This window comes from Hippoglossus stenolepis, chromosome 13 (assembly GCF_022539355.2).
Source record: "Hippoglossus stenolepis isolate QCI-W04-F060 chromosome 13, HSTE1.2, whole genome shotgun sequence".
In the NCBI taxonomy this organism is placed as follows: Eukaryota; Metazoa; Chordata; class Actinopteri; order Pleuronectiformes; family Pleuronectidae; genus Hippoglossus; species Hippoglossus stenolepis.
The window spans coordinates 3473915-3542310 of NC_061495.1; the positions used below are offsets into that span (position 1 = coordinate 3473915).

The window sequence follows — 68396 nt, forward strand, 5'->3', positions numbered from 1 at the left end:
AATTTCAGTAAGCAGTATTAAAGCTTAAAATACAGTGTCTTTCACTTTCTGTTTTCCATGTGTGTCAAAACAGTCATTTGTGTGTTTCTGATATCTTTATTATACTCACGTCCACCCAAAGCTGCAACTGATAACATACATACGTATCTCAGGCTATAAGGGTGTGAACCAGTACAAACGCTGACACTTTCAAAAACACTGTTCATCATGTGAATAGGAATAATTCTGAAACCGAAACAGCAAAACAAAGGTCAACAAACTTAATTGATACCCCAGATATGCGGATGCAGCATGTTGAGTTCTCATTACTTGGCTAACGTAGCAAAACCCCCAGGTCAAGATAGGGTTGGTACGTTGTTTCTAAAACACTTTTTGTGTTATTATGCTCTTCACGTCCCAAGAGCCGTTAATAAATAAAGTCGTAAGAAAAAAATTTGAAGAAAAAGCGAGTGTCTGTGAATGAAAACCCTGTACCAGACGAGTTATTCTCTTATCGCCAGTAATCGTTATATTGACTATGATCATGATAAAGTCGATTATTACTGTTGTGTTGCTGCCACTTCATCAGGCTGTTTGTCTGTCTAGCTCTGATACTGATCTAAATAGTTTCATTCTCGTGTATTTTTTTTTGTCACTTGTACATGTGACTTAAAGTCTGACCTTGACCTTAATTGAAATTTGAAAATAAAAAAACTGGGAAACTGAAAAGAAACTAAATGAAACTTTGCTGTGATGCAGCAGTGTCGACACTTTCAGCTGTTTCTCTCAAACATGTGTATTCCTCTCATTTAATGATGACACTATTACATTATATTACATGTATGATCCACGCCCACCCTTCTTGCATTAAGTCCAAAAAGTTGCTGGAAGTATTATTGTTAGCGGTGCTCTAAGCCCCTCGTGTAGTCTGTCAGGCAGGGTTTAGCCTCATGTCGCTTACCCAACCATGTATTAAATCAATATTATATATTATGTGTTATAACATATAATCACCCCCGAGCCCTTCAACGCGCCTCTCTTGATAAAAACAGGGTTCAGGATCAGGACCCTCCCATCATCTGGGCGGGATGTGTGTGAACCAGGCAGCAGAGGCGCCTGACAGACTAAACTCGGGGGCAGCAGATCTCCTGCTCCTTCCTGCAGCAGCAGCTCTCCACGTCTCCACAGTGGGAGAAGAACGAGAAGTTGCCACGAAAGCACCGCAGCACGATGTGGAGAGTGTTGACCTGCACCCTGTGCCTCCTCGCGTCCTCGCAGCTCGGCCCCTGGTGTGTCCGGGCCTCGGCCGCTGAGCTGGACGCTGAGGTGAAGACCGAGGTCGTGTTCAGGCCGGAGACGTGCACGCAGAGGAGTAAGAGAGGAGACCTGGTCAACGTGCACTACGACGGATTCCTCGAGGAAAATGGGTCCCAGTTCTACTGCAGGTCGGTGGATGGGCCACAGACACAACTTGGCTGCAGCTGATGGGGTTAACTTTGTTAAACAGTTTGATTTGATTTGAGAGTCTCCCTGAAAACAAGTTGACACAGATCCTTGTAGTTTTTATTCCCAGTGCCTGGTCTATATGATCTTTTGTAAAAGCTTTTTTTCTGTGTCACATATATTAAGTTTATTATTATATATGTGGGTTTGGTGGGGGGGTTGTACTTTTTGTACTTATGGGCCTACTTTAACCCTCTCGAGTATCTATGATGAGGATCTGTCCATCCCAGCTCAGATTCATTCACATAAATCCTTGTGATATATAAACTGACTCACTGGTTGGATGTTGTGTCTTTTTTTTGTTTGTTGTTGCATTGTTTCTGTCTCAGTCGATCAGACAAATCTGGCCACCCTCAGTGGTTCGTGTTGGGCATCGGACAAGTCATCAAGGGCCTTGATATCGGGATGATGGATATGTGTCCTGGAGAGAAACGAAAGATAACGGTCCCCCCTGCCCTGGCATTTGGAGAGAAGGGCAAAGGTAAGTAGATGTAGTAATGTCCCCACACTTTGTCTCTTACGCCGTAAAGTGGTTTTATTTTCATGAACATAGGACAGATAGAAAAACCTATTAACCTGACCCATTCAAGCAAGTGCACATATATCAGGTTATGGGGCGGCCATCATTCTCAGCTTGGTTCAATTTAGTGACTTGCACGAAACAGGTTTGATGCCAAATGCCAAAATATCATATCAAGTTACAAAAACACTGGATCCTACATTTCCCACAATGCATCTCGAAGCTATCTTTTCATCTAACACTCCAGGCTTTATTTGAATTAAGTTGAGGAAGCGTCCAAAGCAGCTTTTGAGAGCCAGCCACATGGTTCAAGAGGGTTGTACTTATAGTCTCTAAATTAATCATAGGTGTGTTCTGGGTGTAACATGTAATAAGCCAATCAGAGTGCCATCTCCCAATCCTTTGTAAACCCAGGACACTGAACACTGTGCACTGAGCTGCGGAGAATGACATTCTTGATGTTTTTGTGGAAGATATCTTGGCAGTAGATGAGTTTAAATATGCAGCTGATGTTACAGTCCCGGCTTTTACTGTCTGATTTAGCTGCTTATCTTCAATTGATGCAAACATCAGACAGCAGCTGCCACAATTGTAGAAGAATCCATTGTGTGCATGAGGTTTATATACACGCTGTACCTAAAAGGTTTCAGTTGAATTACCACATGATGAAACCAAATACGTTCTAGTACAAATGTTCTGTGTGATGCATCACATGTTTTAAGTAAGTTACAACCTCCACAAGTAGCTTTTGATGCCTCAGTGAAATGAATGTGTCCATGGCCACTGGGAACATAGAAAACCATCAGAATGTGCAGCAGTATTATTAAGTTATATGAATCCTACTAATACAGTTTTAAATCCTGTTTATCTGCTAGAAGAGCCACCGTCATGCTGTCCTGTTTGTTTTTTTCAGCACTTTAATTGAAAGAGCATCACACCTCTTGCTCCTCAGCCGTCCCTGGCATGAACTGTAAGCATGCTCTAAGGTTTGAAGGTCTCCGCATCATTTCTCTCTTGCATGTGTGCTTTCAGAAAACTAACAGCTAACTGTTTTTTATACCTTAACCTGCTATTTCCTACAAACCTGTAGATGTTTGTAGATGCGCTGTGATATGATCTGATTGTGAACGTACCTATCCTGGGACTCTGTGTTTCAAGTTTCTCTTTGTCTGTCAAGGAAATGCTTCTGTTTCCCAAGCACCAGTTTATATACAGTTACAACCATTCAAGGCTCTTGTTACAAAGGTAACGTTTCAAATCACTTACAGAGCTTAATGCTTTGTAGAATCTTGCGCTTGAAACCATATGTTTCACAAGTTGATCACAAAGTCTGAAAATACAACTGATCTTCCTGAAATGCAGTCAAATGAACTTCACAAGGTAGAGAATGATAAAATATAGGTTTAAGTTGTAAGTCATGATTATAGTTTTATAAGGACATGCAGTCTTTTACAATGTTAACGTTCTGTTTTTAATCCCTCATGCTGAAATAGATCCAGTGCCCCCCAACGCTACAGTGGTCTTTGAGGTGGAGGTCTACTCAGTGTCCAGGGGACCACGTAGTATGGAAGCTTTTGGAGAGATGGACCACGATAGTGACAAAAGTCTCACAAAGGCTGAGGTAACTAAAATTTAGAAAATATGAAAAAAGGGTCTTATTTGGGACAATATTAATGGCCCCAGTAACTGTTGCTCTGTGGTTTGATGTAACAAAGTATTTAGGAATATGCAACATTTAAGTCAAACACAAAAATGAAATAAAATGCCATAAAGTTAGATGTTGACACGTGTCAGGATGGCCGAGCAGATCAAAACCACTCTAATGGCACTCAAAGCAACATTATGCAACTTTTTCATCATAATATTGTAACTTTAAAATTATTCACTGACTTGGAGTTGGGAGGATGGTGCTGCCTTCATTCACACTCCTCCCCCTGAAAGTCTGTTCTTGCTCTATGTTACTATGGTGAGCGGGTACGATCTCCTGTGAGGAGTTCAGTTAGTGGGACGGCACAGCCACTCAGTCACTGGACATTTGACCCAGTAGAGAATACCGATTGTGTCAATTCCCATTGCGGACAAAAGCCAGATGTTAGTGGGTGTTTGTGGGTTTTTTTTGACCAGTGGAACAGAGGTTATAGTGTTCCTTTAAATGGAGAGAGCCACATCAGCTGTTTCAGCCTGGTTGACATCTGCTGAGTGAAGATAAAGCCAACTCCCTCCAAGCTTTAGATTCATATCATGCAGACGCCAAAGTTGTATTATTCTTATCTTCCTGAAAAGGAAGTAAATAAGTTGTTTTTTCATTTCTACCTTTATGATGTCAAATGTTCAATTAAATTAGCACAAACCAACAATGATCCTGGAGTTCTGAGGCCTTGGAAAGGAGGTAATAACAAGCCCGAGACAAACATATGTGTTTTCTATCAATGTGTGGATTCATTTTAATTAAGTGCCACAGAAGAAACTGATAATCTAAACTACTTTTTGGTATTACTATTAAATAACAGGCTATCCAGATATAAAGGATTAACAAAAACAACCCAAAGTAACCTCACCTACTTTCCTCATAAAGATTAAAGGCCACACTGGATGTAAACATTATACAAGAAAGTAATTAGGCTATAAATCATTCATTTATTAACCTAATTCAGGTTTGTATTGACCATATGAAGGACAATAATCAGGAGATATTTATGTAATAATAGTTATCAAACAAAAATAACGTTGTTGCCTAAAAGTTCATGGTCATGTTATCTGGATTGTTGATGGCTCAGGTGGTACAGAGGTGAACAACCTGCTATCAACACCACAGTATTATTTCTTACCACTGTGATATGTAACCAGAAGAGCACAACATATTATAGACGAGTGTTGCAAAAGAACGTGTGTCTGTTATTTATTCTGATAAAGTTTTCCTCTATCATCAGGTGAAAGAATATTTGAAACTGTCGTATGAAAAAGGAGGGAAGCCACGCGACGAGGATTTCTATGAGAAGATCATGGCCGACATATTCAAGAAGAGCGACCAGGACAAAGACGGGCTGATCAGTGCCAAGGAGTATAATATCTATAAACATGACGAGCTCTAGTCTCAGAAATAGTTGATCCTGTCATTGCTGTTTATGTAACTTTGGTCAATCAGACATTTAGTTAAACATGAAAAGGTGAAGGACGAATTTTACACTGAAGGTTTCAGGTGTATTTTTGGTCTACACACCTCACTGGGCCTCGTCCCATCTTCTTCTTAGTGGTTTGAATTCTGGAGAAGTGAATCTCTTTCTCTTCTATAGAAAATTCTGTGGAATCCCCCTTTAACTGTTTTTTAATCTCAGTTTCATAGTTGATTTTCCCTTTAAAAGCAGACAGGATTCAAAGTATTGACGTCACTCAAAATAACTAAGGACTAATCACTAACTTCACTAAATGTCAGTTTTATTCTTCAAGTTATGTCCTTTTCCATTCAATGTACAGCACAGTGGACAAACCACAACATTGCACAATGCTGTAAAGTAATGTTGTAACAACGGAACATGTCATGTGAGAATCTGAGATGATGGTTCATGTCGATACAGGAACCAACAACAGCTCCATTTTCCCCTTCTTCCTGTGGATTTTCTGCCCTCGAACCTGCAGCGCTGCACCAGTATGCCCAGTATAAACAAATGTAAATTAAAGGAAATGTGGCTGAGATTTCAATATAATGGATGATAAAAAGGCACATGGTTAAATGTTGTGGTTTGTATAAATGTGTGGAAAACTACAGAATGTCCCGTGTAAGTCAGATTTTCCTCCTTGGTTGAAACCATGCAGAAATGTGCTTTCTGTATTTAACACCAAGCTGACACGAGAGGACAGACCTTGTTAAACAAACGATTGTTGATGTGAAGTGTTTTGATCGTGTTCTGCTCCGGGGTTTGATCCTATGGACCCTGATGAAACCAGGTTTTCTGTTCCTCCTGTTGCTGATCATGTTCACTCTGAATTTTAAAAAAAGCACGTCATCCTTGAGGCTCAGATCTGCGAATCACCATGGCAACAGGTAAATAAAGAGCAAAACTTCCTTTTGAATCCAGTAAAGCGGGAAAGGGAATATTAGGCATTATTGTACATGGATATCTAAAAAAGTGTAGCAGTGAAAGCTGGAGAGTTATTAATTAAGCTATTAATTAATTATGAGGTTTTTAACACAATCAGATTTCATTTAATATGTAGAGAAGAAGTTTATAGATCGAGGATTGTTGCCTCATAGTCTGATTAAAAGTCTTGTTCCACATAGTTTAAGGACCATTTCAGCATGAGCTCATTTTTATTCAAATGCTGTTAGAACACATTCAGACGGTGGAGCCTATATTCAGCTGCAGTACAGTCACGCTGACTCAGAAACTTCACATGATCTACATCTGATGACTATGATAAAAATGTTCCATCAGTGCACAAACAATAAGAACCACATGAGGACTCATAGATGAGTCCTCATGTGCCTAAAGCTCCAGATTTGTTTTTAAACTTTTCAGTGTAAGACTTTTGTGATTTTACTCTGAGCTGAGGATTAAGCCACAATGTGTAATATCTGAATGTCTCTGTTGTTGCATGACTGACCGATGATAGAAGAGGTAATGTTAGTGAGGACAGGGTCTGTGGAAGCTTTTCAAAAAAGACAAAAATGAAATAGATTTTTTATGTTTTAGGAAGAATTCTAAATGGATTTAATATGCGAGGAAGTGGCTCATAGACACGGAGCCAGTCAGCTCTGCACAGTTGGAGGATGTGTCGTTTAAAACACAATAAATGAAACCACAAAAGATGAACTTTGCTGAATTTGATTTTAAGAACTGAGATGTACAACAACACATTTATTAATAAATATCTGCGTGCTGTATACATATACAAAATATACATAGTATATACTTTGAACCGGGGGAAAATCCAGGTGTTACAAACGTATTGTTTGTCCAGGACAAAAACAACAGTGTTGTCAGTTGAGGATCTTGAGTTTGACTGATGGCAACTTGATCCCCGCTGCCTTCACCTCCGCTGACATATCGACACCCAGCGGCGCCCTGGAATCCAACGTTTATGTGAGCCAGTGTCGTTTTAATCAGCAGTGACATGAAAACGGACCAGAACAGTGTTTAATCTTCAGTGACTTACTTAGGCTCGTAGCGGACGTCTACATGTGGAGGCAGTATTCCTTTGCTTTCCCTCAGACGTTCAACACCGTTCCTGGTTTTAAAAAGAAAATACCAATAAAAAAAGAGCCAAACTCCCACGTTCAATCAGATCATAAAGTTAAAACTTCCACTGATGATCCTGACGATACACACACCATGCAATCATCACTCCGTTGTCGGTGCAGAATTTGGCCGGAGGACAGAGCAGGCGCAGTCCTGTCGTCTCAGCGATGATGGTCAAAGCCTTGCGGATATACTGGTTGCTTGCAACTCCTCCAGAAAGCACCTAGAAAGAAAGAGTAACTGCTGAAAGCCTCACATCACAATGGGCTCAATGTTGTCTAAACTTATTCTGTAATGTTCTTACTATCAACAAAACCTCTTGTGTTTATTCCCTCTTAAAAAATGGGTCCTAAACGCAAATTCCTTTTTTATTTTAAAGGCTGAGCACTGATGTTTTAAGTGTTATTCATACAGGGGGGACAAGTACATTGGTCAGCACTATTTTGAACATTTTAGTGACTATTTATAGCCCTTTTGTTGAATACCAGGCTTATTATTTAAGAAGACATATATTGCACTACTGTCCGCCCGGGAAGAGGGATCCTTCACTTGTGACTCTCTCTGAGGTTCCTGTGTTTTTGTATTTTTCCTCACCTTAGTCAAGGGTTACGGACAGAGAAGGCAAAGTGTGATTAGTGAATATAGGCTATACAGATGTTGTTTAAGTTAGAAGCAATCTAGAGTAATTATTATTGTCCTTTCCCATCCTTGTGCAAACAGGATGCTCATGTAAAAACAGCGTGATGAGAACTGAAGTAAAATAAAAACCTTAGACTAAAAACAGATTGATCGATTTATCAATTTATTTTCATTGAATGAGAAGAGGAATAACACACTCACCAAAGTTGGAGTGCTTGATGGCAGCAGGCCGTTTGCCTTGCAGAACAAGATGGCACGATGTGTTCGCTTTGCGAGATGAGAGGCGACAGTGTGCTGCGTGGCTGCTGCAATGTCATTCACACATGACAGCAGTGACCCCTGTTCTACTCCTACAGGGAAGAAAGAGGAGTTACAAAGGTTTTACTCAGGAACTTGAATTACATGTTTGTATGTTTCTGGTGTGTTAATAAAAAAAAAGCTGATTAAACTCTAACAACTGGAGGTAAACTATTCACAGTTCTTACACTGTGGTAACAAAATGCATCCGAATGGTTGCTGTTGACTGGTTTCATGAGGTTGGTCAGTCAGTTGTCCTCCTACCTTCCTCTGCCTCTTTTTTTAGTATCGTCATTGTGACTTGATTCCGTAGTCCAGCAAAAGAGAAGCAGCAGTCGTGAGTTTGACCCATGGGCGTTCTGAAACGGAACCTCCTCCTGTCCCCATTCTTTGCCAGAAGCTCGATGGCCTGTCCTCCACTAAGGGTGGAGCACTGTGGGTGATTGACGAGGGACAAGCGTCTCGCCACCTGTGAATTTACAAAAACAACTGTTTGCATTCGTGATCACAAACTGAGCCCTGTAACAAACGCCTGATGTGAGTTTGACGGCGTTACTTTATCCAGTATATCCCCTGGAGCTTCGTCCAGAGTGTGACCCAGAAGCAGAAAGTCGTCCACCCCTCGGGCCACGGCGAGAAGTGAGTGGCCACCAGAGACGAGCAGCACCAGGAAGGGGAAGGCCACGGGATGAAGCATCCTGACGGTCAGGGCGTGGGCTTCCATGTGGTGGATGGGGATGAACGGTTTGTTGTGTTGCCGCACAAACCTCTGACTGAACTCGAGGCCGATGCCCAGGCTCAGGGCCAGGCCCGGCTTCACCGTGGTGGCCACAGCCGCGAGCTGGCTCGGGTGCACTCCACTTCTCTCCAGAGCCTCCTGGACCACACGCTCTATGTTTTCCCTGTGGAGGTGCTGTGCCACTGTGGGGATGATGCCTCCGGCCCTGCAGCGTTCCAGAGAGAGACAAGCATATCAAAGCAAACCCCTGAATAACATCTGTGTGACGTGAGTCCAGCTGCGACACCCACCTCAGATGCACTTCTTTCTGTGAATGGAGAGACTCTCCCAGGATTTTACCCGTCTCATCCAGCACAGCCGCTCCAGTGTCGTCACAGCTCGTCTCCACGCCCAGCACCAGTCTGGAGGAGAAGGCCCTCCCAGGTGAAGGAGGACCCCCCACTGTGTGTCTGCACTGCAGCAGCCTCTGTGCACCCCTCACTCGAGCAGGGAACATGCTCATGGACCTGGTGTTGAATCAGGAGAATGAGTCAGATCTCTAATCTACACTACGAGGAGCAAACTAGATCTGGAACAATAATATATAATAAAGAACAATAATCCAAAAGCATGGCGCAGAGTTTCAGAGCAACAAACCAGAGGGGATGTAAACTACGGTTACTTGTTCGTCCTCTGACGTCCGGCTGCGTCACATGTAAATAATTCCGTGCAGCTGCCAAATCCGTGACCTCAGATTAAGAGCAAATATCTAAACAAGATCACCGATTAAAAAAAGATAAAGCATCATCATAAAATTAAACTGAAAACATGCGTTTTTAAAAACCACATACCTGTAATTTTAAAATCCATTCAGAGAACTACATGGGAACCAACAGGTTTTGGATGCCTTCGTTTAAGGGGACATTTTAGTCCGGTGCACAAGATAAGCATGGCGTCGACAGGATGAATCGGCCTAGAAACTGAACCATATTACTTTCTTCAGTGTTACTCTCACCTCAAAGGTAAAGTAACATTTGTTTTAACTTGATGATCAAACTATATCTGTTTTACGTTTCTGTGTCCGAGACGACACAACGTTGTGTTTCAGGATTTGTGTTTGTGAGTGAGTTGTGGGACGAAGTGTTGTCGTTTGAGGGAACCAGACAGTGTTGTATAAAGGCAACACAATAATACAAGATCAGGTTTAATAAATAAAAAACAGCATAACACTGTGGCATCGCTCCTTTGATTCAAAGTCTTCATCAGGAACCGGGGACATGAAGAATCAACACAAAAACAACAGATGTTAAACTTTCTCTGTGCAACGTTTCCAAATAAATACACTTTATGAAAGTGCGTCATCTCCACTTGATTATAGTTAATTCATTTCCTCTGTGTCGGTGAACTTGTAATGTGTCACGTGACTGTTTGTGATGCGTTGTAGGCACAGGGCGGATGTGAAGGCTGTGAGGAAGCTAACAGTTGCTAATGCTATCACCACAATGCACTGCGGCGGCTGATGAGAGACAGATTTGAATTATTAAGTCGTTCATTACATATATTGTACATTTTATTTAAATTATTGCCGCAGTGATCAGACGTGGTTGTGGTGCATTTAATTCTCTGTCACCTCCGGCGCCGGCTTCCTTCAGTTGGGTTTTAACCAGAATGTTATATGTTGACTTTTCTAAAGGAGACATGGAACACCCAGCTTGTTTTGGGGAGGGGATGAAGCAGTTTGTCGTACTCGATGCTCTGCCCACAGTGCATTACATCCCCGATTTCATATCCGAGGAAGAGGAGGCCTCGCTTCTGCAGCAAGTCTACAAGTCTCCGAAGCCGAAGTGGACTCAGCTGTCAGGCCGCAGGCTGCAGAACTGGGGCGGGTTGCCGCATCCCAAAGGAATGCTGCCGGAGAAGATTCCCGACTGGCTCCAGACGTACTGTGAGAAAATCTCCTCTCTCGGTGCCTTCAGCGGGAAAACGGCCAATCATGTGTTGGTGAATGAGTATAAAGAAGGAGAAGGGATTATGCCTCATGAAGACGGCCCTCTGTACCACCCCACCGTCACCACCATCAGCCTGGGCTCCCACACCCTCCTCGACTTCTACCGGCCCGTCAGCAGCCTGGAGGGCGAGGAGCCGCAGACGGAGGAGAACCGGTACCTGTTCTCCCTGCTGGTGAAGCCGCGCAGCCTCCTGATCCTGCAGGACGACATGTACAAGCGTCTGCTTCACGGCATCCAGGCGTGCGTCCAGGATACGCTGACGGACAAGGTGGTGAACCTGTCGGGGACCGGTGCCCTGCCAGGGGAGACGCTGACACGAGGCACCAGAGTGTCACTGACTGTGAGACATGTGCCCAAAGTCATAAAGACAAAGCTTCTACTGGGAAGGAAATGATGAAAGACTGTGTGTGGACCTGAGAGGTGGTTATAGTGGAAACATTACATCAATGGACATATAATCCAGGCTGCTCTCTGAGTTATGTCACGCATGTTTATATTTGAGCCCCTCTCGCTTTGTGAAATATCTCTGCCAAATGTTTGGTGTTGTGAGAACTGGTGGCAGGTTTTGTTGATCAATCCGCTCCATACAATAATACATGTATATAGATATATAGATATATAATAGATATAATATTATTATACTGGTTGTAATTGGTGTATGTTCTTGGAAAATAGCTCATCCAGTTCATCTTATATTATGAGCCGATGTTTGCTTTGCACAGATGCTGTGTTTGCAGTGCAGAAAGGACAAAGATATGATTGAGGTCCATTTAGAAACAGTGTCATATGTAGTTTGCCCACCAGATAGCGCTGACAGGTTTATTCTTACACAGTGAAACGTGTCTGGTCAGTACATATCATCATCATCATCATCATCATCATCATCATCACTGGCTCAGGAGACAGATTTGTCAAGTTTGAGAAAGTAAGAAACACAAGTTGCACTTTGGGAAATGTAGGATCCAGTATTTTTTTAAACTTGACCCATATCAGGGACTAGAAGTCAGGACATCTCCGCCTCTGTTGATCATTCTTTCTTTAAATCTGTCTCATTAGTTTTGTGCTCTCCCCACCAACTCAACTACTATGTGCAGTTAAATCACATTTATCAAGAAATCAATTTTCTTTTCCTAATCTATATTTGCCTTGAACTTTCCATATCAGTTGGGTTTTACTATAAAGATCTACTTTGTACAGTAAATGTTCGTGTCCCTTTGTGTGTTTGTTTTATGTTCATGCATCAAATGCAACCCGGCTGTTTCATGTGACACAGAAAAGTCCTGCAGACGACTAGAACATGTATCAGATAGCAGAGGTACATTGTGTCACTTATTAAACAGTTTCTTTAAGATCACTTTTATCTTTGAAGTTCCAACTGGTGTTTTTCATGCTTTGAGTGATTTTTGACCACCAAGTCACCAGATCTTTATTAAAAAATAAGAAACCTTCAAAGCCACAGTGCAAAGGTATTGGATTGAAGCAGTTGTATCATATAGTTCTGCCTTGGGCTGGGTGGAACACAACAGAAAGTCTTTGTCATCATGTCCTCGCCCTGCAAACACACTAACTTTGTTTCACTTTGCTGTGAAATCCTAATTTACAGGAGGACGGCAACACAATGGAGCCGCAAGCGAAACGCCGGAGAGAGTCGGCGTGCGACACTGACTCCTGGGTCGCTTACCCCGTACTGTCAGATGAGCAGTCACAAGACGTGGAGTTGATAGAGGCGTTCGCTGCGCCCATTGTCGACAAGAAGGAGACATCTCGACTTGTCAAGGAGCTGAACAGCCTCCACCCGCTGAACGGCCTGCCGCACATCAAGAGGGTGCGGGCTTGCAAGGAGAAGGGCAGCCGCCACCCTCTGGAAGTCCTCGTGTGCCTCGTTAGTGATGCACCAGACATGAAGGTGGTGAGCATCGACTCGCTGCTGCCCTCAGATGGAGTTGGACATGATGGATTAGGTGAGCCTTTCGTGGTTAAGGTCCCTTCACGTCCCCCCTTGACCCGACCTCAGTTTGAACTGGCGATCAAACACTGGCCCACCTCCTTTCACGAGGATAAGCAGGTGACCGTGGCTCTGAGAGGAGAGCTCTTCAACCCACATCAAAAAGCTTCGATGCACATGTACATGATGTCTGCTGTCGCTGCTGCCAGAGCTGGAAAGGAGACAGGGATGGAGGCAGTTGGGGCTGTAGTGGTTAACCCAGCCACGCAGAGGGTCATCGCAGTGGGCCACGACTGCCGAGGCGACCATCCCCTCCACCACGCGGCCATGGTCTGCATCGACCTCGTGGCTCGGAGTCAGGGTGCTGGATGTTATTCTTTTGACAAATACCCTGCTTGCAGTTTTTCCTCACCAACTTCAGACACATGTCTAAATGAAGCTGATGCAAAGGCCAGCGCTCAGCCGTACATCTGCACCGGCTACGACCTTTATGTGACCCGAGAACCTTGTGTTATGTGTGCCATGGCGCTGGTCCACTCCCGGATTGGCCGTGTGTTCTATGGGACAGGCTCCGCTGACGGGGCGTTCGGGACCAAATTCAAAATCCACTCCCAGAAAGATCTGAACCATCGATTTGAGGTGTACAAAGGAGTCTTGAGCCGGCAGTGTGAGGATCTTCACAGGCTGGACGACCACATCCAAAAGCCAAGTTCAGAGGAACGTAGGTGATGGATGCATCGATCCATAGCTCCAGATTCTTATTTGCAGTTACCAGAGGAACAATCCAATGTTTTATAAAAGAAGTTGTTTTAAATAAAGTTTTTAATCCTGTGGTGACTGTTGTATTTAAAGCATGTATAAAGTTAAAAACCAGTACAATGTTTGCAACATGATGCTGATTTTCCATCATGGGGGTGAACTTAAAGTTCTGTGACTTAAAAGCTCAGAAGGAATAAAGAGAACATCAGTGACACGGGAGCCTGACTTGAGATACAACACCTGCACAGAAAATATGGAAACATTCAGGATTGTTGGTGTTGCTTCTGTGAGAGTTTGGTTCTCTGCCCCTGCTCAGGATTCTACATGATGTCACGGTTTATGAAAACAGATCCCTGTGGTGACAGTTCATCTGGAAACGAAACCAACTGTAATATTTCCTCATATTGGAGCTCTGCCTGATCAGGCTCTTATCCAGCTCTCTTTTCCAAGTGCTCAGTTTGTCTTTGTCATTATTAGATTAATGAGTGTAAAAGAAAATTTGGGATATTTTATTTTATTTTAGCATTGGAAAGCAATATAACAAGTGAAGGGGTCTGAATACTTTCTTAATGCACTGTACGTCAGTTTATCACAGGACACCACAGACCTGACTCACTGAACACTTTACCTGACAACAATAATTTGCCTCATTTCCACATACAGGACCTTTATTTTGACAAACGGGACATAACGTTCACACAAAAAAAAACTGTACAATGAAAACGTTACCCTGTTTTGATTGAGTCACAAGTGACAAATGATTCACATACCAAGGAACTCATGCAAAGAAAGAGTATGATTCCATTCTTCACTCAGGACGAACACGTTTGACGCCCATTACAAAATGAGTGTACCGATAAACGAGCCACAGGCTCCTACCCCCAAGAAGTAAACATCTTTGAAAAATACATTAGGGACATCTTTGTGGGTAGAAACAAACTTATACTCACATCGTGTGAATTGAAGGCAAAGAAAGACATATGAACTAAAGCAAAAGCCTGACTGATGCCTGGGCCAGCCCAGGTCTACGCAGGCCAAAAATACATCATTAAATATTCACATAAGTTAGTAATGCATATTGCATCCTGTCATCTACAAACAAAATCCTGTTCTTTTAAACATTTCATGTACAAACGGAAAATCCTAATGACAACAGTGGCATTTACACAAACTGTACGACTTGGTTTACACATTGGTGGTACAGACCACATAGGAATTAACTGTGGTCCCTATGAGGCACAGCATTTACAATGTCTTAATACTTGTTGATGCCGAAAATTCTTACTCCGTGTAGCTGCGGCAGCTTGGGAATCAGGACGCTCAAAAGTGAGGCAGTGTTTATGACGAAGTGTGTTGTGTCATACTTTGTGTAGAAACTTGCCAGGAAGTATCTGCAGAGGAAGACAAAGAGGGATTCATTAAAAACAATAAACCACTAAATCATCTTGATACAAGAAAAGACATAAGATCAAATGTGAGCACAACATTTTCTTGCACATGGATTCTATGAACTTCAGCCTCTTACTTTTAACAGTTATTCCAAAACAATTGGTCATGATCCATGTTTTGTTTTTTTAGAGCTAAGGATGAAATAGTTTGTGGCAAAAATAAGACTCTGGTTTGATTAAACAGATGTTTAAACGATTAACAAGTGGAAAGACAGAATCAGAGTTTATCTTGCACGTACAGAATGATCGGGGAGATGGTGAAGAACTTTCTAGATGAAGTGAACTGCACGCCGTAGTCAAGCTGTTCCCAATGTGTAAGGAGTCTTGCTTTTCCTTGGTCTGGGGTCTCAAAGGGTGTGCCTTTCACCGCATGCATGAACACATACATTCCCTGCAGAGACAAAAATCCTCGTCAACAGGGCACAGTTACAGTTTGGGAGGAATAGGACCAGTTTCTGTTTTCACATTTTTCACCATTAAAACCTTCATGAAAATAATTACTTTATTATAAAATGCAGCAGGTTTTAAATAATTCCACATTGTATTCCAATATTTAATCGAGCTGTTGAACCAAAGACTGAATTCACTTCCTGCTTCTCCAAGTAACTAACGTTCCATTTTTACTGTCTGAACTGCAGAATGTAAACAAATCTCAACAATAACAACAAATCTCCGGCCTGGTGCCTCTGTGTCAAAACACTGGAATTCAGCTTTAAATGGAAAAGCTGCATTACAGAGGGGAAAGTAATGACACTGAAATGCAGACATACGGCTAAGTCCTAATCAGCACACTGCAGCCGTATTGTGAGGACAACAATAGGCTACAGTTGACCTTACTGGTTTCTGTTAATAGCCTTCCGTAGTGGCTGTGATACACAATCCTTGTAAAGTGCTCAGAGCTCACACTCATCAATGATATCACACACACTGACTGGGTTTCTTTATTTGCCTGCCAGCCGTGTCACAATGAAGGGTCAGTTTTGTCTGGAGACCTTATATGGAGTGGACCAATTGTCATAATAGATCATGTGTCAGGCTGCCACAAGGACTCTCCCCAAAATAGAGCATATTTTAACAAGCACAGGCAAGACGGAAGGAAACTAACACCATCTGATATTTAGCTGGAAGCTACATTTAACTGTGGTAAATAGGTAATGATTTCTAAGACATCCTCAAATCAAATGAGCGGTTTGACAATAGTCTGCGACAGTGTGAAAGTGTTACTTACAAAGTTGTGAATGACATTAGTGAGAGTCCACACCACTGGCACACTGAAGAAGGGTATGCTCAAGAGCACAATGTGAAGTATTCCAACACCAAGTGCATAGGTCAGCCAGATCCCCCGACTGTTCATCACCCGAGTGTTTGGGTTCACCTCACTGTGTGCCACACCCACATTCATTCTGGTCTGTGGACAGCGAAATACAAACATTCACAAAACAGGATTTCACCTTGTTGGAACATTTAGATTTGTTAATTCACTCTTTCTAATGTACTGAGACTAGTTCCCCGTTATAATGTTAAAAAGTCACAAGTCAGCTCTTGATATTCAGCTGCTCAGGTGGGGGAGGGCACCTATTTTACTTTACTGCATCTGGAGATTGATACTTTAAACTTTGCTAGTTTTTCTTTGGCTTTAGTTCTGTTCTTATTAATCATTTGTGGCCTTGAGCAATGACTGAGGGTTTAACATGTCTAATCCAAACAAGCACTGGATTTCTGTTTTAATGTCAGGAAAACGAATCCCCACTTTTACTCACTATAAATACTGTACATACAGTATCTGCAACTGCAACAGGCCTGTGTACTTTTAGCAATTTTCTGTATAATAAGCCTCTGTTTAAAGTAGGACATAATAACACAATGTACCACTGCAGCGCGTTTCCCTCCCTGCAGGTCTAAATGTGACAACAAGGGAAAAAAGTTATTGTGCAATCCTGTTGAACTTTGCCCTGTGGCCCACGTTCAGCTGCCAGACTGGGATGAAGACACTGGAAAACTGTTATTGCGAGAAGGAACGAAGACTTAAACCAACAAACAAGGCCTCTCAGCTGTGGCAGTTCACTAATTTACCAACATTTTGGCACTTTGGTAATCGTTGCAAAACGTGTAACTGCACCAGTGGGAATGGGGAGATTAAAATGTCAGTCTGTTTGCATGGTTTAATATTATGAGCCTTGAGCTGTGCACAATTCCTGATCTGAGTTAAATTGCGGCAATCTGATGCATTTGGTGCTGATTTCAGTTAATAGACAGTTGTTCAACGCCGATGCACGGATGTAACAGATGCATGTTGTTTACATAACGTCTCTGACAACCGTCACAACGCGAGCTGCGGCTGACAACAAGGCAACTGGACCTCGGACACGATTTAAACTGGAAGTTGCACACAAATAAAAGAGACCTCGGCCCTGACTATTTGCTGAATAACATCCGTAGCTTCACGTCACTGCAGGACCACCAACACCAACGCACACAAAGTTCACGCGAGCAAACGGATCACGTGTCTGACTTAACGTAAACAGATAGAAATGGGACCCCCCCCCCTCCCGGTGCCTGACGAGCCTCGATAAGTAGGCGTGTAAACACGAAAACGTCCGTCCAGACATGCTTTCGTTTTTCCAGCACATAGCCCTAACCCGATCCTGCTCCGTATTCCCAAGTTTGTCAGCATCATGACGCGGGTCAGACACCTTGAATTTAACGTACGTGTGGTTTAAAAACGCGTAAACAAGATAAAAAAAACCCCGCTGCAGCCACAGAGACGCAGCGGACTCACAGGTAGCAGCGGTCAGTGGAGGTGGAGGGGGGGTGGGGGGGGTGTCTTCACGGAGGACAGGGGCTACGGACACAAAGTGTTGATCCCCTGTTGATGTGTCCAGATCCGGCGCTGACAGCACGTCGCTCACTGACCACGGCGGAAGTAGACGTGGGTTCAAAGGGAGGCGGCCGCCGGGGTGGGAGGTTTGATTCCCTCGCTTAAAAACCAACAGGCTCACAGTCCCGTGGCCTCTCAAAAGCGGGCCCGAGCGAGTAACAACATGTGTGTAATGGCGGTTTGGTTAGATTTTGGTTTGTTTTGGTGTTGTTGTGGCAGGAAAAATGGTTCTCCTCCCGAAAGCTATGCACGTGTGGGTTAGCCTAAATTAACGTTGCGCCTGTTAGTCTGCACTCGGGGTTGGAATCTCGCTCGCGGCTTCGCTGCCAGCCAATCAGCGGGTTAAAGAGGGGGCGGGAATCCAGGTCATTTCCGGGTTGTCGCTGCGTGTTGTTGATGGACGGCTCGGTGGGAGCGCGGGTCTTCACAGCTCCTTCAAGTCAGTATTTACCGTTCAAGTTCAAATCACGATATTTATATATGCGTGAGACCGTAATGTCGCCTCTTATGTTTGCACTGTTCCCAGTTAAACAGTCAGAGTAGCCCAGTATCAGCTGCAGACCAGTTAAAGTCCCATGTAAAGTGCCTGTCAGCTCGTTTATGGAGGTTTCTTTACTTTATTAAATAGCTTCTCATGGTGTTATTGACTGGAAGAAGATAACTGGACCCATAACCTGTTGTCAGGTGACTCGTCTAATGTTTACAACACGAGTGCTTCTTATATTTTAATAGTCATATGTATATATACTTGGGAAATGATTAAAATGACCAAATATTAGGCAAATAATCTTTGATTTTCGTAGATTGTTTCCTTGTGTATCTTAACCCATTACAACATATCCTAGTTTCTTTGAAATTGAACTCACTGGTGTTTCAATGACTCTACCTTATTGTGTGTATGCAACACTTTGAAAGTGTCATAGAGCTGCAGCAGACTCATTGTCTGCCCAAGTTCATATGAGGGACATAAGAGAAGACTTCATACTTCATATGAAGTAACAAAAACATGTTAATGAGGTCGGACGACCCTCTTGTCCTGTTTATTGTGAGAGATGTAGCTGTCGCCTGAAAGTCAGACACTTAATCATGAAGCCTGCATCAGCAAACATGGGATTTAAAGTGTCAATACCAAGTCGAATGTTTAACACTGCTGGCCTCAATTGTCAGAAAAAACTCCTTGAAAGGTCCTGGAAAATTATTGTATTTGTAACATTCAAACACTATTTATATGAGCGCCAGCAACAAATTCAAGTTTTTAACATAAAGAATCTTTGTGGCAGCAGAACTCAAGACTTGTAACTCTGTTTACATCAACACTGAGCATGTTAATAAATGCAGATGCACAGTGAACCTTTTACTGACGTTGATTGAATCATAAGCAGTAAAGTACCAGAGTGAAAACCAGACTCTTCTCTGACAGATACCTGGAATCATGAACCAGTTGCCACGAGATACCGTGCGGCTGCTGTCGAGCTCCCAGGTCATCACCTCAGTGTTGAGCGTTTTGAAAGAACTGTTGGAGAACTCCCTGGACGCCGGCGCTTCAAGCATTGACGTTAAACTGGTACAGTATCTTAATGACAGATTCTGGATTAAGACAAATGATTATTGGTTTTGGATATAGCAGAACTTGGATTTGTTTTCTTGCTCATTTAGCAGCAACATTATTCTTATATTTGATCATACATTTTGCAGCCTACAGTATGTACTGACTCTCCCACTGCAGGAGAATTATGGTTTGGACCGGATAGAAGTTCGTGACAATGGCCAAGGGATCAAAACCGCAGATACTCCTGTGATGGCTGTGAGACATTATACTTCAAAGATCTGTAGCCATGACGACCTGGAGCGTCTGGAAACGTATGGCTTCAGAGGAGAAGCACTGGGCTCCATTTGTGCAGTGGCAGAGGTGAGAAGTCGTTGACAACAGCAGTCGTTATGTGACAGTCACATCTGAAGAGAAACCTAGCGAAACCGAGCTAAAGCTACTGGTAAAATAAAACCAGATTGCACGGCGAAAGCTGCATGACTCTTTCATTCATCAGGATATAATAAGAATCACATATGAATCCTGGTGTGTCGGTCTATAAACTGGTTTGATGTCTTGTGCCGTTTCCTTTCAGGTAGCTGTCACCACGAAGACGGTGGAGGATGACATCAGCATCCAATACATGCTGAACTTCACGGGGGAGATTGTCTCTCAGAAGCCGTCTCACTTGGGTCAAGGCAAGGCTGAAGTCATTTAATGAATCTCCCAGTGAGCAACACATTTCTGAAAATCAAATGCACTCTAATCAAATCCGGACAGTTCCCCCCCCCTCAAAATGCACGTCAGTAAAAGTATGCAGTAGCTACAGTGGATACAGTGCACCTCGGTTATAAGAAATTGTTTAAAGAATAATCCACACTTTAACAAATATGTGTAAAGGTAGATCTAGTCCAGCTGTGACACACGTCTTTTCTCCTGTGTTGTACAGGTACAACAGTGAGTGTACTGAAGCTGTTCAAGAATCTCCCAGTGAGGAGGCAGTTCTATTCTTCGAGCAAGAAGTGCAAAGAGGAGCTGAAGAAAGTAGAAGACCTGCTGATGGCCTATGCTATAATCAAACCTGACCTGAGGATCACGCTCGTTCACAATAAGGTCAAGACCGTCTCACTTTTACGATTTTAACCGAGGGAGGTGAAAGTATTTTCATCAATGAAATCAAGAGAAACACAAATAATTCCTGCTGCTGAGACAAGTAAAGCTGCTGAAACTGCAGAATTGTAACACAACTAAACAAATGGGAGAAGAACACAATGGGGTTTTGTTATATTTTAAGTCTGTCCTGTAAAGTGACATAATCTTCTTGTTACAGTTTGTATTCACACACACACAGCAGCCGCTAGGTGTCCTCATTTGTCTTCAAATGACTGAACATCACTGGTTCAGAAGCCTCCTCAGTTTCTGTTAATACAGCCTGAGTTTCTGTTGGGTAATGTTGTATTATATGATAACGATGATGTGTGTTAAAGCCCTGAACGCCTCTGTAAGATTACGTGTTATTTAAGATTAGTGCTCACACATAGTTTAAATCTTAAAAGCTAAAGAAGGAACAGGTGATGCTTGATTCCATCAAATCTTACCACCGCTATTTTATTGAGCAGTTTACTCAATACATGACTCAGTTTGATAATTACATTGAGCTAAAGAATAGACTGTACAAGATTAGGAACAGAAGTAGCAACAAGTCAAATGGAAGAGGGGAACAAGCCTTTAGAATTCCACCCAATTTCACCTTATTGTAATAAATATAATAATATAATAGGAATTATTGCAAAAGTGTAAACTGTAAGTTACATGTACAAGGTGTGCATGGCCTCATTTGATTCCCTTTCAAATTTGTAAAGTCCTGAAACACAAAGTCACAAAATGAAGCTCGTCGGGTAAATAATTAATCAAACATCGTCGTCAAAGTCCTGTTGTTTTGTCGTCAGTGAGGTTATGAAATCATCACCTATGATAGAAAAGCTTCATTTGGCTTTTGGACAAACACATCAACTAAATGTTTAAAGAGTCAAACTACAGACTGAACCTGGAAGTTGCTGGTTTAGTGTTTGCTCTGTTCTCATTAACATAAAAAAATCATATGCACACAACACAGTGCGTGTGCCTGTAGCTAATAAGGAGTAATTATAAGTTGTAAGAGTCTTTTTGAGTTGTGTGCATGTGGTTTTGAAATGAGTTACACAACATGACCACAGTAGTCTATTTACTAATGGACTTGATTTGGATTTAAAATATTATTCAAGTGTTTTTCTAAATAGACAGATTTTTACATGAATTGATTCATGAAGCTTTTTAACTGGGGAAACTGCAAAAATATAAATATTATAAAAAACATAAAACTTACCTGATCACAGAAACAGTTATGATTTTACATGTGTTTATTATGACTGCAAGTAATGCTTATTTTCCTGATTGATTTTGTAATCAATTACATTTAAGCAAATATAAATGTTATTATTTAAAACTTAAGATATTAAATTAATAATCACTCTTAGCTGCTAAATACCTCTTTCACTGTAACTCAGTCTTCAGGGAGATTCAGAGCACAGGCTTAGATCTGTGAGCTTTTATTTTACTGATATCTGTTAAATCCACGACAGCGGATGACAGAACGTCTGAATTATTGCTGTATTCGCCCCTGCAGGCTCCAGAGTGCTCCTGGAGTAATGTCGCATGCTCTTCACAGCAGGCTGAGAAGCACGACGCTGTGTTTAGAGACAAGCAAACACAAATAATAACGAAAGCTCACGATGCAGCAGGAGTGTCGGTTGGGTTTGCAGCTGTTGAGGGAACAATGAACTCTGTCTGCAACCTGAAACTTAAGACTAGTAAATCTACAACACACTGTGCGTCTTAAACTAATAAAAATCTTTGAGTTGTGGCCCAATCCCTAAAATGCTCATACGTCATTACAGCCACCGCTTGACTCCGCACAGAATCGTAATAATAGTCATGATTAAAAAATGTGTCTCCTGCTGTATTGATAGTTTAGTGTTTGCTCTTTAGGGCTGTTTGTTAATGTGCAGCAGCAGAGCAACTACATGATTGTTGGTTATACAAACCAAAGCAATGTGACAAGGTTTCATAACTTTTTTGAAGATTAATCATAATTTCTCCTCAACTTAACCGAGTCATTGGTGATAATCAGACTTATATATATATATATTCAGATTGCTCGTTTCAATTCAATTATTGTGATTTTATCATTCAGCAAAAGTATGCGAGCGCCTTCACGTTTTTTGGTGTGCGCAATAAAAAAAAAAGCCAGTAATTGTATTTTGGTTTGTTCCATTTCACAAGAGCAGATTAATCAGCAGAGGAATTATTTAGCAGTTGACATTTCCATTCATTACAAGGTTTCAGACCACAGCTAAGTGTAACTGTCATTTGCCCCAAACACAAATATGGCTGATGGACGGTGAACTCTGATTTGGCTGATTATGACGCCTGAGTAAGTTGCTGAACACAGCTGCAGGCTTAACCCCCGATTTGGTTTCAGGCTGCAGCTAGTTTGTACACAGAAGTGTATATAGGTGGTGTGGGTCACGCAGCAGCCACACGACTCCCGTATGAATTTCATAGAAATCAGTTTTGAGGTCGTCAGGTTAGAGTAGTAAATCCATTTTTGCACAATCAGCACTCAGTTGCCCCTATCCTCTATCTCCAACTCTGCTATTTGGCTTGTGTCGTGTTTCACAGCTTCTTCAAGAACTGTTTACAGGAGTGATCCGTTTACATGCGCCAGATTGTGTATTTAATAGCTGAGGCATGCCCTGCAACACTCTGCATGCTTTTAGAAATCAACACCCGGGAGATAAATTCAGTGTTAAACACAAATTACAAGCCCACTTGTGGGTGACAACATATTTCAACTGTTTTCTGATCAGACATGTTTTTGAGGTGTCATGTATTTTTAAATAATCATGACCTTACTTGATGATGTTTTGTAATCAATGAACAAAATGATCATCAATCATCAGTATAAACTAAAAAAAGGTCCTGAAGCTTTGATTTATATTGTGTTGAGTCAATTATTTTGGTCTCAAGGATGAAATCATGTCTTAAGAAGTAAGAAAAGCAAGAATATCAATTTGTGTCAGGTCTTGTAATGATTTATTCTGTAATGTTAATTTAAGCACCCATTAACTTTTACTCTTCCTCAGCTCCCTAAGCGTGGAACACTGAAATTTAAGCTTTTGTCCGTCTCTTGCTGAATCATTTGACGAATAAAATATATGAACTCCAGATGTGTTGGCAGCTTGTTGGCCCAGTTACTATCATAACAGGTGTTTGTGCAGTGTGATCGCCTGATGTGGACTCGTGGAAGTTGACTCGTGTCATATTGTTCCAGGTGGTGGTTTGGCAGAAGTCCAAGGTGGCCGATCACAGAAGTGCCCTCCTTGCTACACTGGGGCCCAGCGCGGTGGCCAACCTGCTTCCATGCCACTATCACCAGGAGCAACCAGAGGTTAGTTCAGGGGAAAGTGCTGAGATGAAACAAACGTGTTAGAGAGGATACCTTAGTTTACATTAGTTTGAAACACACACATTTTGATTTAGTCAACTGTCCAAGTGCTGCTCACGTTTACAGGTTTCAGGTTTTCTCGGTCAACTTTTATTTGTATCGTTTCACACTGAGCGCTGCTCGGTTGGACAAAGTCTCCTTTGAACGTTTGAAACAAACGATGGAGCAAATGTGAAGAGACAACGTGGTGTGCATTGCACTCTGACGGATGAGCGTCACAGAGCTGTATGCTTACCCCCACCTCGTGCACACACCTTGCACTTTTTGCTCTCATACTGTGGCTCCCATGCCGCATTGCCCTTCATTATATGCAACAATTGTAACTTTAAATTACATGTTACAACATTTTCAGTCTAAATCCAAATCAAATATTGTGACACTTGGTTGAAAAAATAAAAAGCTAAAAAACTAAACAGTTGCTGCTTAATAACTAAAACCGAGGAGGTGGGAATACATTGATTTGCACAGGAAATGAATGATGACTGCAACTTATTTGTTCGGATAGTAGTATTTGTTGTATATTTGCAGAACACATAAGTGCACGCACGCTATACTTGACTGTGAGCTAATAACCTCATCAGGAACGCCTGGTCGCAAGCCAGCAAATGTGGCCAGTTGGGGGCTCGCCAACTATTTCTATGCCCTTTTCTTTTGAGTTCTTTCCTGATGAAAAGTGAATTTTTGTTAGCTAAGCTTTGCTGTGCTGATCATAATTGAATTACTGGTGAGCGGTAACTTTCTGCTTGGTCACGGTAGGTGTCATGTGGCTCGTACCTGCTGCCAGGCTCCCAACAAATCCAGTCTGACAGATATGGAGCAGCCCTTTTCACCCTGCTTCTCTCTCCTTTTCCTCTTTGTTGTTGTTATTTTGCTGCTGCTGCACTTTGGTGCCCAGTTATGAGAACAACCTTTCACCTTTTCCTCTTACACCCTGTAGCAATGAAAGAGAACGTGTTCTCCTCTTTGTCCCCAAGAGTGAAGCTTAGTGATCAAGGGAGCCAGGTTGACAATTTCTCTGGGGGCTCGCTCGGGGGTGAGTCGTAAGAGCTGTTCCTCTGCAGAACAAAATGTGACACTCGTTTTTGACAGCATGACTACACATAGCTGCGGCCCTTTGGGGCCAGAGGTGCCATACATGCTCCCATAAAGTGACCCTAATGAGCAGAAATAGAGAGAAGCATATGTGCCGTGACCTGAAACAGCAGTTCATTTATTAACTTCATTGGCGTGCGTTGCTGCTAATAATGAGCCCTGGGCCATGTGGGGGAAAAGTATAGCTATTCTCTGCTTGCAATCTGTAGAACATTAACAGCTTTCCATAATTTCTTACTAGCCCATATTCATAATGGAGATTTGAGTACAGTGGCTCAGTTTTGTGCAGAGTCGTCAACTTTAGCTCTTGAGAACTACCTCCGGTGGGGTTTTAGGTGAAAGGTCATTGTTTAATATGTGTGTCTCTATTAACATTTGCATTATATAATATGAGGCAAATGTTAATAGTATTATGTGTTACACTGCCTGTTTTACCTATTGTCAACTGTACCATCCTAATTGAAAATACAATATGGGATAGTTTATTTAATGAAGTTCCAAAAGTACTAGTTCTACGTGTTGTTTCACCAGCGGATGAGAATGACAACATGAAAACATCAGTAGTAGAACACATTTGATTTATGTCTGAACCTTGTATGTATGGAATCTGCTTTGTGCTTGTGTTGGGTTATTAATATTATAATTCTATCTTTATTTTGTTCAGATCTCTTTAGAGGGTTTTTTCCCGAAGCCTGGAGCAGATTACTCCTCTACAAGCTCATGTAGCCCTGACAAAACCTTTCTATTTATCAACAACCGGCCCGTCCACCATAAGGATGTAATGAAGGTAGAATCATTTTGGGATAAATAAATGCAACACACTTTGTACAATGAATGTTTGTTTGTCTCTAAATGCATTCTTTTCTTTTCTTTTTTTTGTTTCCCTGAAAATCGTATATCCGTGTACCATCGTATATTTGATCATCAGTTGTTGCGCCAACACTACGCGGCTCAGTATCCAGGTGATTCTGCCTCACATCGATATCCCACCCTTCTGCTAAAAATGACCGTTTCACCCTCTTCAGTCGATGTCAACCTGACACCGGACAAGACCCAGGTTCTACTAGTTAACAAGGTGACTATCAAATTCAAACTAAGTCAGAATCAGTTTAAAATGTGTTGTATTTGTTCAGATTTAACAATGACTGGGGAACAAAGAACAAAAGTCCGGCCGAGTACATGTGATTGGAAGTTTAACTGTCATCTGTCATCTGTCTGACATTTAGGAGGCTGTGCTCACTGCTGTAGAGGCATTGCTGGTTTCTCTCTATGGCTTTAAACCTGGTAGTGATCCCTCGGCTGAGAAACAGCTCGGCCCTGAGATGTCTCCTTCGCCACTGAGTCCTTCTCAGACTGATGCTTCAGGACTCGTCACTGAGCGAAGTAAAGATATCGATGTCAGTGTCGCCAACCACAATGACAATGGCATCACTTTGTCTGCGGCAAAGGGCACAGATCTATCACTGCCCCACCAGACCTCGAACAGCAGCTCTTCCTCTTCTGTAGCAGAGGACTGGATTGTCAACCAGTCTAGCTTTTCTCTTTATGATGATGAAATGGCTCAGAGCTGCACTCAGACAACAGAAACAGACTCGGCAAACAAATCCTTGGAAAGACTTGAGGACAATGTGGAGTCAGTGACAGAAACAAACAAACACCAGATATCAGCGGAGGACTGGAGCCGCGGGACGGCTCTGACTGACCCCATATCACGAGAACCCCTGCAGCCCGTTAAAATCCTCCAACCCTCGAAGCTCAATCATTCCGACTCAGATGAGTTAAAGAGCCACAGCAGCTCAAACAAAAAGATGTTCAACAGCATAATGGAGAAGCGGGACGCTCTGACCGCCTACGACCTGATCAGCAACCGTGCCATCAGGGCGCCGCTCTCTTCTGCCACCTTGTTCGAGAAGGAGGCCAGAGCTGAGGTCCTGAGGGAGGAACCCACAGCCGGCCTGCAGGATGTCAGTGTCACCGCTCAAGAGAGGTGGAAAAATCCGAGGGAGGACGACCATAAGAAGTGAGTTTCCAGACCTTCACCTTTCCAAGCAGTTGTTTCCATTTCTTGTTATTTGCAAGGCAGAGGGAGTTGGGAAAGTTTGACCTGTCATTTGCATGTGAGAAGCCCAGTCTGGAAATTATGTTGATACGAGCTGTGTTTCTAATTTCCTGACCGTGTCTTATAGTGAGCAAGGTAGACAACATTTTCCACAGTACAACAGGTATCATTAATGATGACACGTCCTGTATAGTATTCCATCTATCCAGAGGATTCCCATGTCTAGTCTAAGTTTATATATCCTCGACGTTAAATCCTTGAAGAATGATTTTATGAACTCCTTGTTTATTAGAAGCATAAATGTCCTGTCTCCAAGTTGTTACTCAGAATCTTAATTCTTTTATTTTATAACAGCAACACATGTTAGGTCAGCAGCTGTGCAACACAGAAGAAATGGCTAAAAGACTGATACTAGAGAACTTACTCTTCTCCAAAACTTCACCTCAACCGTCTGCAGACCGATACAGAGGAGGGTGTTATGGGTAACTGTCGGTCACAGGGGATCCAGCGTGCTCGCCTTCTAAATGCCAACATGTTGATTCAAGCTATTTGTCAGGTTACTGGCTGGAAATGGAGATTAAACTAATTTAAATGGACAATTTAAAGTACAATTTGTAAACATAAGCATTAACATTGACAGGATTCAAGTGAAAGTGAAAAGTGAGGGATATGAACCGGTGTTTACTCATTTGTTATCAGGGACTCGAACACAAATATAAAAGCTAAATGTCCTGTTTCCAGGTTCACACAAGTCTCTTTGTCCATTTCAAAATCTCACCTACACTTACTTCATAAGTGGAGTCAGGAGTGACACATAGTTGGCTTGTCAAGAATAGAGTTGGCACAGAGCAGATGGAGGTAATGAGTGTTTGTGTTTGACCCTCGCGTCCCTCAGAGTTAAATGATTAACATTATTGAAGGTAAGACAGGATGGAGTTATTTGGACAATAACAAACAAGAAAATAACACAGTGATCGCATGAATGTGCAGATTTAGTAGAATAGTGCTTTATTTGTTTGATTCTGACTGAACTGTGAGATCCAAGCACATGGATGGTTTATAAAATGGAGCTGGTCTCAGATCAGAAAACACGGCACAGTGTACCGACCATGTGCAACTCTTAATTTATTGAATTGGCTGATTGCATCGAAAACTGATAGTGAAAGAAGTACAGGAGTAAATGTTGTTGTCATTAGAATGCAGTTTGCAAAAGAAAATGCAAACTGTGCTTCCTTGTGATCTTTATCCGCTGAGCTACTCCGCTAGCATCATGGAATAACACCATTATACTGGAAGTGCTTCAGCCCAATTACGTAAGATTGCGCGGCATACCAATTTAACGTAATTACAAGGTTGGAAAATATGAATCAGCAGTACATGGGCCCTTATATAAGGTATGGAGGAGTGTATGGAAAAAGACATCTGTTTAGAATCCGTCCTAGCTGTGCTGCTGTCTTAAACATGAAATGAGATGTGGCAAGTACTTGGCCCCTTTCACTTCCACTGTTAAGTAGCACACCACTTCTAGGAATTATCCTTGAAACAGGTTATTTGAATAACGGGGTGCTGAAGTGTAAGGCCTAATGCTTAACACATGAAGATCTATGGAAACATGAGTTGGCAACTTTGCTGAGGAAAGCACCCTATACATATATCAGATTCTCAACATGTTCTCTGCATGTACACTGGGGAAAGGTTGTTACTGGGAATCTGAATTCTTATTTTAGAACAGGCTCTAATATGTTTTAACTCGATAACGTCACATGGTAGCTTAGCAGCGATGAGTCCGTTCATTCTGAGGTGGAGGAGACCTCTAAAGATAACGCAGCTCCTGGTAAAATGTTGCTGAATGTCTGTATTATAAGATATCAGAGGAGAAACTCTTCATTTGTCCTGTGAGCCAACCAGTTGTTAAACACATTGTTTTTGTAACACAATGATTCTGATGTTCAAAACACTCGACTCCCACTTGCTGTTGTAAGGCCAACCTGTTGCACCAGTCAACGCTAGAAAGCCAACTTGGAACTGATCTGATAAAAGTGTTGTCACTGGTGTCGTAGCTGTAAACGATTTGAACTCTGCAGGTCTGAGGAGAAGGCAAAACAACACCACGACCAAAGGACCAAACTGGCCCCTGCTGAGGGCCCCAGAGAGCCCAGTGCGAGCACCCCGAGGAGCCACGTGCGCAGCTTGAAACGCAAAGCCCCGCTGTCCAATCAGCAGCTGCTGGACGAGCTCTTCTCTGCTCAGCCCCAAAAGAAGATGAAGAACCCTGCACCTAAGCCCTCACAGCCCCTCCCCTGCAGCGTGGCTGCCCTTCGGCTGCAGCTTCAGCGCCTCTCATCCCAGCGCAGCGCAGCACCGCGGGGCCTCCGTCTTGTAAACCGACTGGCCTCTCAGAACGCCTGGGTCATTTTATGTGGTCAGAGGCTCATGTTGTTAAACCCATTTCGAGTGGAGGAAGCCTTGCTGTTTAAGAGACTTCTGGAGAATAATATACTTCCAGCTGAGAGTCTGCAGAACCCTATACAGTTAACAGATGGGTAAAGTATCACTCACCTCTCACCAGCAAAATGCCAACTCTGACAGTTGTTTTCCTTTTGGGAAACTGCTCACTCGTCCAATTTCTTTACACGCAGTACATTGTAAAGACTATTTTTAAGACAAAGAAATCCTAGTACTTGGCTTCTATTTATGCTTATCTAATGTATGAAAATACAGTGATGTGTGTTTAACGTGTCCTTGTGTGTCTCTTCTAGAAATCTAGGGGGAGCTGAATATACAGATGCTTTGTGCAACATGGAGAAACAAAGCCCTGAGCTGGACGGACGCAGCCTCTTCTCTGATCCCAGGCTTGTAGCTAATGGGTTTAAAATCAAACTCACTCCAGGTACATTGTAAATAAAATGTTATTGAATCATAACAGACCAATATGTGTGCAGTCGAACATTTATCTGCCAATCACGTGTCCTTCGGAACCTGATAGAACAACAGATCCCAAAACAAAGGCACCGTAGTACAACACAAAAGTGCACAACACACCCAGTCAATCTGAAAACAAGGATTTCTTATTGTTGGAGTCATGCTGGTTAAAGGTCTCATTTATTATAGAAAGGGAGTATTGGATTATTTGTGGATAAGATGAAACATTCCCATTCCTTCAACAAATGTGTCCACAGGGAAACAATAATGGATGATGAAGAAACAGAGAAACAGCATTTTGCATCATCGCAAAACAAATTTCTGTCCCCCTTCATTTTTGCACATTCATTAAAAAGGAAAAACTGAACTATCCTGGAGGAAAACCAATGGAAAGGTTCAGCAGAAATGGCTTTTGCTCTGATATGCAGTCGGCTGCGAGACCTTATATGGACCGGTGGTGTGTGTCTTTCTTAATCACATCCAATCAATTCAATTTACCACATTTAGACTCCAGTCAGTCGGTAGAAACATCTCAAAGATGATCAAGAGAAACCAGGAGGCGCCTGAGCTTCATTTTAAAGGTTCAGTGTGTAGAATTTAGTGACATCTAGTGGTGAAGTGTGATGTTGCAGCTGAACACCCCTCACCTCACCCTCTTCTTCCAAACATGAGAGAGAACCTGTGGCAGCTTCAGGTGTCATTAAAAACTCAGAAGTTTTAGTTTGTCCAGTTTGGGCTACTGTAAAAAACATGGCTGCCTCCGTAGAGAGGAGCCGCTCCTGATGAAAATATAAAGTATTTAAATATAAAGTATTTAAATATAAAGGGCCCATTCTAGGGTAAAGAAAACAACAATTTGTACAATTTAGATGAAACACATCCTAGTGAAAACATCACTAGGATTATTATAAATTCAGTTTCTGCCAATAGATCAATTTCACCTAAATCTTACACACTGGAGCTTTTAAATATCATTGCAAAGTGTCTGAATACTTAAATCCATGTGATATTTCAGTTTTTCCTTTTTAATAAATTTGCAAACATTTCTAAAGTTCAGTTTTTCTGTCACTGTGGGTTACTGAGTGAAGTTTGAGGACAAACACATACAAGAAGTTTAGTTTTGTGACAAATGTCTACAAACTTAGCAGGTATTTCAACAATTCACTCGCTAAGACATTCGTTATATTAACCAATAATCTGTAGCTATAAACAGTTAATATAGTGCATTTAGTATAAGATTAACTAACATTATCTTTAAAAAACAAACCTTCAATATTAAAATGTTGAGGCTGACAAATGATTCTGATAATTTAAGTGGGCATCAGTGGAGTTTAAACACGTTTATACTGCAATACAGTTGCTGAGGGTTAAAAACACAATCTGAAAAATAAATAAATAACTGCCAGCTTCATTATCATCGTGACGTTATTTACTTGACTATTAATCACTTATTACTGACTTTGCAAAGCCAAACAGTGCCCTGTGAACGTTGGCTGTTTTTGTTGCTGGAGCGGTTCACCTCAGTTGACACTGGCCCTCTGCCCAACAGCATGGTCTCACAGTAGGTTTGTACCCCAGCGTGCAGGTGATGAGAATGGTTGCCCTTTGAGAAATTCTAGGAATTTTCATTTGGCACGGCCTGCCCTCGGTGGGTGTGCATGGGATTGAAGGCAGCAGCATATGTAAGATGGTTTCATTGCACAATCAACTGCTGTGTATCTCTGTTGTTTGTGAGGATTGTTGAAAAATGTGTATTGTGAATTATCGCTTGCATTTGCCGTTATTTAAAAAATGGAAAGAATTGACATATTAAAACAACGTGCATCTCTATGGAGTTGTTGGTATTATAATCAGGGAATTTGTCAGGGTCAGTTGCTGCTCTCGACATAAATAATAGCAAATGTACTTGCACAAGCGGCGCATCCAGCAGAGACAAATTCAATAAATCTAAATGTCTCTGCATCTCCAGTTTTAATTTTTACCTTTCAGACTTCATTTTGCATCCAAAGTCATGTATCAGAAATATAAATTGTCCATGATTTGTAGTATTTCCTCATGAAATAAGAAGCCATCATTCTTCCACCCTACAAGACAACTTCCTTCCAGTCTGCCGGGGCTTCTATTAGTCATTTAACACTCCATTTGGCCCTCAGCTTGTTTGACTTGGTCCTCACTCCGGCCGTAAACCACAATATTTATTTATTATTCTTTCCTGGAGATAGAAGTAGCGTCTGGAGTATATTAATCCTTGTCCTCTGCTTGTTTTGGCCAGGCCTCACATCAGCCGATAGACATCTGGAAGTGACAGCCATGGCAGACTGTGTGCCTTTCCTCGGTGTGGACGACCTCAGGGAGATCCTGACTGCAGTTCTTCACAGGAAGGCCGGGACCGTGCAGGAGAGCCGGCCGCTGAAAGTAACAAACTACCTTCAAGTGAGAGATGCTGCGAATGGAGGATAAGAAGTCGTCACGGAAGGGTTTTTAAAATGTGTGAATTGTGATTTTTTTTTTTTTTTTGCGCTCACAGGGGGAAGCTGTACGACTTGCCCGTCAGGTGACTACAAATCTATCCAGGGAAGATGTGGAGGAAATCCTTGTGCGGATGGAACAGCAGCTTGGTGAGGACAGCAGGTCCTGCATCCACGGTCGGCCGTTTCTCCAGCACCTCTCTGACGTCCCTGTCACAGAGCAGGAAGCTCAGGCTCTGCTGACTTCAGAGCTGCAGACACCTTCATGAAAACTACCGCTTTGTTTCCAGTCCCAAATGATGTCGAACTTTGTTACAACCAGAATATCAAAAATAAAGTGATCAAGTATGTGATGCATTTTGTCAACCATGAATAGTTCATTTCTGTAAAAGGAAACAGAATTTTGTGGACTGGCTCAGAAAGTCTTGATGACGACAGTAAACATCTCTTCACTGAGGCTGTAACATCTTTTCTATTGTAGCAGATATGGCTGATAAGTAAATGACCACTCAAAGCTTTTTACAGTTCAGTTTATTGGCATTCACCCATTCACACCATAGCGCATCTATGGCCAGGGGCAGTCTGGGGTTCAGTATCTTGCCCAAGGACACCTCGGCATGCAGATGGGGAGGACGGGGATCGAACCCCGCCAGAGAACGGCCGCTCTATCCCCTTGTACCGATCTGTAACTGAAATGAACATTTACAGTAAACTTCCTCATTTAACAGTTCAGTTCAGAAGCGGATGTTTCACTCGCTTGAGTCATTTCTGGTTTTGTGGACTGATTTCCTGCATCATTTGCATTTTCTTGGATTAACAACACCGCTCTTCAAAAAGCAGAGTGACATCTGATTCCCTGACTTGATTTCAGTCCAAAAGCCCGTGTATCTTACTACCCCTCATTGTGGCACCATTGAAATGGGTATTGGCAAGCCAGGGATGTGCGGCGTGCCAGCTACTACCCATAATTCTTTACCCTCAATTACTGCCAGCTGCTCGCCCTTTACTATTGACAGATACTTGTGTATTATCCCTGGCTGCATTAAATGCTTCAGAGATTTGCACTGTAATGTCAACCACAAAGTTGAGCAAATCCTTGATGCTGTGCTAACTTGTAGTGGTGCCACTTCCTAAAGACATTAGTCTGTTAGTGCTGCGGGGAAACGGCTGTGCTCAACAAGGACTAACAGGCAGTAACATATAAAACTACACCTTTTTTAATCTTTCTTAGAGTTTCTCACTCATTTTAAGTAGAACTGATGGGATGGCAGGTGCTTGTATCTCAGGAACAGGGATCTAATACGAGAACATTCAGATTGTCAGCACAGGACGGCTGAGCTGACCACACTTGGATAACAGAAATACATATATCCGCACGAGGCTTTCACTCGTCACCTTTTCGTATGGACACTGCATCCCACCGCAGGGAGAAGTGCAACCCGATCACTCATCTTATCATAATATTATAGTTAGGCCCGTGAAAGGTCAAACCGCAGCACACGTCTTGTTTTACGTGGCCTCTGCTGAGAGGACCCACAGATGGCCCCAGCATTGCTGCAGGGCCAGCACTCTGCAAAGTGCCTCTGCGTAGGGGATAAATGCCTGTGAGGACCCCCGCCCTCTCCTCTCGCCCGTCGCCGCCCGCTCCTGCACGGACTCTTGTTTTAAAACGTCTCACTGTTGGATATGTGCTCCTCAGTTGCTTGTTTCCAGAAATGCGTGCGGAAGCAGAATCTGCTCTGTACGCGCTGCCTTTGGCACCCGAGGGGCATATCAGAGTAATTGGGGCAGATTAACTGATGATCATCTTTTGACCATGTGACCACACTGTTTAAAAGGTCAGCAGCAGTTCACTTTGCCAGCTGTCTTTCAAAACCACCTGTCGCCTTCTTTTTTAACCTTTTCTTCAACTAAAAGTGAAGTATTCGCTAATGATTAACCCAAATGTAGAGGACGGAAAAGGGGCCGGTTTGGGAATCCAACTTAAATTTGGAATATCACAACCCTGATGCAAAAATACTCTGTTCACATACAGCGTCATCTAGATGGTTGTCTGTTCTCCTGTTACTGCCCTAATGTGCAGAGCTACTGCTTGTCACGTCGTGTTCAGCAGCCAGGGCAACTGTACACCACTCTCACAACCCAGAAGTAACCGTGCACTTTAACAGAGTCATCAAGTCCAAATTAAAATTACATGAGCTATATTTAACCCCCTTTTCCTGCTCTATTTTTTTGGAACTCTCATAAGAAGTATTCACACCGAGCACCTCGGCCAGTACTGGGTACACGCACCATCTGCTTCTGTTTAGAAATATGAGACTTGATCAGGAGAAAGACAACATTTTATATCCCTTTGGGAACGCACGATTGGAATGATATCATACTTAAAGATGTAGTCATCAAATGAAGAATTAATATCACCAGTTTAAAAAGATTTACATTTTCTAAATAACTGATGATCACTAACCAACCCACCTAAGTAAATGAGTTTTTATCACGTCTCTCAAAGGGCATTGAGTCATGTTTTGTCACTCTCTCAACGGCCACTTGTTAATACTGCTACAGGAACATCTACAGTATTGAGACTTTTCTCTTAAGATACACAACCAATTTAGTTCAGGCATCTTGGCCCCAAACCCATAAAGGTCTCGCTGGGCCTAAGTTAACTGTCTAATGTTTCAGGATGAACCAACACAGCAGGTTTGGCCACAAACCAAAGTTTTGGATGATTAACTCTCAACCTGAAGATAGAACCAGGGGATCACCTAAGTTCTCACAGTTCAGCTTGTGGGGGACATGGACGACAATTCTGCTCAACCAACATCCTGGTGGAGGGAAACTGATTTACAGATTCATGTCAGTGGTATAGGGGGTGGCTGTGGCTCAGGAGGTAGAGCGTGTCATCTACTAACCTCGGCGGTTCAATCCCAGTCTCCCCTGTTCCATGTGCCATAGTGTCCTTGGGCAAGATACTGAACCCCAAACTTCTCCTGATGTCTTGGAGAAGGGCAGAAGTGAACTGTAAAGCCTTTAAAGTGTTCATCAAGACTAGAAAAGTGTAATTTCAGAGCATTCACCATGGCTACAATGATTGAGAGCACAATGCTCATAACCATATCTATACCTAAAGAAGAATTTACAATATGACCTGGAAAGGGCATATGGACAAATGGTAGTAATGAAAGACTCGTAAAAGTGATGGACGTTAAGACAGAAGGGACTCCACCCTCTGAATACCTGGAAAACAAGATGAGGAAAAGTAAATATTTCACTGCTGCCTATAAAAATGACATCGCACAGAATTACAGCAGCGACATCCAGGATGATTCATACGTCCCCCTCACAATCATGGGCTTTTGTACAGTAATAATCTGAGCAGACACCCCCCCCCCACACACCCAGACTAGACACACACAGGTGTTTTCACTCCCCTGGTGAGATGTGTTTGGCAGCGCAGGTGTGTTTACACTTTGATTGACAGCTTTTCCACCTCTAGTCGCTGTGTTAGCTCCACCCACCAGAGCTTCAACCTGACTGGACTAATCTGCCATAGAACAAACTGGACATTTGCAGCCTTTTGGTTGATGTTCTGGCCACATGGGGGCAGAGTATTGATCCTCATCTGGAGCAACACCTGGTCATCTGATGCACGCACGTCTAATCTCCCTTTTACCTCTTTTTTGGTCTTCACCACCTCTTCTGTAGGGTTGTGCACTTTTTGTGACTTACGTTGTCGTTAGCATGTCACTAATGTGAAGCAGTGGTTGCAGGCAATTCTCGTCAATTCTGCAATATTGTGAATTTGTGAGTTTGGGTTGTGTTCAGCTTAATCTTTACAAATTACGTTTTTAATTTGGCTTTAACTTGATTTCTTAGTACTTTGTGGAGTCCTGGAATCGAGCAGCTGCCGACTGGTTTGATATCTCGCACACCAACCTACTCCAGAGCTGGCAGACAAATATCCTTGTGGCTTAGTACATTATTTGTTTTATGTGTGTTGTGTGTTTGATCACCTGTGTGTTTTCACATGACTGTTGTAAAGATATAGTTAAACATCGCCTTCTTCAGAACACTTGTATAAACTAAAACCAATAACAAGGTATAACTACTTCTAAGAGGAAACGTTCCCCTAAACTTTGTGACTGAATTATCTCATATTGTTTTATTTTAAAGCCACAGAAAAAATGTGCAATCCTAACACAATGTGATTATCAGACCTTTTTGGCTTCTTAAACATATTAAACATGATTATATTCTGTGGGTTTGTCAAGTGACCCTAATATGTTAGATATTCATCTTTGATTTATTTATAATATTACAAAAATCCAAAGCAAACAAACCCCAACACTCCAGCTTTACACGAGGACTCACTCAAGTGTCTTTAAACCGTTAACCACCATGTTCCATATGGGAAAGATTATAAAAACTTTGCTGCATCCAGGTTTTTGCTTCTCAGCAGGTAATTGGTGGTGGGGCCTTGCTGTGACGGTGCACTTTTCTGCCAACCGCTGAAGAGCCACTAAGTTTTTTTATGGGCTTCAGGCCCACACTAATGTGATGGGTGTTAAAAATCCACAGGTTCTCAACTATTGGAGAATTTACAGCCACACCACATTCAATTATATGGGTCAGGGGCTTCCACAGTGGGGCCATCAAGTCTACTCGCTTTAAGTTTTAATCACTTGTCACCAAATCCCACAGCAAGAGTGGACTTTTTATTTATTTTATTTGAAGTTACTTGCCGAGCTATAGCACATTTCAGATCATTAAAAAAGAGGCAGAATGAAAATACTTTACCACTTCTGAAAGTTACTGGGCAAACTGCTCCGGATACCCAGCTCAAGAAATATCTGCTTTCGAGGAACATTCGCTGTGACAGCAAGTCTGCAGCTCGTGAGATGTTTTCAGGATTCAAGATAACCAAACATAAAAATAATCATGGTGGATTTTACGAATAAATACGCAGCATTTCTAAAAGTTGGATTTCCTTCCATATCAATAAATGTTAAACTTATGGTAAGACAGTCTCCTGGATTTATCCACCACAGCCTAGTTTTGGAAAGTCCTGCTTGCCTCATGAATGTCACTCAAGTAAGCTTCTTGTAAAATTAATTGTGCGCCATAATCTTTAAAAATGTAGCATACATGTTGTGTCTGAGATGTCAAACTCTCTCCCGAGCTCTTGACACATACCTGATACTGCTCTACATCCGTCTGTGTTAAGGACATAGGCGTATCATCAGGAGACAGGAGGTTTCCACAATCTGCCCTCCCTCAGTCTCCTCAGAGGAACATCTATTCTTCATCACTGTCAGCTCTCCGTCCCCAGAGAGACAACGCTCCGCTGCCTCGGACCTCGGATGGCGGCGAGCCACGTTTTTTCGCTCGTCACCTGACCCCTCCTCGCAAACAAACACAGACATTGAGGAATTTTGTAAACATATCTGGAGTGTTCACCAAATTTGTCCTCTCTCCAAACTTCCAGTAGCTTTACAAAGCCATTAATCACGCGATAGCTTCCCAGTGGTGACTGTCAGGTTTGCAGTAGGAATAGTGATTCCTCATCCCTAAGTGAAAAAGCAAGCAGAGTGCAGACGGGAAGGATAAATCACCTGAGAAGTGAAGACAGGCAGCATTCAGCAGCTGGACATCTGGCCCCAACCTTATCCTAGACTGGCTGATTTTATTGCTTTTCATTGCTTTCTCCTGAGCCACGAGGGGTTTTCACAAACAACCTGTCAATCCGGCCTGAGGTGATCATCTTCTGCCGGTTGTTTAAAGGTAAGAATGTGAAGCAATTGACATGTTTTAATTGCCAATATGTGAATGGGTTGTTGTGGTCACCTTCTCAGATGCCTATTAAAGCCTGTGGAAAGATTTACTCGCTCCTGAGTGCCTTGCCTCAGCGCCTCTCTTCCCCTACTGTGCAAAACGTGTCTCACGTGAACTAACGTTAGCTTCGAAATTCAGTCGGCAAATGTCTACAAACATCCAGATCCCAGCACTAAATAAAACATATTTTAGACTATTTTATTATGTGGATTTTAAGTTGATCACGTCCAGTCTAAGGTTACTCATCCCGTCTTATCATCTGTTTACAACGAATGTTAGTTCAGGATTATCTATGTCTCAAACTACTGCCAGACCCTTAAGTACATATATAAATACATGTTCTATCTTCATCTATCAGCACGATGCCTCAGACGTAGACTAAATAAAGACGGACAACGCATCTCCGCTTTCTCCCTCCATCCGAAAACATTAAAAAAAAAACTAAATGTTCCTAATACATTTAGAGTCAGGGTCTGTGCAGGAGGGATCGTGGGATGGAACGGTGGCAGCGAGGTGCTGCTGATACACATGTTGGACCAATCGCGATTCACAAGTCAGTCGCAGCTGTCGATCACGACGTTTCACATGTTTTTGTAGCATGAAATAAACTAATCATAACCAAACTTAACCAGAGAAACAAGCACTTTAATAAATATCGAGCAGTCATAACACTTCGGCTTCGTTTTTGTCCTTATGTCATCCATCCTTATGTACAGTCTATGGTTTTGTTGAACTTACTCTTACCTACTAAGGAAGCAGCAAGTATTTCACATTTTAACTGATGATTTAGTAAGAGTTATTTCTTTAAGTCAATTTCCAACCACCAGCACAGCTGCGTCTCATCCATGGCTCGGGACTTTTTTTTGTAGATATTCCCCAGTTGCTCTTTTTCATCAATGTAGCTTGGTAGCTAGCCAGCTGTGCAGGAAAACCCTCGACCCTGAACACATGTGAGACGTGTGTCATTATCCAGACGTCTAGATTCAGGCTATTTGAGGGATAATGAGACAAATCACGTAGAAATCATCATCAGTGGAATCTCAGATTTTAATCGTGGCTTAAAACAGATGGAAACAGTGTTTTTTCCAAACTTTGTAGCTGAAAATGAATATAAAATAATTCTGTGTATTATTGCTGTTAGCCTTGTGTAAGTTTACTCCAAAGTTTCAGCCGACCTCACTTACACGCTCACTTCTTCACGGTTTGACATCTTGACCTTTGCCACAGAGCGACCTGGGAGCAGAACGACTTCTCCAGATGCTCCACACATCTGTTAAAGGCTCCAGATGTTATTGGATGCACCTGGCATCTCCCCACACGTTGTCTCAGCTCGGCAGCACATTCAGGACGGGGCATCATCCTCCTTTGTCCAAATGTTGGACATGTTGAGGCCTTGCGATAGAATTGGGAGGAATGGAAATATGTAATCTTAAATTAAGACGCTGTCAGTCTCTCGTATTAAAATGGTTGTACCAAGCATCTATTTGGAAAAGTGAGACCCTCAGATAAGTTAACAAGGAGGATCATTGTATGCAGACTACATGAATATTGTATTTAATTAGTACAATTTATTAACAAATAATGACAAATAATTGACCTGAAATATTGTTTCTTTCTAATCCCAGGTGAGACAAGTTATGTGTTTTGGTTGTTTGTGGTTCTTGACTCTAGGTTCAAGTTCACCGGTTTCCATTCACACTCATTTCTTGAAAGGCCTCTGGAGGTTACATCTCTTAAAAAGCTGCTATCGTCTGTCAGGCGTCATGATCTCCAGAAACTGACCGTCTCCAGAGCCCTTTTAGATTTTCCTGAAATAAACCCGGGTCAAAACACCACTGTGACTAGCTGCACAGCACATGGCAGTAATCGCATGTCCCTTTACGAAGCCACATTCAAATTCAATAGATCTGCACCAAATTGCACACACTCGGATATCAGATCGGATTTTTAGATTCGAGATCCATGATTTATTCTCTGAAATGTTTAAGATAAATTTAAATCTGTTCTTTCCTGCCTTCCACCAAGTTTCGTGATAATCTGTCCAATTGCTTTTGCATAATCCTGCAAATTTACAACCAAACAATCAAACACGGACAAAAACATTTCCTCCTTGACTGTAATACAATAACAAACACACTCTACACAGATGAAACTATGGGTAAAAGTATATTTTTGTGATTTAGTTAAATCCTTATTTTGTTTTTCAGGGTGCAGAAGTCTAATTGAATCCCTTCCTCATTATTAAACATCATTAATTGAAGCCTCACATCATACATTATAAACGACAATTTATTAAGGAGGACTACAGGTTCTATCCATTCATTTTCTATTAGCTTTACACTCCAGGAACTCTGTCCAATAACGGGGTCTCCAGCTGCCTTGGACTTCTCCTTTACATCCTCCTTCCCGTTCTCTCACTCTCACTTCCTCACCTGTCAGAGGTGGAATGTCGCTGGCGGACACAGTCCTCCTGGGTCGGACTCTGAACAGATGAGCGACGCTCCGTCAAAATGTTTCCTGTTCAGAAAGCAGCTTGACACAAGCAGACAGCCGCAGATATAGTGCAGGACATTCGTTAAATGAAATGCTGCATGATAGACAGTGAACACTGAATAGGAACAGTGACTTACAGGATGTTTCTTAAATGAAGAGAAAGAAAAAAGTCTTGTTTTTCATCAGGTTCAACTTCTCTTATTCTGTTTCTCCTTTTTTTTTCTTAAGAAACAGAAACATCTCTGAAACCTGCAGCAAATCTTTATTGGGGAATTCACTCGCAGTGGACACGGCCTGTTATACTATTGTAAAATGGAAACTTTGGCTGTGGGGAGCTGTGAAAACAAGTTGAATTGACATTAACACGTGAGGATCAACAATGTTTTCACATTCTTAAATTGCTAATATTTGAGACGTGCGTCATTAGAAATAATGTGAAAGTAAACAGGTGGAAACAGTTGGAGACTGATAAAAACTGCAGATGTAGAAACACACGAGATTACAGACTGTACATCGGTGCAGTTGAACGTAATAACCAATCATATGAAATACTATTTAACATTTTTGTTAATGTAGAATCTCAAGTCCTCTCCTCAGGAAGCAGAGGTTCTGTGGATCCACTCTGTCCGGGGGCTGCTCTCCTCTGTGGCCGATCCTCGTGGAACAGTTCCAGCTCGCAGCAGGAAAGGAAGTGGCTCTCAGGGGCCGTGCTCAACTCGCCCTCTACTGGGCGGAAGTCGGGCCTCAATGAGGCCATCAGTGGAATAGGTCATGCTGGCAGAACGCACCAGAGTTCACATCCCCTCATTAGACTGCAATGCTTTCAACATCCCTTCACTGGGAAACTGCTAAGTCAGGGAAATTGCTCTGAACGACACTTGTGATGAAACCGGCTCATGGTGATGGGATTGTGCAAGTGTAGTCAGGTAGAGGGAGTGTGTGTGTGTGTGTGTGTGTGTGTGTGTGTGTGTGTGTGTGTGTGTGTGTGTGTGTGTGTGTGCGCGTTGTCTTAACTGTTCTCCTCATACCAATGCACATCGCACACACTCACACTGCTTGTGTAACGTGTCAGTTTTCAACATGTGGCGAGGACGTACAGCTTCTCAGCGGCGACGTGGGGCGAGATGTTCAGGTTGTTGTGTTGTGATACTGAAGCGTTCATTTTGGGATTTGATCAGTGAGTCGGCAGAATGACACCGAGCACGTCCGACCCCGTTCCTCAGAGAAACTGTCGGATAAAGATGTTTATGGTTTGAAATATGATGCAAATATTGATTTTATTCTTTGTGAATAGAATATTGTATTATGGTGCGACCGTGGCTTTGAACTGTGTAAACACAATGATCCTAAAGATCAGATTATTGACAATAAGCGTCTTTTCTTCTCGTTAAGTGCAAATGTTACAAACGTCTGGACTCGAGGCAGAAACACACAACGCAAACACACAACTCAACAAACAAGCTAGAAACTTTATTTGTTAAAACAAGTATATAGAGTTGCTGTATTACATTTTCTGATGGATTGTGGTTTTCGTACATTTTACCAACAGTGGTTTAGAAAGGCAACTCCTACTGGAAACAATGGCATATGTATACAATACAAATAAGCAAATATATCAAAATCAATTTTACAACTTTTGTAGCAACCAATTTTTTCTATTGGTGTGCCATAGTGCAAACTGTGTTGATGTAAGACAGAGTTTTAAGCATGATCTCAACATTCATACATCCGAACAACCCAGTTTCTCTGTCTTAAACACATTTTCATTTGTAGGCTGCATTCCTTGTGCCTTCAGTTCAAGTCCTTCTGTCCAGTCATGTGAATTTACAATCAGAATCATTCAAGTGTATTGGGCAGGTCTGGCTCTGCGGTTGGAAAGTGATTGTGACTGAGAGAGAGAGAGAGAGAGAGAATGCTTCTTGGTTGGGTTTGTGTGTCTGGAACATTTTTTGTGTCCGTATATAGGATCTCAGGAGTGATCGACACCTCCACGTCACACACAGCTCCGTGCGTTAGCGATCAGAACATAGAATGAATTAGTTCAAGGCCAGTACAGAAAAGGAAAAAAAAAATGTCGTGTGTCTTAATTTTCCAAATGTTGTAAGTACGTTTTTTTTATTTTTTTTTATTCAACTCCTACGAACCTACGTGGACTCAACCGTGTTCTCCCAGAGTGAGACACTGCTCTGAACCTCCAGTTTGGTTTTCCAAGCCCCTCTCTTCAAAAAGTCCTTGAGGATTCTCGGTTTTCACTCTGAAAACACAACTCGAGAAAAAATGATCACAAACAGCATATAGCGAAAACGTGTATGAGCTTGTATGTTGGCTATGAGTGGAGTGGAGTAGTGTGAGTATAATCTGTCAGCACGTTTGTATAAATGGAGAGAACAGTTGTTGTTTTTTTTTCTGAATAGCTTTGATCGTTTCTGTCTACGTTCGTTCCGACGCGCAGCATGTGTGTGCGTACGTGTTTCTGTGTGTTCCTGTATTGTTCTGACTTCAAGCCTCTATGGCTAAGATTTCACAGGTAGAAAGAAAAGGAGCTATGCCGGTTGTGAAAGCGCTGCCCTGCAGGAAGGTCGGGCTGTTTGTGGCCTCTACTCTGGTTCTATTGCACCATGTTCTGGAGGAAAGCATTGGAACTGGTGGATTGGTTGTGTCAACAAGTCTGAAGGTGGAGGCCGGGGTGAGCCACTGCGCCCCCCCCACCACCATCACCCCGTCCTCCCGATGCTCTCCGTCCCAACTCAAGAGCATCCACAGCGGTCCACCACCATGGAGGGGATCTTGCCGTAGATGATCTGCTCTTTGCGGTTAAAGTAGAGCATGTTGATGGGCGACATCTTGGTGGGGGTGCAGCAGGGGCCCGCGGTCCCTCTGGGGTTGGCCTTGTTCACCAGGTGGGTGTGGGGATACTTCTGCAAGTGCATGTACTCACACTCCCCAGAGCAATAGTTGGCCTTGTAGCGCTTCGGGGCAATAATCCAGTCCCAGCCAAAGTCTTCAAAGTCCACAGTGAGCGGATAGCGGCAGCACCGGGTCTCCGGGGAGTTCTCGTCACAGTCCAGGCCGGCGTCTCTCCGGACTCGCCTCGGGCCCTCGGAGACCTTCACCTCCATGAACGGTTTCTGGAATGACAGAGCGCGTGTTAGAACCAGAAGTTAAAGAGTCAGATGGCAGCGGTCGATTGAAATCATGTAATCCGGTGCTTCTCGACCCTTGTTGAGCTGGTTTTCAAACATGGCACGATAATATTATGAAACTTTTGAGTTTTAAAGGAAATTAAATCATCTGACGGTTGGTTAACCACAGCCGCTGATGTATTCTAATTGCCCCTGAGCCTGGTGCCAGTGTTTGAGCTCTGTGGTGTGTGTTTGTCACTGATAGTGTGACAGCAGTGTGTGTGTGTGTGTGTGTGTGTGTGTGTGTGTGTGTGTGTGTGTGTGTGTGTGTGTGTGTGTGTGTGTGTGTGTGTGTGTGTGTGTGTGTGTGTGTGTGTGTGTGAAGGCAATTACTCTGATTTACACAGTCACACAGAATGCCTTAAGGAATGTGAAGCAGGTGAACTTTTACGTAATAAGGCAGTAAGACTCGAGGTTATTGTGGACGGGGCGTTTGTCCAGATGCAGGTGCACACGCCTGCATGCACACTGGGTCGATTACAGCTTTCAAAAGTCTTTTATATCTTAATTCCTTCTTCCAGGCGGCTGAGTGTTTCACCACCTGCTGATTCTGCAAAGTCTCCCTGCACCCTGAAGCCTCTGGAGGCCTGAAGCTCACCTCTCTGCACAGTGCAACAGAAAACTAAAACCCACTTGGAACCTGACTTTTTAAAGAACACGTTCTTGCTTCTGTCACTTATATTGACACACGCAGCCACACTATTCACTGTTGAACTGCAGTTATCACTATCTGTGTTTTGTGTGCAGTCAGTCGGCAGCTCACCAGTCCTTCCTCTCCGGGCTCCGCGGAGGTCACGGCCAAGTCGTTCCCCCTCGAATCGAAGGCGTTAATCTCGATGCCCCAGTTGGTCTCCGGCTGCCGCAGCCACACGCTCAACACTTGTTTGACGTCTATACTTTGCCAGGAGCTGACCCCGGCGTTCACGTCGATCTTCAGGGACCGGATCCGTATGTGCCGGTTCCCGTCCGTGACCGGCATGAGGCGGGAGATCTGCAGGAACACGGTGGTCGCCTCGTCCGCCGCTCGCAAGTGCACCCAGAGCTGCGCCCGCACGATGCGGGTGGCTTGGAACTTTTGGGTGAAAGAGAAAAAGCAGCACTTGGGCTCCGCATCCACTTGGACGATGGGCTCGGCTGGAGAGGAACAGAGAGACGGGGTTTACTGACCATGTGTGGGTGGAATTTACACAGAGAAATGAGTGGAACAAATAAATATAAATGTGTAAATAAAATGTATTAAAACCCCCATGGCACGGAATTTGAATTCTTGAAATGAAACCATTACGTTATGACCTAAATGTACTGATCCATGTGCACTCTTAAGTCTTGGTTATCATATTTATCCTTATTTCTAATAAACCTAATATAAAAATAAACCGACATCTGGCGTCTCCCGCGCGCTCTGCCCCGGTCCCCGTGCGTAAAAGTCTCGGAGCGCGTCCTTCTCATCTTCCTAAAAATTAAAAGTGAAATAAAAACTCACGTTCAATGGCCATCATCATGATTGTCTCCGTGATGGCGTGCTCATCATCCTCCTCCATGACCACATCCCTGTTGTCATCTCCCAGCACGTCGTACTGGTCGAGGAGCTGCTGCAGCGGCGGCGCTTTGGGCAGGAGCTGCTTCACGATGTCCCGGCTGATGTTCGGAGCTTCCTTCATCCGCAGCTTGCTCAGGATCTGGGATTTGATGGCGTTCAGCCGCATGGTTTTTATCTGCTGCCGGACGTCGCAGGTGGCGCACGGCTCCGCGTCCTCCGGGCTGCTGGCGGAGGGCTGCTGATGGTGCGTCTCCTGCTCACTCAGAACCACTGGACCCACAGCCACCAGTAAAGTGAGATAGAGCGCGAAGTGAGACGGGTGCATTGTGTCTGCTGGGAGCTTTGGTTCAGGGAAGAAACAAATGAAACAGATCCCCCGGTGCGTGTGTGCGCTGCGTTTGGATTAATGTCGCACTCTGATAGGCATCATACTTTATTAGCGCACACCTTTTTATACTCCAACTTTTAGCCTCTTTTGTGTCGTCAAAAACTATGATTGGCTGGACAGGCAACAATGAATTTTAACCGACTGACTTGAAAAACTTTTTTTTCCCACTGTCAAACCATAAAGGGACGCAGACTGGGAGCGTGAACCGAACGTGGCCACAGATGGATAGTCGCTTTTCTTACGAGGATTGCGCAATGGGCACAGGGGGGGGTGAGGTGGGGTGGGGGGGGTGCAGACTTGACTGTGCGCAAAAATATTATTTACTGGTCCCGATCTTAAGTTGTACAAACAAACAATGATCTATCCCATGTTTTATGAAATCAAGATAATACACTTTCAATTATACAGGATTTCTTTGAATGTTTTTTTTAAAGAACGCATCATAACGTAATAAGCTGATATGACAGGTCCCTCAAGTGTGTGTTTGTGTGTGTGTCTCTCTCTGTGTGTGTTTGTGTGTATTTTTGTATTCCTTTGAGGATCAAATCAATTTCACCCACAAGCAGAAGTTAGAATTATACTTGTATTCAACGCCAGTCAAATCATTTCAGTTGTTCTAATGTCAGGTTTCTCAGATTATCATTTTATTTACCATCATCTGTTATCAGAGTAAGATGCAAATTCTTCACATCGGGCGTTTCACCCAAAAATCAACGGAGATGAAGAGAATCCTAAATCCAGGATTTGTCCAAAATCCTTGTTGGTGAAAGCTGCTTTTATCACCTGAGAGGATAGCGCCATCGTGTGGCGGGTTAGAAACCTGAACACCATCAGCAGAGTTCATCCGATTTATTATGAAAGAAGGAGGACAAAAAGAAAAAGGAAAAATATTAGAGAGATAGATAGATAGATAGATAGATAGATAGATGGATAGATGGATAGATGGATAGATGGATAGATGGATAGATAGATAGATAGATAGATGGATAGATGGATAGATGGATAGATGGATAGATGGATAGATGGATAGATAGATAGATAGATAGATAGATAGATAGATAGATAGAAGGATAGATAGATAGATAAAAGGATCGAAGGATAGATAGATAGATAGATAGATAGATAGATAGATAGATAGATAGATAGATAGATGGATAGATAGATAGATAGAGAGAGAGAGATAGATAGATAGATGGATAGATATGAGTTGAGGTAGAAGTGGCTGAAGGTGCTCTTTAGTTTGTCTATATATAGTTTGTCTATAGGACACAACCTCAAACCCTCAAACAAATTAGTTTGTGAATTTTGAGACAAACTTCAATCCAGGACCTGAGCCTGAGCTGCAGTGTGAAGACGTCTGATTCACACGGTGACACGTGACATCATGAGGAAAAGTCACTTATCAGGAAGGAGGATCTGTTTCTTGTCGTATGGCTGTGATTGGGTGTTTCTCATTGATTGTAATTTTGTTCCACAAATCATGAAGTGTCAATGACCCCTAGAGAAGAGCTGTGACACCTCCAGGTACCTTCTGTATGTTGTCCACTGTCTGAAGACTTGTAAAGGTGAGCGATTCACTGACCGAGTTCCTCCAGAAGAGGGCGCTGTTAGCTTGTTGTTGTTGCTTTGCAGCTGGTCATGTGCTCTGAATTAAAGTTGAAAATCACTATTTACACTTCCCAAGTCACTACTACTAATAAATAATAATAATAATAATAATGGTGATAATAATAATAATAATATGACTAATAATACTAAATAATAATAACAATAAACAATCTCTCTGCAGCACTTATTTGAACAAAATAAATTAACACTAGCATATATATTTTATATGTAATATATTTTAAGCATTGATTTAAAACAGGTACAAATCTCCTTAGTTAATGAATTCCAGTACTTTTTATGTACATTTTTTTACAGCTGCAGTTCCTCAGAAGAGAGTCGCCCTCTCCGGTTGGGCGAGTCTGTGAGTCTGTCCACCAGGCGGCGGTGTTGCAGCAGCAGAGCAGCTGCGGCGCGGTCATCCCCGTCCAGTGTCGCTGCTGAAGCTCCAGAGCTGAGATCTGCTCCCAGTGAGGAGGAGGCTTCACAGGAGCGTCTCTCTCCTCCTCTGGGATCCGCTGCTGCGGCCACATCACCACCGAGCTGCTGCAACTTGGACAACGTGTTTCTTCTCTTCGCGTCTTTTTCTCCAAATCGATCCGGTGGAAGTTGAGGTCGCTGCTGATGCTGCGCGAGGAGCTGAGGGCAGAAGACACCAGGTGATCGACCTTGGCTTATTTCTGGTTATTATCATGTTCACGTTGGGGGCAATGGAGAGAAACATGAGGCTTATGTCACAATCTGGAAAAGTACGTGCAGCTTCTGCAGCATCACAGTGTTTTCTGTGTGTCTCAGGTGGATCTGACTCAAATATGTAATGATAATAGTGTCATGTCAATGAGAAGAAGAAGCTCCTCTGAGTTGTTATTGTTCATGTAAATCAGTTTATTCCAGGTGCCATGTGGCTGATTGACAGCTCAAGGATGCTCTCACAGTTTGGTGCACATTGACACTGAGACACATCAGAGCCATTTGACATGATGCTCATAATAATACTAACACTAACAGGAGGAGGAGGATGTAGTGGCAGCTTCATCGCGTTGACATGTGCACCTCCAGTGTTGTTACTCACAGGGAGACTCCCCTCTCAGCATGAATCATTCATGGCCTGCGTGTTGTTGTAGACGCCAGCGTGCAGCCTTCTGAGCCGAGCACATGTCTCCTGAGCACAGCTGAGGCCCGGGGTCCGAGGAGAGGAGCTGTCGCTGTGGATCAGGCTCGGGCCGGAGTGGAACAGATGGGAGGAGGCAGGCTTACACAGCATCAGTGCACCCAGGCCACAGACAGACGTCCCCGGGACATGCTACACAAAATAGGCCGAGGGGATTGAGTCATAAAACACTGTGAAGTAGAGGGAGGGGTGGGGTGGGGGGATGACACACTGTGTTTTAGAATGAGCCTGTAGGAGTGGCACCTTGACCCCGAGGCCGCCACTGGAGCCAGTCACGAAGCTGCCACTGCCACCGTGGACATCACTGGCAGTTGTTTCCTCAGTTCCTGCCATCTGGTATTTTTAAGGCTGTGAGCGAGGGAAAAACAAATCACTGAAATCCCCTTCTCTCTCTCTCTTCCCCTCTGTCTCTTTCTCTCTGCAGTTGAGGAAGGGACGAGCTCTCGGCAGCAAGGCAGCAGAGGTTGACTGTTTCAACGGCGCCACAGCTACACAGGGATGGGCCTCCTAGCCGCTCGCCGCCCTGCACTCTCCAACACCCTCTGATCGTAAACCCACGTTGCCCCTGGGACACGGGAGGCAGTGGGAGCGGATGACACCAGCACAAAGCAGGGTTCTCGCTTCTGGGTTGTACTGACCACTCGCTGGGATGAAACCACAGACGTACGAGTTGCAGATCTGACCGAAAAGACTCTCGCACCTCGCCGCCGCCACACGCCTCCCACCCAAACCAATGCTACATCGCCAAGAGCATGGGGTGCGTCAAATCCAAGAGGAGTGACCCTGGGGCCCAGAATGCCAACTCCACAGAGAAGACGGTCGGTAGATCCAGGGGCGAGAAGGCCTACCTGGTCCACTCGGAGATGGGCGAGGCGGAGGTCAGCCCGGTGCTGCTGGAGTACGCCCAGAGGCTCTCCGAGGAGATCGTGGCCCGGGCCGTGCAGCAGTGGGTGGAGGTCGACTGCCGCTACAGTGACATCCCTTACATTGAGTGTGACGTGCCATGACAGGGGACGGTGTGTCACGTGGAAGAGGCCGGGTTGAGCCGAGACTGCTGCGACAGCGACACTGGAGGTCGAGGTCAACGGTCTCACACACATTTGTTCGGAATGAATCATTCAAGCGTCTACTACCTGCTGCGAGCGGGAATATGAATGAGCTGCCAGTAATTCAGATTTGACCTCTTTCTAGAATTGGATTATACTGGGAGAGCGCTTTAAGACCCTCGTCCTGGGCGACCAAAGCACTCCGATCCCGTCCATGTTTGTGTGATTATCTGTTTCAAAGCTGGAGCCTTACAGAGCAGAGCATCTTCAGTTGGAATATCGTCTTTCCTTGGACCTTATCCCCCCCGCTTTGGCTCTGCCTGGCTGGACTCGTGACGCAAAGCAAGATATTTCCTGGAATCATAATGTTCCTCTTTGCCGGTGAAAGTCTATCCCGTCCATTGATGCTGCACCGGGGGGGGGGCCAAAGCTGTCTCTTCTTACGGAGGACGTTATTAATAGATCCCTTCATTAGGTGAAGGCTCTCGTTTGAGAAACCTCCACCCGTCTCACCAGGCCTGAACACACCCAGCTCTCCGGATCCTTCTGGTCCCATCAAAAGGCCCCGCAGGCTGGAGTTCTTGCCCGTAATGGCGTCCCCCCGGAGATCCTGTGGCAGGAGCCGCAACGAGGAGCATCATCCTCAGCTCAGTCCCCCCCATTGTCATTAGGCAGCCTCGACCGCAGCCCCTCCATCCACCGGGACCTTCCTCAAAACAATGTGTACAATTGTATTTCCTGCACTCCAGGTTGTTCTGTGTACACAAGTCGCAGTCTAAGAACTTTGACTCGGACTCGGATGCAAAGCAACGCAGGAGGAGCGACACTTTTAAAAAAATAGGATTTACCTGAAGTTTAAAACATTTAAACAAAACAAGCAACTCCAGGGTTTCTGCTAAAATGTTGTAATGTGTCAACGCTGTGATGATGTACGACGCCTAACCCAGACATACTGCCACCCGCCCTCCAGAGGGCCACAGCACAAATAATCTGATCTACATTTGCTTGTGGTGCTGCTGTACAACAGAACAACACACACCACGGGACAGAGTAGATACATTTGGAATAGTTCATAACCACCAACGTCCTTAATGAATGTGAATATGAGCCCGACCCGTGTTAGCAGAGGTCTGGTCTTCACTGGACCGAGGGACAGTGAAGGCACCGACCGAGGCCTTGGAAGAGAAATATGTAAGTGATGTCAGTGGGATTTACCCATAGTTCCCCCAGCTGTTTGCTGAGACATCAGCTCTGACCGTTGTTACAATCATTATAAAGTAGCTGTAAAGATCCAGCACAGCAGCAGGAGGAACCAGTGAGAATCCTCCCACACAAGCTAATAAGCCATAAAACAGTGGCAGGTAATTGTCACCACTTGCCTTCTCTAATAACAGTAACATGAAACTAGTCAGTACTGATAAATGAGAGTCAAACAGAGGCTGTTTCAGTGTGGAGCAGCATCACTGAATAAATCAGGAGCTTTATATGATTTAAAATCTACAGTTTAACAAGCTGTGATGATTCAGAGATGGTTGATCTGAAGGTTCCTCAAACCCATCACTGAAAAAGTGAACAAGCGAAACAGAACTTGCACTAATCTGTATCGACAGATTAATTCCTGGGCTCGTCCCAAACATGTTGTGAGAGCAGCACAGATTAAAGACGACACTGTTGTCCATATGCCATATTCCTAAATCTTAATCGGATGCCATTTGTTGCGTTGGAATGAAACGACGAAGGCTGATCTCACTGTCGTGAACGTTTGGATCTATCACGTGGAAAAGGCTGGTTTGAACCACACGAGAAAGATCGGACTGCAGCGTGAAAAGAAAAGTCGGTCGGAGATTGATCTCTTCAATTATTGATAATGTTGATTTGAACTCATTCATCACAATCAGTGTTCTGACTCTGCTGATGTCAGATGTTACGGGTCAGAAATGTTTCATTTCCTGTGTGAGAACTTTTTTTTTGTTTTTTTTACAAACTGTGGTATCATCTGTCTTTATCAGTTCACTAACGTTCGGCCATTGAACTGATCAGATCTGTGTCTCCACTGCAAAGAGTCTGGATTCAGACCCAGTGTGAACCTGTCTTCATTCTAACACCCGTGTCTTCCTGCTGACGATGCTTCCTCTTGAAAACTCTCATCTGTAGTTTCATTCAAAAACATTTATACCAGCAGCTGTTTGGATAGAGAAGGGAGATGCTGCTGGTCACACACACACACACGTCTCTCTCTAGTTGTGAGGACACTCATTGACATAATGCCTTCCCTAACCCTAACCCTAAACCTAATTCTGACCCTAAAACCAAGTCGTTACCCTCAAAAAGCCAATTTAATTTGTGAGGACCAGCCAAAAATGTCCTCACAATGATGGTATTGAACCAAATTTGCCCTCACAACTATAGACACACACACACTTAGTTCATCTGTCAATTATTTTGTTGACCAGCGATCCAGAACACACCTCTTTGTGTGTTCAGATCTGACACCTGCAGATGAATGTCAGATCTTCATCACGGTTGCAGCCCCAGTTTAAATGTGTCACTTTAAGGTTCTTTGATTTCCAGTGGATTCCCTGCACTACAAGTCTTGATGAAGTCAAGCAAGCAACTGACCTCAGTGTAAGTTTCAGACACAAGAACTATTCATTTGTTCAGCATCTTGATTAAGTTAAGAGAGAGTAAGAGCAGAGATGAATCACCTGATCCAGTGACGCACGGCCCACGACAGGAAGCAAAGAAAACATGAGCTGACTGAAAGTGGTAAATGAACCTGTCAGGCTGTGACTATAAAGTGTGAGTGCGTATTCCCACATTACAATATTCATTTAACATGCAAACGGTACCAAGTGTAAAAACTGAAGATGCCAATAAAACTTATCTATGCCTTCTATTGTTACTGAGACATTTCATTTTTACTTTATGGCTTCTGGAGTATTGTCCTTGTAAAGTTGAAATTCAAACATCTCCAGTGACGTAAACATGATCCTGAGGTTTAAAGTTCAGCAGCAAACCGGAGAAATAACAGTTGGCCAGCGTTTTGTTTGAAGAGTAAATATTTGCCATGAAACACAGAAGCTCATCTGTGACGCCACAAGAAACACACAGACCGTTCTCAGTGTTTACGGCTGTTTATTGTGTAAAGTATGTGTGGGGGGGGGGGTCATCCGCTCTGAAGGTGGCGCTGTGGAGGCCTGAGGAGCATGGAGACTGTGTGTGGCTCTTGATGGATGTGACCACTGAAACAAGAGAGTGTGACATGAGATATTATGAGTTTTAATTCTTCTTCATCACTAACTGACAAAACTCAGCGCTCCTATTGAAACCATTAAACCTGCAGCACGTCCTCCCAGTACGACCGAGGGGTCTCAACCCCACATGCAGTTAAAGTGGACGTGTTTACTTTGTGCCTGGACTTCATATCTGAGCAGCAGCTTCCACACCGATAACGAACGCACTCATTGTTGAACAAGAATACTTTAGGAGGTTATAAAAAAAATATATATATATACTGCCCTCTATAACTGGAGTTGTTTTAAACACAGGCTCTACAAGCAGCTCCCGCACTCACCAGTAACTCAACACTACGGTTCCATTAACAGTATGAATGTCTCATCTCTGTCTCTGCGCTGGTCGTCTCATAAATAATGCAGCAAATTAAAAACTCATGTTTGGGAGGTGATTTGATTCCTGCTACAGAAGCCGTCTATCAGAAGATGTGCTCAGTGATATAAAACACTACATCACATACATTTGTTTTCTATAACGCAGTGGAACAATGATGGAAATGCATTCAGAAAAAACAAAGCTTGGGTCTGATTTGGGAGATATGAGCCTTTTTATTGACGTTTTATAAAAACAGGCACCACTACAAAGAAAATACTGTAAAATGAGGAAAACTAGTGAAATAGAGACAATACGTTTGTCTATATGAGAGTCAGTGGCCTTTCTGCAGAAACACAGATGATACTGATCTGTGTCACATCAACCAACACCCACAGGAAATGTCCTGAAGCACTCAGTGGTCAGATCCCTTTTCCCGCCTGTGTCCTCGTGGTAATGCAACGCTGCTGCTCGGCTGCAGCAGATAGAGTCACTGCTCCACAGCGTCTGTAGAAAAGACTCCACTTCCACTGCAGAGCAACACTCGCAGTGTTTCTCACAGTGTGCAGGACACACACACGGTGTCTTGGTGTAGCTACCTCTCATACTTTCATCTCCCATTTCTGGCCTTGAGCATGAGTCACACCTCCTCTTCCTCAGCCGCAGAGGAAAAGCCTGTGTGAGGTTTTCTGTTAAATGTCACTTATATTTAAAACGGTAGAGAGGTGAACCACTGCAGATCTATGTGTGTACACTCGTCCTAAAATAACAGACTCTCCCATCCTCAGTAGTAGAGTCCTCTCACATGACCATACAGGGATGTGGGGACAGGAAGCAGTTGTTAAAACAAGGCTTAGTGGTGTGTGTGTGTGTGTGTGTGTGTGTGAGTGTGTGTGTGTGTGTGTGTTCGGAGACGGGAAACAGCTGCTGGCTGACGGGCCATCAGAAAGTCAGATCCTTCTCTCCCAGCGAGGAGAAGCACTGCTCGACGCTCTGCTCAGACACCTCCTCCAGCGTCGACGGGCTCCACTTGGGACTCTGGTCCTTGTCGACGAGCACTGGACACAAGCAGAACATCACGACACAGAGACACAGACGATGAGCGTTGCACGTTTTGATTGTTGCTCTTTAGTTATTTATTGTTTTTTCCTATAGAAAACTGAAATTCACACCCAACGTCCACCTCATTCCTCTTTGGTCGTGCACTTACCAGCTCTGACACCCTCATAGAAGTCACAGCCCCTCTGCAAAACAACAGAGACCGTCAACCGTGTGATTAAACTCTAACATGTCAAGTCAAATCTTGTGTCAAACAGCTGCCATGGATGAGTAAGATAGTGGAGTTAGTTGTGTTTACCATGCAGGCCTGGCCCAGTCGATACTCCATCACCAGCACGTCCCGCAGGCTCAGAGAGGCGCCCTCCTGCAGCTGCCTGAAGGTGAGCTTCAGGGAAGTGGGAGACATTTTGGCCAAAGTCTGGAGGAGGAGACGCGTTTAAGTGACTTGAGACTTTGAACAGAGAAACTGTGATCGACTGCTGAATTTGCTTTTAGAGGATTTAACTACAAAAAGTATCACAGAAGAAGAATAATAAGCACAGACGCGGTTGTGCATTGTTAATACTGAGGGCAGGACTGTGAGTCTGTGGTCTCGTAGCAGTGGGTTTATAATAAATATTGAATGGCTGAGCTGATCCCATTTGGCTTCAATTCGGATCTTCATGGTTTGAAAGGATCCTGGAAAGGGACTATGTGTTGAGCTTTAAATGTGTTATTTAATATCAACTCTTCTTCAAGTGTTACAAATGAAATAATAAACAATGATCAGTCATTAGAGAATCTTACTAACACGTTTGAAACCCTGGAGGGACCTCTGAGTGATCAGTCGTGAAACAATAAGGAGAGGGGTGGGGTAGGATGAGGGGGGGGGAGCTATCAGAGACATGCACTGTTTTCATACGCTTGTTCCCTGCTTGTGCTCAGGTTGATCTCACCGGCTCTGATCCTGCTGTGAATGACGTGAAGAGTAAATCAGATAGAAGAGACTCGTCTATGAATGAAGTCGACTGTAGTTTCATTGAGGAACATTTATGGAACGAGGCCACAGAGGAGATGTGTCAGGAGGGATTCTGGTCCCGCCAACAAGGCACGAGACTACAGACTAACCCCATTAAGTGCTTAGCCCGAGGTAACTACCAATTACGAATATATACTACTAAACCCAAATAATGCCCTGGCTACATCCCAGCACTGTCAGCGGGGGGGGGTTCCTGCAGAGAGGCTCTGTGCAGGGGTGCAGCAGTTCTTTATCAGTGCTTTAAAATAGTCTGATGACAGAAACATACACCTTATTATCAAGCCTCTGACAGATTTCCGTACATTTATTCTAGCTGGAGAAAAACAGATTGATGTGAGTGATTGAGATGCAGCTGCAGGTCAGGAACATACCTCAGCCTGTTTCTTAGCAAACTCAGAACCGTCTGCCTTCAGATTCTGTATTATTCCCTCCACACTGCCGGAGCTGAACAGCCTTAAGGGAGAAACACACAGACATGGATTTAGATCTTCAGCAGGTTACCTCACTGTAAAAATCTATTTCCCAAACTTTCACCAGCTATCTGGGTAGAGTGCTTTTCAAGTCCAACTTGAAAGCACAAATGTTTTGCTAGTGAGTTTTCTTCGCGTACTAGAAACCTGATATATCCGTATTCCTCTGAGCCACAGAGCTCGAGTGTCATCCAAAAAATCCCATCAGCGAAGGTGATGGGATTTTTGAGTCCCAGTGAATGTTTGTGCCAGATGTAATGGAATTCTCTGTGGGAAATCAATCAATCTTGGGATGTATGGTTTTAACATAAATATATAATATCCCCTTGTTGTGCGATTGTATTCCTACCGGTCAATATCAGAGATGTGTTTGTGCAGAACAAAAGGCTTCTCAGAATCCAGACGACTCTGTGGAGAGAGAGAGAGAAATGATTATTTTCTGTTCTGGCTATTTTCAATTCCACCTCAGTCTTCAGGTTATTAAGTGTGAAGACTCTGACCTGGTTCTGGTAGGTGTCCAGCACTCGGCTGATGTCTTCAGCAGAAGGAGACTTCAAGTCCACCAGCTCCTTCTCCAGCTCGGGGATCTAGTGAGGCAGGATTGAAGGTAGAGATGAACAGGAGCCACAGAAACACTTTCATCCTGTGTCTGTGTGTTGATCCTACGAGACTCTCAACTGGATTCAGTTTATCCTTTTAAAAATAGCCCCATGTTTGGATTGGATGCAAGAGCTTTCACTCAAAACACACCTTTAAAAAGTACAGTCACTCTGCTTTAGTTAATCTATTTCTGTAATATAATTCAGCTTGTTACTATTAATCTGAAGGGAGAAGTTTCAACCTTCAAACTTTGCTAAATAAAGTAGATCCAGCTCACTGCTGGTACGTCCTGAAATTCAAGGTTATGGTCTTAAAAAAGCTCGGCCACCCACGGTTTTGACGTCAAGCCAGAGAAACACAACCTGTGTGTGTGAGTGTGTCTGTGTGTGTGTGTGTTGGCACGTCTAAGTAAGAGTGAGACACCCAGTGACTCAGCACACAGGTTTCCAGTGCAGAGCTTTAACCTCAACCTTTAACCTCCCTGCAGCATCACTCACACCCCAACTGGGCCGGAGCTGCTGGCAGGTTTAGATAATGAACAGTCAAATGTATTGGATACAATATTTTGTCTCCTGTCTACGTTTTCCTCTGTTTTGTCTCCTGTCCCCATACAACACTGTCAACACATTGAGATCCTCTGTCCAGAGACTGCTGTCTGTCCCAAGATCAAGAACTAAGTGTTGTGAGGACAGGGTTTTCTCCATCGCTGCCCCAAGACTCGAACTCTCTCCCTCCCATCACCTGAAAACACTTCTGTATTAATTAGCCTTTAAACGTGCCCTGAATGTTGTGTTGTTGTTGTTGTTGTTTATTGTTATTGGTGATGGTAGTGATATGACATGTTGTAAAGCACTTTGGATCAACAGTGTTGTGTTTAAAGTGTTATAGGAATAAAGCTGAAGTTGAAGTGGAGCTTCTTTACCTTCTTAGACTCAACAAAGTGAGTGGCCACTCCGGCTTTGTGCACATCACGTCCCTTGAGGCGGAAACCCGTCAAAGCCAGAAACAGACCCAATCGGCCCTGGAGCCTCGGCAGAAAGTAACCACCTCCCACGTCGGGGAAAAGCCCTGTCGAAGAAAAACAGAAAGTTCGGCTTTGAAACATATTTCTGTCCAGTTTCAACCCGTTTGTTACTGTTCACCTCAAAAACTCCAACGATGTGACAGCAACTTAAAGCTGAGAGGGTTTCCTTAAAGTGAGATGAGAGCCAACAATATTCCATCTAACTTTGTGTGAGACAAGGAAAAGCATATTTGAACTTTAACAATTAACCAATTATCAGAATAGTTGCAGATTAACTTTCTTTTCAGGGACTAATTAATCAAACAACTAATTGGTGGAGCTTTAAAACACATCATTTAAAGTAGTGCATTATAGTATTAAGTATTAAAACAGAACCACCACCTTCACCAAATATCTTCCCTTCTCATCCACAGGTGATTTACACACTGAGATCATTAATTATGACCATTAACAGAACAAACGATCGCTAACACACCACTAACAGACACACACACTAATCTGAACCCTAATCTGAACACAGCACGTGCATCATCAATAATGTTTCAATTTGATTCCTGTGGTTCGGACAGGAAATGAGAATCCACGGGTCACAGTTGGTTTTCTGACAGCTTTGGTGGGGGCATTGAACAGCGGAGAGAGAGGGAAGGAGAGAGAGAGAGGGAGGTAGAGGGGGATTAGATGAGTTGACCTGATTCAGGGCTGAAAATGTAATATCATAAATGTGTCAGATTATGGCAGCCGTTCAAAATGCTACAGCAGGGCCGGGTTAAATCTGGTAATCCTGCCACACGGGCGGGGTTTAATGTTGATGTGTGTGGGAGGTTGAGGCGAGTGTGTTAGTATGTGAGTGAGGTGTGTGTGTGTGTGTGTGTGTGTGTGTGTGTGTGTGTGTGTGTGTGTGTGTGTGTGTGTGTGTGTGTGTGTGTGTAGTTTGGGGCTGCAACTACCAATTATTTTCTTTACATCATGTATTGATTCGTCTGCGGATTACTTTTGTGATTTCGTTATTATGCTGCAAGAAAAAAAATGAATGGTTTGATTTAAGCTTTTGTCCATTTATCAGTCCATCACTTGAGTGGTGGCTGCAGCTGGAATATGATGGATATGAAGTGAGTAACTATTCTCAACGTCAGAGCTTTTGTAACTGTGACGTTTTGTGCTTTGCAAGAATCCTGCACACAGTAATGACCCTGAGGAAGTAACTGAATTCTTCTAAAGGGGAAATAACGTCTGGTATTATTCAGCATTTTTCTTATTATTAACTAAATCACATTAAAAGACCAACAGTTAATTAGTGTGTGTCCCTAAACTTTCCGTCTTCCCCACTCTTGTCTGTGGCGCTCAGCTCGAAACCCATTGGTTCTTACAGGAGATGTGAATCTTTAAAAAACAGGCCACAGATGTAGAGTTTTATTTTTCACGAACAACTCAGTTATTTCCTAAAAGATTTGGACTGCAAGTGTTTCTCAACCCGGAGGAAACTGAGCCATTTGTTGTGAACTGTTTCCAGCTGCGGATTATTATACACATGTGCTGTCCAGTGAGTATTTACAGCAGCAGGACAGTGTACGTGGTGTGTGTGTGTGTGTGTGTGTGTGTGTGTGTGTGTGTGTGTGTGTGTGTGTGTGTGTGTGTGTGTGTGTGTGTGTGTGTGTGTGTGTGTGTCTGTGTGTGTGTGTAAAGGAGCAGTGTGGCTTATTTGTATGTGTTTAATAGTTTTATGGGAACAATGGAGCTTAACAGTACAGAGGAATAAGGATAATTTCTTTGTTGGTTTTGGTCTTTTCATTTAAATTGGTGACGATAAGAATTTTTTTTTCGATCTGTAATAAAGTCTTAAATAATTTAATAATTGTGCTACACATTTGCACCCTTCGTCAGAGGCTGTCTCACTCGTCTTTGGTCCTGCGTGTGAAGGGCGTTTGTTAAAGTGCTGTTGAGTGGTGGGGGTGGAAGACCATTAATAAATGATGCCCAGGACCCTCGTAATGGCCGTGGAGGGGCTGATATTGTGATGAAACCCAGAGAGGAACAAAGGATGACGTCTCTTCCATTGTGACACAGGCCTTTAATGGGTTTGACACTTTACTACTTTACCTTTTTATTACATTTCTGACTAGTTTTATTGAACCTAGGTATGGTCATTTAAGACTTTCTGAGGTTTAGGTTAATAGGAGTCTCTAAATTAACCCGAGGTGTGGATGTGAGAGTGAATGGTTGTTTGTCACTGTTAGTTTACCCTGTGACACATGGGCGACCTGTGCCGGGTGAGCTCTGTCTCTCACTGTCAGCTGGGACTGTCTCCAGCTCCACCAGGACCCCCACATGATAAGCAGTGTAGATAATAAATGTGCTTGATGACGCAAAATTTGTATTTTCCTCATGTTCTACTGATTAGAAGTGTCCCCTCCCCTATGATCCGTGCTCCTCATCATGGTTCACTGTAAACCTGGCCTACGGAACGTGTCGACAGCCAAGTGCTACGTCTGTGACACAGCTGCTTCTTTATCACTGATGTGCTTTGCTGCTGGTGTGTCACACACACATACCCACGACTGAGCTGGAACCCCACCTAACTACTGCAGCAAGCTGAGAACCCTCACTGGCTTCCCACCAGCCAACGACCCCAGAACGAAGGAGAACATGCACTTGAATTACTCACACCCCTGATAACGAGGACACTGTACAATGGGAAAAGCTATTACATTAAACTCTTTCTTTTCTTTATTATGTTAATGTGAAAGGATGTCGATGCATCTTCGTGTAATTAGGACACAGCTGCATACTTCAAACTTCCTCTGCAATCAGGCCTGGGACTTGATGATGCATCCACCATGTTATTTCAGCCCCGTTGAACTCTTCTAATGTGGTTTGATCTGTGAACACTGGTATCTCTTGCTTAATTAACTTATACCTCCCTCTTTTGTTTAGTTCCCCCGCATCATTTAAGCATAGCGCCACCTTCTGTCCACCTGGAGACAGGTCTGATAACCAGATTAGGTTCCTGAGAGCTAAATCCAGGTCGTGGACAATGGCTTTAAAACTAATAAAACTGAAGAAACGACGACCATCAACCACAAACAGCACAGTCCTGACCAGCAGAGGTCTGAAGAGTTTTAAAAATAAAGTGAGAATGTTATTCTGCTACACTGGAATTTGTTTAACTTAACTTAAAATGTCAAGACAGTTCCAGCACTCGAAACCCCTCCTGCACCATATTGACCTACTTCAGTGGAAAAAGCCAGATTCCACAGTGTGACTGCAGCTGAGAGGAAACTCAGCACATAGGAGAGGCTCTTGAAAAGATCCCACTCCGGGATCAAAGCTAAAATAAGCAGAGAGGGTCTTGAAGCAGCTGCGATCCGCTAACGGTGCAACGTGAAGAGCAGGTTAGCGATTGCACAGAGGAGGTGCTGATAGCGGCTGGTGCAGAGGCCTGGAGTCGAGGAACAACAATAGTGACAATGTGTTATGACCACAGCAGCTCAGAGGAGGATTAGACAAGATTCCTGTCCCTCCTGCCAAAGACACTGGAGAGTTGGACAGACACCAGGAGAGTCTAGTTTCAGCAATAATACTAAAACGAGAGACACTGGATGTCTTTTGTTAGACTGAGACCCTGAATACACACATACTGTCCACCAATCTCCTCATATAGTCAGTCCTCAGCCCATGCAATTGAATTATCGTCCCATTTCCTCCCACTCTTCATTGTGGCCGTGCCTTTGAGAAAATCCCACACATCTATCAGACCACATCAACGAGCACGTCTTGCCTTTTGCTTTCTGTTACAGTCATTTCCTGTCCGCTGACAACACAATCTCCATCCAGATAGCACAGCACAGCACAGCACATCAGCAGGAAGGTTATAGTCTGTGCACGGGTCAGACACTCACTGTTTTACCTTATCAACCGAACTATAATAACATCTGTCGGTTGAGGGGATGTTTTTGTAAGAGGTCAATACACTGAGGACACTCGCTGCCATTCTTCTCCTAATATCTTGATTAAACTCACATTCATACGTAGTAAAAGACCAGTGATGAGCCATCTGGACTTAAGTAACCACAGACTAGTTTATGTTAAAATGTCAGCAGCAATTTGTTAGTTGTAAGAGATTTGTTACTAATCTCCTCAGCGCCTCAGGAGTCGTCCATCTGTCTACAGGAGTCAATTAGCTAAAGAGCTATCTAGCTCGAGCTTAGCATCCTGCCAGTGGCTGCTCACACTCCAGGAGCCGACTAAGACAGTAAACCACCAAAATAAACTCCTCATGTAGGATAATACGTTTATTTATTATTACTTATTATTATATATTACACTGCTCTTATTTTTGCTAAGTGCTCTTAGATAATGCAAAGTTCGTAAGTTTGAAGATCTGTGTAATTATTCATGTTTCTTTTAATTTTAGGATTTAAACTTTTCTACAATATGAAACACAGTCGGACATGAGGTTCGTTGTGAAAGGATCAAAGTGGGGTTTTGTTGAAGTGGCTGAATTTAAAGTGAAAATAGGGCAAAGTGTCTCAGAAATGTCCAAGTTCAACTGAAACGAACCGTTTCCTTTCTACCTTTAAAGTGCAAGGAAAGTGAAAGAATTTAGGAAACGTGTATTTTGGGAATTGAGAAAATCCTGCTGTCAATAATGAGAAAGGATGGCCGCACAGCTGGAGTCAGCAGGCGAGAGACTGTTCTGTGGTGAACAGAGAATATGAGGCTCTTCATGATGAGGGTAGAACACAACCACTGCTATGTCTGATCCTGTTTATTGACGTTTCCTGACACCACACTAATTTGTTGCCTCTTTTGACATTAACTTTACAAGCAGTCAATCTCTCACATCTATGATTGTCAGGACGGAGGTTTTCCATCGTCTCACGTACTGAACACAACTCATCTACCTGACAGACCTTGTGTCTCAGGACAGTCTTACCGATGGCAGTCTCCGGCATGGCAAACAGCGTCTTCTCGGTGGCCACTCGAAAACGTCCGTGGACCGACAGACCCACGCCCTGCAGGTGGAGGAGAACGAGGGTTAGGAACCAAATCAGTGCAAGGATGAATCAAGGATGAATAGAAGAGGAAACCAGCTGTGCAGACAGGGGACACAGGGAGGACAGGCAGGGCAAGGAGACATCATTAATAACTGTCACCTCTGCAGAGAAAGACTGAGCTAAAGTTCGAGATGAAAAATGTTTTGTGTGTGTGTGTGTGTGTGTGTGTGTGTGTGTGTGTGGACTAACGAGCAGCACTGTCCAGAAGACATTTCCAGCGCAGTAAGAACTCTGTGTATGTGTGTCAGATTATATTACCTGGTTACCATGGAAACAAAATCCCCCTTGCACACATCCTGGACTTGTATCGCACAACGTAGATACACACCGAGTGCATTGTATAAGCAGGTGTGAGTGGCCATGTAGTTCTAATGAGCAATCAATTAGCAGAGTCATTAACGAGTTAACCCAACTGTCCTTTATCCAATCAGCAGGAGACAAGAGGAACCAAACTCTAACTGCAGCAAAGGAATCCATAAAATTGACTTTAAGATAAAAATGAAAAGAAGACAGTGATAAAGAAAAAAGACAAGACACACAAAATGGCTTGAGCTCAAGATAAGTGGATGTAATCCAAGAGCAGAGTGTAATCCCATTACTCCACAGACCCTCATTATCAGGTCTGATGATTTCTTATTAATAAAGAAATCGTTCAGGCGCAGGGGAAGATGTTCTAACTGCGTCAGACCGATACCGAGGAGCAGGGTCATTCAGTGGTGAGTTCAGAGGAGAAGCCAATATGTCGTCCACTGCCGGTGATTGACGACAGTGGAAGGAAAGCAGGTAAAACCCAGAGGGCTTCTCATTCCCATGAAGAGGATGATGCTGGTGATTCATTTCTTTTAATGAATTCCTATTTCAGGTTTATTGATTCACGGAGACAACGTCGAGTCTCGAGTCATCGTAAATCTGCTGGAAGCTCAATAGTACACGAGCCAAGATGTTTCCTCTTGTCTCTTTCAAGTGGGAGCAGCTGTATATACAGTATAGTGTATATAGTGTAGCTCATAGACAGTAGTGTATATAAAGTATAGTGTATATACAGTAGATGTTAAAAAAGTAATGTTATTAAAGCCATTAACCATAAAATAAATGTAATGTAAATTGATAAAATGGGGAAATAGTTTTTTTACAGGATTATTTCATTGAATTCTATGTAATATACACAAAAAATACACATCTATTGGTGAATGTATGTATTTGTAGGCCTGTCTGTATTTTTCACTAAAGGTTTTTCAACTGTAATTTGACAGTAAGTGTTTCGCAACTTGTGCTGCCAGACGTCTTTACCGGGAAATTACGGAAAGTATATTAAAGTATATAAAATATAAGCAGACAATTAGCTTAGCTTAGCATAAAGACAGGAAAGGGGGAAAGGTTAGCCTGGCTCTGTCCAAAGGTTTAAAAAAAAAAGAGAGGGGAGAGAATATATATGCAAGTCATCCTTGAGTCTCAGTGAATCATTTGTGCCACATGTAGGGAAAATCCCTCCAGAGTTCCTGAAAGTGTCCAGAACACTATAGCGCCCCCTGGGGAAATGACAGGAACACGTCTGGACTTCAGTGCACGTCTGAACGCAGCTTTGGAGCTGAGGAGAGTCACATTTTCACACTGAGGGAAAAGAGATAAGAGCTGTAGATACCAACTGCCACCATGGGAACACACAGTGAGTGTGCGTCTTTAACAGCTTCTGCATGTGGAGCAAACAGTGAACGCTAAAAGCCACGGCACCTGCACCGGTCACTGAACCATTCACAACCTTATCACTATTAATTCTGAGCAACAGGGCAGTTAATCAACTCATGAGCCTTAAAAGGAGGAAATGAATAATAAAACAAACTGTATTAATACAACATTTTAACTGTGTTTAATTATGTTACATAAAGGTTTATTGTAGCGTCCAGGCGGCGACAGTTGGAGAGGTAACTTAACTTAACACACACATTTCACACAGTGCATCTATGTGCAGCACTTCATCACACACATTAAACACACACTACCGGCACAGACATCAGGGGTTCAGAATCTTGCCCAAGGGCACTTCGGCACACTGAACGGGGGAGACTTGACTTGAATTCACTTTAAGTCCACAGAAGATATGGATTCCAATTTAAGAAATATAGGAGAAATACATACAAATACAAAGAAAGCTGCCTGCCGGCGGCTGAATCACTGCCAACCGACAATCAGTGAGTGTGTGATTACAGACAACAAGCTGTCGTCACCTTGTTCTTACGGAGGAGTGAAGGAGACGTGTGGAGAGTCAGAGCGCTGCAGGCTCTGCCCTGAGGCCGTGAGACAGACCAACACTATCTGTCCACTGGAGACTAAACAGGCCTTTGACAGAGACACACAACACAAAGAGGCACACAACAGACACAGATTGTGACTTGTGTTAGTTTAGGAGATGAAATACTCCACGACTGCACTTTGTCAACGTTGGCAGTTTGGTCTCAGGACAATGAAACTGGGTTCAGTTTCTCTCTGGAGACGTTTGGAGGGAAACGGGAGCAGGGAATCAAAAGATAGTTATTTTCAATCCAAAAAACGGGGAGCATGAAATAGAGTGGTGTTAAAGATGTGGATTTCAATAATATTAGAATAATTATAATTATATCTTATACCTATCTATGAATATATATCTATATATTGATTTATTGCCCAGCTCTCATAGAAACAACACGACTGGAAAACAAGAGCAAAAGCAGATTTTGCTGAGGAAAGAAAGAGAAGGAGAAAAATTTGTTGGATGCACCCAGAGGAACGAGGGAGCGTTTCATCAACATTAGCCGAGTTTCTCCATAAAAGTAGTGGAACACTGTTCCATGCTGGTGTGGTACCACCACGCACCATATAAGAGCATGTCTGCAGATCCTGCTGTAAACAATTGAAATGTGAAAAAGTGCACAGAGGAGCATGTTTATAGCTCATGCTTTACAAAATTTATAACCCAGAGTTTACGCTGATGAAGGAGCGGTTCATGAAGGCCTCATTAGGATATCTGGCTTGTACAAATACTGATAAAACAGGTGGGGTGGAATCCATGAGGAGGATTGTAGAAGAGCTGTGTGCATCTCTCCAGTGCAACACCTCTGCTCTCCAGGTAAAGCAGAGGTTTTACAAAGTCAGAAACGTACCGTGCATGAGAGAATGAGCCTCTCAGTGGGTGTGAAGACTCACAGGTGACGGATGACAGCTTTGAACGCTCGGGGAGAAAGTGACATCTCTTTTTGGAAAAGCACAACATATATGTTGCGTTACTTTCTACATCACAAGAGGCACCGTGCAAGCTCTGAAAATGAGAAATCCTCCTCCTCTGATCAGGTGACGTGGACACGGGACATAAAAGACTTCAGTTCGAACAAGAGGAAGAGATTACAGTCTCCAGACAAATGTCCACGACCCTCCTACAAGCAGTCAGCGTGACACGATGTCAATGTTTAAAATCTGAAGAGCAATCCCAAACATGCTGACGACAGACACAGCGTCTGCTCAAACGCAAAGCACGACAGACACGGATTAACGACGCACAGGCCTTAATTCTAGGGATTTTAAACTTGGGCAGCAATGAATAATGTGCGTGAGATGAGATTCCTGTGATGTAAGAGGTGTGTGTGTGTGTGTGTGTGTGTGTGTGTGTGTGTGTCTCTTTGACCTGCTAATGACACGTCTTGATTCCCTGTTGGTTTGTTATCATTCAGACGAGTTCTGGTTCTACGTGGGAGTTCTGCCCCGAGTTCACTGCAGATCTGGCAGCAGAGACTCTGGTGCCTCTCTGACTTCTCCTTATATAGAGCTCGCCTGTTTTCCACCACGACACACACACATGCAACAGCAATCAGCCCGAGGATGGTTTGTGTCAACTTTAGTGTCACTGAGTCGACGTGACAAATACTGGAGGTAGACGTCACATCGCTCTGTTCCCAGAGCCATAAATCCAACCAAGCACTTTGCTGACATCGTCATCACTCGGACACAAGGAGGCCTAATTCGATTTTGGTGGTCGAAGGTCAAGGTCATGGTAGCCTTGTGAAGGTGATATCTCTGGAACGCCGTCAAGGAATCCTTTTACATTTGGCACAAACATTTACTTGGACTCAAGGATTGAATCACTTGATTTTGGCAGCCAAAGGTCAAAGGTCAAGGGCATGGTGGCCTCACAAAGTATGTTTTCCTGGAACGTCATATCTTAATATCAGCTTGAGGGAATGTCTTTAAATTTGGTACAAACGTTCAATTTGACAAATTGAAGAAAAACAGTGACAAACTCACTGTGCATAACCTGTCCAGCAGCAAACAGACAACGTTAGCCAGTAGCTGAGCAACACGGTGCAGCTAAGGAGTCAGATATTTCCCCCGAAGATCTGATGGAGATAGAATAATGTCTGGTTACTAGAAACGCACACTTCCAACTCTGACCTCTAAAAAGACAAAACCATACATGACTACTGTCATTTTACTAGCTTTCATCTTCAGCCCATCTTGTGAAAGTCCTAGTTCTCTGTACTGTAAAGAAAACAGTCAGACAAACAGTGCAAAGACCTGACAGCACGTCCAAAATAACACCAAACAAGTGTAAAGTATAAAGAGTCAAACAAAAAGACAGAAACCCAGCATTCCAGGTTCGACAGTTGTCATCATCATCGTCAGTTACATCACCGGGGTGTTTCGTATTTATTTCTAAATCTACCTCAACGTTTCACAACAATCCCCCAAAAAAAGCTGATCAACAGACAGATCGTAAACTTATAAGTTTATAACAAACTGTAATGGCCAGTTCGTTATAATGAGAGCAACTATTCTGGTCCTCAAACATCTCTTTGCCACAGGGACACTGACACACAAACAAACACACAAACAATGAGTAATGACCCGGTACACACTGGTGGCTGTGTGCGACCTTGGTGACACATCATGGGTAAAATCAAAGTCAAGGTCACAACGGAAGAAAAAGAACCGACTCATCCAAACGACAGACTTCTTCTTCTTCTTCGACCTGGTGAGTTCAACAGTGAAATGAGTGTCACTCCTGATGAATGAGCCTTTGTGCAGCTCTGCCTGAATCACACATCATCATCACACTCACTATGGGTGAGGTACTACTTCATATTCCAGATCTGACAGCTGGAGGGAAAAACCAGTGGCAGCAACAGTGCTTTGTCACTTCTCATTCTGTCCAATCAGAGGCCACCTTTGCAACATGCAGCAGGTAACAGTGGAAAACAGCTCTGTACTGACCCCTACTGGCAAAGTGTTATATCACACCTCATCCAAAGAGAAATGCTCAACAGTGAAGCCCTAGGGAGCCGAGAAATACAAATCTATGATACAAAATAAAAAGATATCTAACACGAATCTGTCCAAGGTTAACCTTTCCATGCAATATACATATATTAAAAATAAATGCACTTACCCCTCCCATGGTTATTCCATCAATAAGGGCGATGTACGTCTTTCTGCAGGATCCTTGGGAGATGAAATAATATGAGTTAAAAAAACAAGAAGGAAAACTGATAGCAGAGATGTGACAGTTTGGAAATGTCACTGTAGGTGAATGAATATCAGTGGAGAACAAATAAGATTTATAAAGATTGCCATTGAATTCATTAAGCTCACCTATAGCATCGTTGAGAATGTATTCCTCACGGAAAAAGTCCTGTGCAAGAGAGTCACCGACCTTCCCCGCTTCTGTGACCGCTAGAAAATAATATAATAATGATATTATTAGTCATGATGCACATCGAATCCTCCCATTGATTGA

At 43.2% G+C, this 68396-nt stretch overlaps 8 protein-coding genes across 13 annotated transcripts in view; 4 read left to right on the forward strand and 4 right to left on the reverse strand.

Moving 5' to 3' along the window:
• The first annotated feature begins 1048 nt into the window (after positions 1 to 1048).
• fkbp7 (FKBP prolyl isomerase 7) lies at positions 1049 to 5733 on the forward strand. Its single transcript, XM_035174495.2, has 4 exons — positions 1049 to 1424; positions 1812 to 1963; positions 3496 to 3623; positions 4933 to 5733. The coding sequence occupies exons 1-4, from the start codon at positions 1210 to 1212 to the stop codon at positions 5092 to 5094; spliced, it is 657 nt and encodes a 218-aa protein (XP_035030386.1). The 5' UTR covers positions 1049 to 1209; the 3' UTR covers positions 5095 to 5733.
• Positions 5734 to 6811: 1078 nt separating this feature from the next.
• osgepl1 (O-sialoglycoprotein endopeptidase-like 1) lies at positions 6812 to 9596 on the reverse strand. Its single transcript, XM_035174491.2, has 8 exons — positions 9551 to 9596; positions 9205 to 9420; positions 8732 to 9119; positions 8440 to 8644; positions 8080 to 8228; positions 7332 to 7462; positions 7157 to 7228; positions 6812 to 7065 (listed from the first exon to the last, which is right to left on the reverse strand). Exons 2-8 carry the CDS (start codon positions 9414 to 9416, stop codon positions 6981 to 6983), a joined length of 1242 nt encoding a protein of 413 aa, XP_035030382.2. The 5' UTR covers positions 9417 to 9420; positions 9551 to 9596; the 3' UTR covers positions 6812 to 6980.
• Positions 9597 to 9818: 222 nt separating this feature from the next.
• On the forward strand, positions 9819 to 12262 carry alkbh6 (alkB homolog 6). The gene is made up of 2 exons (XM_035174494.2): positions 9819 to 9915; positions 10587 to 12262. The coding sequence occupies exon 2, from the start codon at positions 10592 to 10594 to the stop codon at positions 11294 to 11296; it is 705 nt and encodes a 234-aa protein (XP_035030385.1). The 5' UTR covers positions 9819 to 9915; positions 10587 to 10591; the 3' UTR covers positions 11297 to 12262.
• On the forward strand, positions 9827 to 13678 carry adat3 (adenosine deaminase tRNA specific 3). 2 transcript variants are annotated; one of them, XM_035174492.2, is made up of 2 exons: positions 9827 to 9915; positions 12506 to 13678. In XM_035174492.2, the coding sequence occupies exon 2, from the start codon at positions 12521 to 12523 to the stop codon at positions 13574 to 13576; it is 1056 nt and encodes a 351-aa protein (XP_035030383.2). In that variant the 5' UTR covers positions 9827 to 9915; positions 12506 to 12520; the 3' UTR covers positions 13577 to 13678. The 2 variants fall into 2 exon arrangements, with proteins under 2 accessions (XP_035030383.2, XP_035030384.2); XM_035174493.2 differs by lacking the exon at positions 9827 to 9915 and adding an exon at positions 11754 to 11827.
• A 578-nt stretch (positions 13679 to 14256) lies between these two features.
• Positions 14257 to 17951, reverse strand: ormdl1 (ORMDL sphingolipid biosynthesis regulator 1). Of its 2 annotated transcripts, XM_035174497.2 has the most exons (4): positions 17834 to 17951; positions 16283 to 16462; positions 15294 to 15445; positions 14257 to 14997 (listed from the first exon to the last, which is right to left on the reverse strand). In XM_035174497.2, exons 2-4 carry the CDS (start codon positions 16454 to 16456, stop codon positions 14862 to 14864), a joined length of 462 nt encoding a protein of 153 aa, XP_035030388.1. In that variant the 5' UTR covers positions 16457 to 16462; positions 17834 to 17951; the 3' UTR covers positions 14257 to 14861. The 2 variants fall into 2 exon arrangements, with proteins under 2 accessions (XP_035030388.1, XP_035030387.1); XM_035174496.2 differs by lacking the exon at positions 17834 to 17951 and having other exon boundaries at positions 16283 to 17789.
• Positions 17952 to 18232: 281 nt separating this feature from the next.
• Positions 18233 to 33065, forward strand: pms1 (PMS1 homolog 1, mismatch repair system component). 3 transcript variants are annotated; one of them, XM_035174481.2, is made up of 13 exons: positions 18233 to 18371; positions 19353 to 19496; positions 19659 to 19841; positions 20056 to 20158; positions 20410 to 20573; positions 23833 to 23949; positions 25763 to 25885; positions 26027 to 26173; positions 26325 to 27118; positions 29242 to 29700; positions 29917 to 30047; positions 32352 to 32512; positions 32607 to 33065. In XM_035174481.2, the coding sequence occupies exons 2-13, from the start codon at positions 19365 to 19367 to the stop codon at positions 32814 to 32816; spliced, it is 2724 nt and encodes a 907-aa protein (XP_035030372.2). In that variant the 5' UTR covers positions 18233 to 18371; positions 19353 to 19364; the 3' UTR covers positions 32817 to 33065. The 3 variants fall into 3 exon arrangements, with proteins under 3 accessions (XP_035030372.2, XP_035030373.2, XP_035030374.2); XM_035174482.2 differs by lacking the exons at positions 18233 to 18371; positions 19353 to 19496 and having other exon boundaries at positions 19714 to 19841; positions 20060 to 20158; XM_035174483.2 differs by lacking the exons at positions 18233 to 18371; positions 19353 to 19496; positions 19659 to 19841 and having other exon boundaries at positions 20091 to 20189.
• Positions 33066 to 42321: 9256 nt separating this feature from the next.
• Positions 42322 to 46193, reverse strand: mstnb (myostatin b). Its single transcript, XM_035175021.2, has 3 exons — positions 45538 to 46193; positions 44818 to 45188; positions 42322 to 44000 (listed from the first exon to the last, which is right to left on the reverse strand). The coding sequence occupies exons 1-3, from the start codon at positions 45917 to 45919 to the stop codon at positions 43620 to 43622; spliced, it is 1134 nt and encodes a 377-aa protein (XP_035030912.1). The 5' UTR covers positions 45920 to 46193; the 3' UTR covers positions 42322 to 43619.
• A 7433-nt stretch (positions 46194 to 53626) lies between these two features.
• The window catches only part of hibch (3-hydroxyisobutyryl-CoA hydrolase), a 17052-nt gene continuing 2282 nt past the window's right edge, over positions 53627 to 68396 (reverse strand). For both annotated transcript variants that reach the window (XM_035174778.2, XM_035174777.2), the window contains 10 exons: positions 68252 to 68332; positions 68049 to 68101; positions 62515 to 62593; positions 57480 to 57625; positions 56458 to 56544; positions 56307 to 56365; positions 55859 to 55940; positions 54768 to 54887; positions 54621 to 54654; positions 53627 to 54468 (listed from right to left, as the gene is read on the reverse strand). In XM_035174778.2, the coding sequence (XP_035030669.1) occupies positions 54353 to 54468; positions 54621 to 54654; positions 54768 to 54887; positions 55859 to 55940; positions 56307 to 56365; positions 56458 to 56544; positions 57480 to 57625; positions 62515 to 62593; positions 68049 to 68101; positions 68252 to 68332 (857 nt within the window). In that variant the 3' untranslated portion in view covers positions 53627 to 54352. The remainder of the gene's footprint in view (positions 54469 to 54620; positions 54655 to 54767; positions 54888 to 55858; positions 55941 to 56306; positions 56366 to 56457; positions 56545 to 57479; positions 57626 to 62514; positions 62594 to 68048; positions 68102 to 68251; positions 68333 to 68396) is intronic.

Excerpts from the sequence above, each read along its gene's own strand:
- fkbp7 (XM_035174495.2), top strand. The coding sequence starts at position 1,210 with ATGTGGAGAGTGTTGACCTGCACCCTGTGCCTCCTCGCGTCCTCGCAG. Across the intron at positions 1,425-1,811 it reads GGGTCCCAGTTCTACTGCAG|TCGATCAGACAAATCTGGCC; the intron begins GTCGGTGGATGG and ends TTTCTGTCTCAG. Across the intron at positions 3,624-4,932 it reads AAAGTCTCACAAAGGCTGAG|GTGAAAGAATATTTGAAACT; the intron begins GTAACTAAAATT and ends CTCTATCATCAG.
- osgepl1 (XM_035174491.2), bottom strand. The coding sequence starts at position 9,416 with ATGAGCATGTTCCCTGCTCGAGTGAGGGGTGCACAGAGGCTGCTGCAG. Across the intron at positions 7,463-8,079 it reads CATCAAGCACTCCAACTTTG|GTGCTTTCTGGAGGAGTTGC; the intron begins GTGAGTGTGTTA and ends CTTTCTTTCTAG. Across the intron at positions 7,229-7,331 it reads AACGGAGTGATGATTGCATG|GAACGGTGTTGAACGTCTGA; the intron begins GTGTGTGTATCG and ends TTTTAAAACCAG.
- alkbh6 (XM_035174494.2), top strand. The coding sequence starts at position 10,592 with ATGGAACACCCAGCTTGTTTTGGGGAGGGGATGAAGCAGTTTGTCGTA.
- adat3 (XM_035174492.2), top strand. The coding sequence starts at position 12,521 with ATGGAGCCGCAAGCGAAACGCCGGAGAGAGTCGGCGTGCGACACTGAC.
- ormdl1 (XM_035174496.2), bottom strand. The coding sequence starts at position 16,486 with ATGTTTGTATTTCGCTGTCCACAGACCAGAATGAATGTGGGTGTGGCA. Across the intron at positions 15,446-16,282 it reads CTAATGTCATTCACAACTTT|GGAATGTATGTGTTCATGCA; the intron begins GTAAGTAACACT and ends TTGTCTCTGCAG. Across the intron at positions 14,998-15,293 it reads ACCATCTCCCCGATCATTCT|ATACTTCCTGGCAAGTTTCT; the intron begins GTACGTGCAAGA and ends CTTCCTCTGCAG.
- pms1 (XM_035174481.2), top strand. The coding sequence starts at position 19,365 with ATGAACCAGTTGCCACGAGATACCGTGCGGCTGCTGTCGAGCTCCCAG. Across the intron at positions 20,574-23,832 it reads TCACGCTCGTTCACAATAAG|GTGGTGGTTTGGCAGAAGTC; the intron begins GTCAAGACCGTC and ends ATATTGTTCCAG. Across the intron at positions 30,048-32,351 it reads TAAAATCAAACTCACTCCAG|GCCTCACATCAGCCGATAGA; the intron begins GTACATTGTAAA and ends TGTTTTGGCCAG.
- mstnb (XM_035175021.2), bottom strand. The coding sequence starts at position 45,919 with ATGCACCCGTCTCACTTCGCGCTCTATCTCACTTTACTGGTGGCTGTG. Across the intron at positions 45,189-45,537 it reads CATGATGATGGCCATTGAAC|CCGAGCCCATCGTCCAAGTG; the intron begins GTGAGTTTTTAT and ends GTTCCTCTCCAG. Across the intron at positions 44,001-44,817 it reads AGCCCGGAGAGGAAGGACTG|AAACCGTTCATGGAGGTGAA; the intron begins GTGAGCTGCCGA and ends CTGTCATTCCAG.